General features: G+C 41.6%; 1 protein-coding gene across 1 annotated transcript; it reads right to left on the reverse strand.

The window, feature by feature from the left end:
• Positions 1-4,903: 4,903 nt before the first annotated feature.
• mpdz (multiple PDZ domain crumbs cell polarity complex component) lies at positions 4,904-55,367 on the reverse strand. The gene is made up of 52 exons (XM_030722507.1): positions 55,196-55,367; positions 52,152-52,211; positions 49,047-49,213; positions 45,625-45,774; positions 44,875-45,014; positions 44,221-44,434; positions 43,858-43,980; positions 43,425-43,622; positions 42,714-42,816; positions 40,995-41,083; positions 40,401-40,635; positions 38,708-38,785; positions 38,324-38,403; positions 38,016-38,162; positions 36,550-36,720; positions 34,733-34,918; positions 34,284-34,493; positions 33,076-33,234; positions 32,636-32,788; positions 30,672-30,998; positions 30,238-30,349; positions 28,793-28,991; positions 28,227-28,268; positions 26,949-27,056; positions 26,722-26,802; positions 26,336-26,513; positions 26,114-26,224; positions 22,133-22,225; positions 21,715-21,747; positions 20,996-21,058; positions 20,649-20,720; positions 18,675-18,858; positions 17,508-17,704; positions 17,299-17,390; positions 15,974-16,052; positions 15,525-15,593; positions 14,445-14,540; positions 14,288-14,362; positions 14,011-14,194; positions 13,725-13,870; positions 12,926-13,009; positions 11,805-11,998; positions 11,530-11,544; positions 9,927-10,074; positions 9,740-9,826; positions 9,439-9,535; positions 9,169-9,332; positions 8,374-8,478; positions 8,000-8,094; positions 7,751-7,874; positions 7,484-7,657; positions 4,904-5,140 (listed from the first exon to the last, which is right to left on the reverse strand). The coding sequence occupies exons 2-51, from the start codon at positions 52,165-52,167 to the stop codon at positions 7,511-7,513; spliced, it is 6,420 nt and encodes a 2,139-aa protein (XP_030578367.1). The 5' UTR covers positions 52,168-52,211; positions 55,196-55,367; the 3' UTR covers positions 4,904-5,140; positions 7,484-7,510.
• Between the last annotated feature and the right edge of the window lie 16,722 nt (positions 55,368-72,089).

Below are 72,089 nucleotides of genomic sequence, written 5' to 3' on the forward strand. Positions count from 1 at the left end.
CGTGCTTGTGAGAGTGTGTGTGTGTGGACAGCTGGGCCTGGGTTGGTGGCTTGCCAAGCCTTGGCACCGGTGGGACACGGAGGGTGGGAGTTACCCCTCCCTACCGCTCCACGCTGCTCCCCACTGGTCGTCACTGCCGCCCCTGGGGTGTGGGTGCCCGTGGGTCCCGGGATGTGTGGCCGGATGTCTCGGCATGGTTTTTGGCCTGCTCCCTTGGCGGCCGTGACCTGGGGGTGGCTTGGGCCTCTTTGGCGCGCGGGGGGGCTCTGCCGGGTGTCGGGCTGCTCTCGGGTGCTTGGGGCCTCGGGGGCCGCATGCCTGGCTCGTGCTGGGGGTGCCGGCCTGCCGGGGGGGGTGGGCTGCCCGTCGTCTCTGGCTCTCTGGACTCTAGCCCCTGGATTGTGGGGGTTCCGTCTGTAGCCTCCCTCCTTCCTCTTCTGGGGAGTGTACGCGGTTGCCATCGGGATGTGTGGCCCCAAGTCTTCTGAGCTCCTGTGCTGTGGATGGCCTGGGTCCCCTGGGTCCTTCCCTATCTGCCTCTGGATCGCGGGGGGCATGGTTGCAGTTTCTCGCCCTCATTATCGAATACATTGCATGACAAAGGCGCATACACACACATTACTACAAACAATAAACTTGTGTGTGTGTGTTTGTGTGTGTGTGTATATGTAGGTGCATATGGGTGTGTGTATGGATGTGTGTGTGTGTGTGTGTGTGTGTGTGTGAGTATATCAACCCCTTTTATTTTTTTTTATTTTTTTTTTTATTTTTTTATTTTTTCCTATCTCCTTTCTTCCTTTTCTCCCCCCCCCCCCCCCCCCCCCTTTTCTCCCCCCCACCTCTTGTTCTTGCCCCTTCCTTGTTGCCTGTCAGACTTGGCATGAATAACTAAATAAAAAGATAAATAAATAAAAATAAAATTGCAAACATTAACAAGAAGAGCCTATAGGAAACATATAGAGCTGTTCTTGTCAAAGCAAATATGTTTGGTACATCAGTGCATTCGGATCATCATTCCGATTGTGAAAGATGCCAGACATGACAGGCTAAAAAAAAAAAAAAAAAAAAAAAAAAAAAAGAAAATGGCAAATCATAGTGTGGGTGTTTATCACACCTCAGTCAGGTGGGCTCTCACTGACAGTTTTACAGTTAAATAATTTATTACACAGCAGGCATCCACAAGCTGAATTCTGAGCCCCAAAAACAGCTGCCATGAAGACTGATTTTGCGGTTAGTAAAAGACTGTTTTGTTTACTGAAGTCAAGAAATTTTTAATTTCTTTTTTTTTTAATAATTTTTCTTTTATTTATTTGGATTATGTGTGCAGAACTATATGTACAATATGGGACCTTTTTTTTTTTTCCACAAAAAAAAAAAAAATCTAATGAAAAGCTATCTATCCTTCCGGCTGCATGGTGGTGGTGAGGTCAGGGGGCCCACAAAATGTAGGAAGTCTCTGGGCCTTCAGTAATGCTGCAGCACCCCTACCCATAAGGAATGCTTGCTGCTGAGGTGTCAATTCAATTCAAAAGAGGTGAATAAAAAGAAACACTCATTGCATCATGGGTACCCCCCAGCAGCCTAGACCTATAGCAGCATAACTAAGGGATGGTTCAGGGTCACCTGATCCAGCGCTAACTATAAGCTTAATCAAAAAAGAAAGTTTCAAGTCTCATCTAAAACATAGAGAGGATGTTCGTTTCATCTGGCTTCATTGATCGGTAAAGCTGAGTATCATCTGCGTTACAATGAAAATGTATGCAACGCTTTCCAATAATACTGCCAAAGGGAAAGCATGTATAATGTAAATAAAATTGGTCCTAGCACAGAACCCTGTGGAACTCCATAATTAACCTTAGTATCTGAAGAAGACTCCCCATTTACACAAATGGGATCCAAAATGGGAGCTGGTTCCACAGAAGAGGGGCCTGAAAGCTGAAGGCTCTGCCTCCCATTCTACTCTTAAGTATCCTAGGAACCACAAGTAAGCCAGCAGTCTGAGAGCAAAAGTGCTCTGTTGCGGTGATATGGGACTGTAAGGTCTTTAAGATAAGATGGGGCCTGATTATTCAAGACCTTGTATGTGAGGAGAAGGATTTTAAATTCTATTCTAGATTTAACAGGGAGCCAATGAAGAGAAGCCAATATGGGAGAAATCTGCTTTCTCGTTCTAGTCCCTGTCAGTACTCTAGCTGCAGCATTTTGGATCAGCTGAAGGCTTTTCAGGGAGCTTTTAGGACAGCCTGATAATAATGAATTACAATAATCCAGCCCAGAAGTAATAAATGCATGAATTAGCTTTTCAGCATCACTCTGAGAAAGGATGTTTCTAATTTTACAAATATTGCGCAAATGCAAAAAAGCAGTTCTACATATTTGTTTAATATGTGCATTGAAGGACATATCCTGGTCAAAAATGACTCCAAGATTTCTCACAGTGTTACTGGAGGCCAAAGTAATGCCATCCAGAGTAAGTATCTGGTTAGACACCATGTTTCTAAGATTTGTGGGGCCGAGAACAAGAATTTCAGTTTTATCTGAATTTAGAAGCAGGAAATTAGAGGTCATCCAGGCCTTTATGTCTTTAAGTCATAAATTCCTGGATTTCATTTCATCTGGCTTATTACAATGAAAATGTATGCAATGCTTTCTAATAACACTGCCTAAGCATGTATAATGTAAATAAAAATTGGTCCTAGCACAGAACCCTGTGGAACTCCATAATTAACCTTAGTGTGTGAAGAAGACTCCCCATTTACACAAACAAATTGGAGTCTATTAGATAAATATGATTCAAACCACTGCAGTGCAGTACCTTTAATACCTACAGTATACTCTAATCTCTGTAATAAAATGTTATGGTCAGTAGTATCAAAAGCTGCACTGAGGTCCAACAGGACAAGAACGGAGATGAGTCCACTGTCAGAGGCTGTAAGAGGATCATTTGTAACCTTCACTAATGCTGTTTCTGTACTGTGATGAATTCTGAAACCTGACTGAAACTCTTCAAATAAACCGTTCCTCTGCAGATGATCAGTTAGCTGTTTTACAACTACTCTTTCAAGAATCTTTGAGAGAAAAGGAAGGTTGGAGATTGGCCTATAATTAAGACAGCTGGGCCAAGTGATGGCTTTTTAAGTAATGGTGTAATTACTGCCACCTTGAAGGTCTGTGGTACATAGCCAACTGAAGCATCAATAATTGGAAAGACTTCTTTGAACAGTCAAGCATGAATGGGACCTAATGAACACTTTATGGGTTTGGAGGAAGTAACTATTTAAGTTAACTCCGGAAGATCACTGGGAGCAGAGCTTAGGTTGCTGCTCTACACTGTGTTGGCACTGAAGAGCATAATAATGAAGGAATTACTTCCTTAAACTTAGTTACAGCACTTTCAGAAAGACTTCTACTGTAATAAAACTTATTCCCTACTGCTGTGTAATCAGAGTAAATGTAAATATTATTAAGAAATGATCAGACAGGAGGGGGCTTTCAGGGAATACTGTTAAGTCTTCAGTTTCAATGCCATATGTCAGGACAAGATCCAGAGTATGATTAAAGTGGTGGGTGGGCTCCTTTACATTTAACGGTGGCTACGCTACCCTGGTCCGCACTGACTATAGGGGCCGGGCTAGCTATAGGATTTTCCAGGGTGCGGAGCCCAGTCTCCACAGCCCACTCATAAACTGCATAACATCTCAGCAGTCACTGGAGCTGGCAGTGACACTGAGCTCAGCATTGTTCTATTTCACACTCAACAACCATTGTTAAGCTGCAGGGTCAAACACATTAGTTACAGAGCTGACACACATGCAGCAGTACATCAAATGTGCCCCTGTTATGATTCTTATTTATGAGGGAGAGAGAAGTCTTTTTTTTCATGGGAAAATCTAATAAAAAGAGAGGCTTGACTGACATGTTGATACTTCAGTTTCTCTCTTTTTTTTTTTTTTTAGATTTAACTTTGGCGCCATTGTTGCGGAACGTTACACCATTTGGCCACATATTCATGTCAAGCGTGACGCGGCGGCAACACCTGATCTCACATCTAAAAGACTTGTGCAGACAAGCCTTGTGTAAACCTAGCAGTGTCTCTAGAACCTGGAAGGAGGGGCTGGGGTAACCTTTAAGCCCACTGGGGCAGTTAAAACAACAGGTGCCATCGGGGAGGGAAGCTCAGCTGTCGAGCGCAGGAGGTGACTGGCTTGTGGTTTGCCTTGCAGCAGCTGCAGGTAGAAGGGTCTCGACCTGGGGGTGGTGGATGAAGAGTGACCCGACGGCTGCTCGTGTGTGCACCAGAAAAGTTCTACAATGTTCTTCTCTAACAGTCCGCTGAATCCGAGCACGCCGCAGACCTCATTAGACGGAGGACTTGTGGCTGTGCATGAGCTGTGGAGCAGCTGTGCTTGTCAGAGTACAGACAGATGGGATGCCATATTTTAACGGAGAGCTCCGTCTCTCTCTATCCAGGCTTTATTAGCTCCCCAGTGACAACAGAATCTATTCAAGCAAGACCATACATGCTGTTCCACATAAATCTTTGTTCATGTGTTGGCTACTTTTCATTTAAACTTGCTTTATCCGCTGACTTAGATCTGTTTGCTTTTCATCTAAACATGACCTGCAGCGACAGTAAACTGCTTTTCTCTCCCAGATAGAAAATTGATCTGGGTGATGTAGAGCTGTTGCAATGTATGCGGCACAATAACCCCTTCGGTGACACTTTGAGCAACAGCTGGTGCACTTGGAAAGTTGGTGCATTTCTCAAATAGTATTGCTAATTTAATAACATATGTTTAAGCTTTGATAGACATGTCCTCCTGCTGGATTTAATGATGAAATCTGTTTTAACTCGTATCTTGCTTTCGATAAAGAACAAGAAAAAGCAGAACTGGAACACTGATTGAATCCAAAGGTCACTTTTATTTAATTCAGTGTGAATAAATTCAATACCGTCACTTTGACAGAACCCGAAAACACATTTAGGGGGATATGACAGAGAGCAGATTTTTTTTTTCCCTCTGAAACTAGACCACACAACACCTGTTCAATGACTTCATAAATGGATGACTCTGTTTTGGGTAAACAATAAGTTCATAAAGGACTCCAGCCACTCATCCATATAAGCCTAAATAGCAGTCAGTTCACTTTTTTCTGTGCACTTAAGTGAACATTAATACTAAAAAAAATATCCAAATACTGTGACATAATACCTTACATATCAGCTTTAGCAGCACTATACATATATATGAGTGAACAGGTCACACACACACACACACACACACAAACACACTCAAACCACACCTTCACATCTTTCCCTTTAAAGAAGAGTCGACACGCTGCTCATCTCCGACATCAGACTTCTCACCACTTAAAAACTACAACTACAGTGACTTCACGGTAAGTTGGTTAACACCGGTTACAGCAGCGTCAGCGTTTCAGGAATTCAAAACATGAGGAGTTGCCAACAGCAGTGCAATGCAAAAGACAAATAATGCTGTTTTAAGCTAATACAGTCGTTCGCTAAATCCTGCTATAATCTCCTAATGATCTCGAGGGTACTTCTTTAATGTTGTGCTCTGAACTGAGTCTGAGGTCTGAGGATAACTCAGACTGTTCAAAAAAAACAAAAAACAAAAAAAACAAAAAAACAAAATATATATATATTATATATATATATATATATATATATATATATATATACACACACACATAGGAATACAGGAAATCACAAAATACAATCCAAAGTGTCCAGTGAATAATTCAATCCAAAGTCGTGGAATGTTTCTAATACTATTTACAGCTTCTTTGAGATTCACATTACAACTAAGTAAAACCTTTAGCTGTATGGCTATGTATAAGCACCTAACACAACATGTAGGGGAGAGTGGGGTAAGATGAGCCACTTTTTTATTGTTTTGGTTATACAGACAAAATTAATTGACACTATGAGGGTGAGGGTATAAATGAAAACTACTGTGATGATCCAGTCATCATGACCCAAGTGGAAATAAACCAATCTTAACCTTATATTCAACCCTGTGAAGCATGTTCAGTTACAATTTTACATCTTGTCAAACTGTTTCACATTTTTGAACTTGTGAGAACATCAGTTAAATTTGAAGACCGCAGCTCACTGAGGACATCTACTCAACGTTCCACTGATCGCGGCCGCAAGGAAATGTGAGCTGCCGCTCCCTCCTAGCAGTAACCTCTAACCTTCTGAGGTTTAGGAGGCCTTCTCAACACATCATTCAGTGGAACGGATCCAACGTGATCCTTCTTGAATGTGAACGCGGGCTTCATCTGCAAATTCTTCAGAGAAATCTTGCACTCACATCGTTGCTCTCAAAGTTCTCAATCAAGTCAATGTAATGGCATATCTTGCATTTGGTTGCAAACTTTACAATGACATAATCACCAAATGAGAGACCAGAGTTGCCTTGTTTACTCTCATCAGCTCTCATAGTCTGAGGTGTCAACAAGTGGGATGGGGACGTCACTTTCCTCAGAACTGCTGAACTCTGGGATTTTCTTTTTTGTTTGTGCCTTATTTCACTTTGCAGGTTCTCTGGTATTTGGCACTTCTTTTCCCTTGTATTTTCTTTCTTGTTTGGAGGAAGGCCATAGAATTGGTCTTCCAACATCACGATGTGGTCAGCCAGCTTGTTCTCCATCTCCTCTGTAAAAACCCTCTTTGCTTCTGCTGTTCTACTGCTGCCTACTTTTTTTTTTAACCTCACTCTTCTTTATGAACCTTGGCAATGTTGATCTGTCAGTGTTTCTGTCCTTTGCCAACAGTTCTGATGGATTTTCCATCCTTAACATCAGTGAGTGCTCTCTCCATCTCTTCCAGGGGTGTTGAGCCCCAGTTGGTCCTTCTCTTAAACATTCTTGGCATAATGGCTCTTCTGCAATGTGAAAAAATATGGCTGACAGTTATTGGCTTTTGGCAGGGGTGAGCTGAACCAGTGGATCAATTTAACACATGGTCTCTGGCTCACTTTGCCCCATAGCAGCCATTTTGGACAAAATGGTCCAGTTTAGCTAACAAGGCTAATCTTTAGCAAAATAATTGACATGGTTTTATAGTTTGGGAATCCACCAACATATGCCATGGACAACAATACCTTTAAAATGAATTCACCTTGATATTATTTTCATTAAACACGAGTTTCAGTATGACTGAAATGATGGCTGCCGCCTAAAAGCAAGGTCACATGACCCTAGACAAGCATAGTTGCTAATATACAGGGGGTGGGTCGTCTTACCCCACTGGCTCATCTTACCCCACTCTCCCCTACTTGTAACAGGCTTTCACATATCACAGTGTTCAGAGCTACACTGAGCGATAAGCTGTCTGTGTTTCAGTGTGGGTATTTTTCACAGGTGAGCAGGTCGTCGTGGCGTACTGCTAATCAGAGTTTTCATAAAAAGTGTGTAGAGGTGAACTGACTGTTGGTCTAAGTGTAGAATAAGCAGTGAACATAGTGTGGGTGTCTGTGTTTGTCTATGACAGCACAGTGAGCGTGACCATTCCTTTGGTCCTTTTCAAGATGCTGACAGCTTCTTCGTGAGAAACGCCCTCCAGAGTCTGCCCGTTGACGGCCATGATCTGGTCTCCCCGCTTCAGACGCCCGTCCTCTGCTGCCGCCCCCTAAACCCACACACAAACACGCATCATTTTGACTGATAACGCCGAGGCTGTCAGGCTGTGCAAAGATAAACGGTGGCAGTTTAGGCCTCTTACCTTCCCAAAAACAGTTTTCACATAAATCGGCAGGTCTCCGTGGGGGCTGCCGTACCCTCCGACTATACTGAAACCCAATCCGTCTGGTCCTCTTTCAAGAGTGATGGCCTTATACTGAGGTGGGCTGAGGGAAAAGAAGGATGCATTCAGCAAACTGGCAAAACAAGAACATGTAATTCTCCCCTCTTCTGGCCGCCACTCCCCCTGCTTTAATCTTCTTACAGTCCCAGACTAATAAGAACTTCATACCCAAGGTCATCCTGGAAGATGCAGCTGGGTGCAAGACCCCCACCGGCCTGCTCCTGAGAGGGACCCGTCACGGTGGTGTCGCCACCTGCAACCACCTGCAGGTGCATTAACACACAGACACAGAAATCCACTCTGTTATAGTAATACTGGACTTGATTTACTGACACGATAAAGACAGATAGCATGACGGTAGTGCTTGATGAGGGAGTTTTATGGTACGTCAAAGCCTGCGACCGCCACCCTTTGTCTCGCCTGCTCAGGTGAACACTTTGAACAGCAATAAAGGGAAGAATACAGTACAAGCTGAGCTGCAGGTTATCTGCAGGTTTATCTGGCAGGAACACAGAAGGTGAGAGAATAAGTGTATGGGAGACCTGCAGCTGTATTGTTCCCGTAGCATTCTTGAGCAGAGTGACAGCCTGTGAGTGGCTCATGCCGTCAGCAGAGGTTCCACATATACTGACGATCCGGTCCCCAATCTGTAGATGGGAGAGTTTAGCACAAATTTACAGATGAGGAAGAAGAGCTCCACACAATGCGCAGTGAAGCTGAGGCTATTTGCACTTTCCAAGAAAAGTTTGGATATTTTAGATGCAGCCTGCTGCTCCCATTCCATCTCTCAGTTACAGTTCTGCATTTTTCCAACATGTCACTGTCATAAAAGTGTGTCTACTGTCTGAAACTTGTATCTGTGCTGTCATTGTGACTTCTGTGCTTTCATTATTATGCCACACAAAAGTAAATGTATGCTTCAGTTGAGTAATTTCATTATGCCGTGCTCTCTTTTCTCTTTCTGGCTGAAATTGTAAAACAGCATGAAGATTCACCCTGTTCATGTCAATGAGTCCTTCTGTGGGCTTAATGGTCTCGATACAGGAGTGGGTGATTTATTATCCATGTGAGCAATGGCTATTGTCCTCCTCCAGTCTCAGTCTAACAGAGTTTCAATTGTCAGTTTCTCTGTGAAGGTCACTGCTAAAGGCTGCAGGCTCTTGGCCTCTGGGAGCCGCTGACTCTGGTACACTGAGTGAGTAGGAGTAAATAAATGAGATTCGCATTAAATCCCACACAAGAATTGGAGGTATGCAAATTTTTTTGGGTTTTGTATTCTGATGAGAGCCAAATATTGAGAGGGAGGGTGACCGGTAAAAAGGATGTCAATCTTGTACCTTTAGCTTCTGGGTCTGAGCAGCTAGTCCGACGGGATTCATCATGGCGATGAAGATGGGTATGTCGCCCAGGGGGCTGCCTACTCCGCCCGCTATGCTGATACCCAGAGAATCACTGGGACCTTTAGTGAACTCCACCGTTCTGATGTCTTGTTGCTCTGGGTCTGAAACAAATGCACTGCTCTGATGGCTCGTCCCACATTTTTACTGATATTCTCTTTAGATTTTGTTCTGCTTGTTATTTCACGGTTGCAGGCTTGCAGTACTCACATTCTTCACTTGCGCTAAGTTTGTCAGGGTCACCAGGAAGGGTGCCAGGGTCTGAACATGGCTGAGAGACCACCTTGGAGCTTCCTGTTTCACTCATCTGAAACAAAAGCATTTCAAGGACTAGATAAGAGGAATTTCTATTCCACTTTAAATTCCTCATTTCCTGCCCCCCCCCAAAATGGACAATACTAGGGTAGTTTTGCATGACTGACAGTTAAAAATAACCTGCCATGCATATGCTTACACCACAGCTAGGTCTACTTTTAACATTATCTTGTTCCGTAAATGAGCAGTGCATTACCTGGCTGCTCTGAGACAGCCTTCTTTCCGAGTGGAAGGGGCCTGCCTTAAACCTCCCCACTTCCATTTTTATAGGTCCAACGCAGCACTGCAACACAAGACACAGCATTAGTTTATTTTCATTTAATCGGCCTGCACACTTTAAACCAAATGTGGCGCTCGGTGACGACAGGCTGTGGTGGGAGTACCTTCAGTAGCGCAGCCACGGCCTCCTGAGTGGCTGACCTGACATCCTCACTGTTGACTGACAGTATCTGGTCGCCCTGCATCAGTCGACCGTCGGCGTCCACCAAACCTCCTTTCACAATGTCAGACACAAACACTCCGGTGTCATTCCTGCTCAGAAAGATAGGAAGACAGAGACATGACAGTAGGCATGATCCGTCTGTGACTACAAGCAGCACTCTGCTGAGGATCATCAAGTTTTTTCTCAAATTGCTGACCTTAATCCTACAATTTTCCAGAGTTCAGTTTTTTCAGTTGTTATTGTTGGTACAATATTGATCTGGCAGTTTCGGGCTTTTCCAATATAACTGTGCAAGTAGGGCTCATATAATGGAATATTAAATAGCGACCAATTTTGACCAGCTTGTGGTTTTTTTTTTTTTTAGGCTTCGGTTCACGGTCAGCGGAGTTGCCTTCTACGCTTGCTGTGAGCAAAGACCTGTAAAACAGCAAGAGGAGAAGACGACTTATCTAAGCCTATCCCTTTTCTTTTTTTTTAAACCCTCATCTCAGTTGTGGACTTTGCATATCTGAGGTGCCAATCTCCACGTGGATAAGAACTAGCACAAGCAGAAGCAGTGAAGCAAGGCAACTTGATCCCACTCAGTCTCCAGTGCCAGAGATACTTGGCTGTCACAAGTGCTCACCACTAACTGCTAGCTTGCACATTTTTCCTTTTTTCAGCTGAGGCTTTTAGGTCGTCTGGGCTACTGTCTTTTCCATCCTTTTGAGCATTTTAGTTTTTTTCCACGTGTGAAGCAAAACCACTATGACGGAGGCAGAAACTTTTACAACTGTGTTGGCCCGACTACTGCTGTCCAAACTGTTCAACCTTTGACACCAGCTTGGGATATTTAACCCTGATCCTGTCTCAGATGTTGGATTTTTAAAAATTTTTTCTGTCAAACTTCAAACATGTAGACATAAAACAATTAGAGGCATACATAAATCCAGATATAGAGAAACAGAATCAGTCTCATGTATTTGAATGAATACATTATCCACAAGGACAGAAGCCTGACGGGTAAGATGGTCCACAATCTGTCTGCTTACATCCTAGTAGTAATTTTGCAAATCTTCCCTTTCATCCTCCTTTACTATTACAAGCAACAATAGCAGGATTGTCACATTGACAAAACAAGTGTTACAGCTCTGTCGCTGGTACTACAGCGAGGCAAGAAACTGAAACACAAACCTGTCCTGCTGACGTGTGTGAAAATTGAAATGCAGAAAAACCCTCGAGTTAGCCATGATCTGTTCCAGTTAGATATAAAAAAAAAAACATGTATCTGTGTTCTTTTGATTTTCCAGCTCGGGGCTATTTTACAGTTAAAACACCACTTGTTGCACTTACTGAAAAAACAGCAGAAATGTCATGTAGAGGAAAGTGGGAATTTTTACTCATTTTTACTGAATCTGCATAAAAATCCCAACACAGTGACTTTCTTTGGTAAGTTAAACTGGTCATACTGAGGATTTCATGGGCAGAAACATAATAAAAGTGCAAGCTATGACCTCATCCTCACAACTATGGACACAACTATGGAAAAAAAAAAAAAAAGTTACCTCTGGTCCCGTGATCTGCATTAAAGAAATAAAAACAATACATTTATTAACTAGGTCATTAATTCAAATAAAATATATGTTTTAACGCCTTGTCTGCATGCCTGTATTTTAAAGGGTTGCCACAAAAACAAGTTAATACACTACCACCTACTGTGACCCCCCAAAAAAAGCAACTTTCTGGGCTGCCGCTCAGCTATTTTCACATGCAAAGGCTCATTCAGCACTGCAGCGTCTAATGCGTTAAGCAGCAGACCTAACGGCGATCTCATTCCCACCTCCTGCCGACGATGCTCAATCCCAGGCCGTGGCCGGGATTCTTGTGCAGCTCCACGGTGAAAGAGTCCCACAGGTCTTCCTCCTTGTACTGGGCCTCGTCCCTGTAGACCATCAGCCGAACCCTCTGCGGTGTCTGCCGCAGCACGTTGATGGCTTCGTCGTGACTGGCTGCTCGCAGGTCGATGCCATTCACCTGTATAGGAGAGAAAAGCAGGTATGTACGAATGTAATCCAGCTACTCACTGAAGTCATGCAGCCAACCGTGTGGCCTCATTTGGTTAAGGTATCAGAGCCCCGATCTTCTATTCCAGGATATAAAGTAATTGCAACAGAGGACTATATATAAAAAGATCTAACAGCCCAATTTAATGCTAAAGTTTCCTTTAAACTGTTTCTTCTTTAGATATGAGGAAACTAGGTCATCCTTTAGAAATCACAGGGTGATGCTAGAATGCTTGAATTAAAGTACAGAAGGGAAACCTTCCCACAAACCCCTGCAAGATGCTCCAGCGGTCAGTTTATGAACTGCTGTCCAGCTTTTTTTCTTTTTTTTTTTTTTTAAACCACATTTAAAGAGGGGGAAATACCGCATTATCTTTCACCGTGATCCGTGCAGCAGATTTTTTTTTTTCTCGCAGTAGCTAAAATGGCATGACTGCAAAGTGGGAAAACTCTTTCCACTTTCCCTCTCTGACCTTTCTAAACACAACAGCCTGGCTCAGGGAGAGACGTGAATAGTGGAGGGCTATTAAGTCATAAGGGAGTGTGCATATGGGCGTGTGTTTCTATTCAGATCTAGTGACTGAGCTACAATATCTCAACTCCCGGGCTCCACCCCTGCCCTCCCTCGGTGACAAAGCATGAGGTCAAATGGAGGGCAAATCCAAGCAGAGCTCAGGTACTTAACTTGTCGAGGCACATAATGCACCCGGGATTTGTATAGCCTTCTTGATGCTTTTATTTATTTATAAAATATACACTGCTGCTCAACATATATTATACTCAAACTTTAAAAATCCAAGCGTTCATGTTGAAACTCCTCGGGCATGTCTCATCAAAATATGGTCTTCTGCCTCTTTTTATCTGCCTCGTACGTTACGCTCATTATGCTGCAGCTCACCTCTAGGATTTGGTCTCCTGCCCATAACCTCCCATCTTTCGAGGCTGCGCCCTGTTCATAAACTTCATGGATAATGATGGCCCCCTGGAAACAGAGAGAGGGTGAAAAGAGAGAGCTAATCAGGGCAACAACAACAACAAAAGGTGGAAGGGAAGCATTTAGCGTTTATTTGGAGGATATTAAACAGCTACAAGACAGATGGGGTGGAAAAGTGTATTTGTTTTGGGTTTTTTTTGAAAGTATGTGTACACACACATTCTTTCGTGCGTGTGTTTGTTGGCAAATAGACATAAATTTAGATTCCTATTTTTGTAAATGTGTGTGTTCCTGTGCTCCAGAGCAAGTGTCGTTCGGGGTCCTGAGGTTGCATTCCAGGGCTGGATATTGTCCGCTGCGGCCGAGGCCAGACAAAGAGCTGCTCCCCCAAGCCTGACTGAGCAGGCAGAATAGATGGGCTGAGAGGAGGATGGCAGGGGCAACAAGAAGAGGAGGAGGAGGTGGAGGAGAAAGCCTGTGACAACATCATTTCCTACATTCCTGAGCCGCCATGGCTATTTAGAACCTGAGTTATACTACCACCAAAGAATCCAAGTGGGTGGCACTGTGGCTGGGAACGCACGGTTCAGGTACGCAACTTCAAAATAATTGCAAATTTGCTGTTTGTTATTATTATTTTTTCCATATATTAAACCTAAGGCCATTGAGGAGACTAGCTCTTAATAACTGAGGGGTTTTGCCTCATTAGCTGACCGCTATTCCTATTTTTTTTTTTTTTTTTTTTTTTGTGTGTGTGTCCTACCAGCAGGGTGTCGCAGCCTCCCACGATGCTGAGGCCCAGGCCTGTGCGGCCCTTGGAGATGTCGATGGTGGTTTCACAGCCGGGGATGATGGGACAGGTCGCCGGGTCGGAGGCCAGAGCGGAAGGGGTGGATGAGCGACTGAGATCTAAGACAGAGGAAGCAAAGCGAGCGAGATGAAATATTCTTTTCACCTGACATGGCAGACCTGCTAATCCATTAGTGGTGCTTCCAGTTTTGGTGAATTAAAAGCAAGTGAAGCAAATCTTGTAATGTAAGTGAACTTACTAGGGGCCACTTCTGCCTCTGGCTGACTCTGGGTAGTCGGGGAGATGCTAGGCATGCTGGGTACGCTATCAAGGACTCCATCTGAGCAGCTCGTGTCCTGGGCAGAGCAGAAGGAGGAAGGGGTCTCCTTTGTAGTGAAGGTTAGCTTCACTGGACCTTTAGCTTTTCTCAGGAGTGAAGTGACCTAAAAGAAAGGAACACCAGTCAGACCTTTCACCTTGTGGCTTCAATAAAACTGCCCAGAAATGAAAGTTTATTTCCAGTGTAACAGCATTACCTTTTCAACAGTGTATCCTAGCACGGATTCGCCGTTCACAGCTAAGAGCTTGTCCCCTGATTTCATGCAGCCCTCCTGCTCACAGCACATAATAGCTTTGATTAGCAAAGGCAGCTAAATGTCCACAGCACAGAAGCCTTCATTATGCATGACATACTTTGCCAGTGTGTCCTTGCACTTCAGAAATACTCTCAATCTCGACTCCAGTCTCCGTGTCGCCCTCAACAAAAGTGATGCCGAGTCCTCCATCCTCCTATTGAAAGAAAAAAAACAAAAAAAAACAAAAACGTTATTGATTCAAAATATCTAAAATTATACCTCCATACACACAATGCATCTGCTACCACAGCCTTTCCAATAGCATGTGCTGAGTAACGTAGCTGTACTGTACCAGTTAAAGAAATCAAGTATTGCTGACAACAACCACCTCCAGAGAGACGAATCAGCCCCGACTTCACCTCACATCCTTCACACTTCTGATCTTTTTGCTCCCAGAGAGATCAGGGCATGTGTCTTCATATTAATGAGCTGCCTATGTGCTACACCGTTTGCCTCCTGTACCATATGAATGATTCAGCAATGGGGGGGGTTGTATAGTTTTTCATGCAGTGCTGTGTTCCCCTATCCTCCTTCCTTTTTTTCCACTTTGTTTCAACACTTTATAAAGGCCAACTTCACCTAAATCCTCAAAACATGTTCCTGAAAAACACGTTCCCACTTGACCCTTGTGGTAACTGTTCTTGTAGAAGCTTTCTTCTATTTGTTTGTGTTTGTGAGATACCTAATGGTAAGATTTCTGCTTCCACGCCAGTATTGTGCAACTGGATGCAACTTCGCTGCTGGTGCTCAAAGGATCAGACAATGACCTTAGAAAAACTTTGTCTGCTTTCTGCAAGCTAGAACACAGACCCCACAAGGAGTAAAAATCCATTCCTTTTTTTTTATTATTTCAGTAAACTGAGCCTTAAACTCCCACTGGAACTTTTGTTTTGTTTACTTCACCTTCTTTTTTTCAAAATTTTCTGTCTCTTCTCTCTGTCTTAGCTTCCTGTCAAACTTGAGCGCTCCTGTGTGCTCCCGATCTGTCTTTCTTTGACGTACCCCATTGGCTTTTTTCATTTTCTTTTTTTTTTTTAGTGCGTATACACCTCCCTCATTACTGCACTGTTTCCGAGACTTTCTTCCTGTTACTGACTGCAACTCTGTGTGTTTTGCGATGTCATCCAGTGCCTCTCACCTTCAGCTTTATGATGTGGTGAACATACGTTGAAGTATCAGCGTCACCATTAGCAGCAGCTTCTTCTGGCTGTGAGGAAACAGGAGCAGTAAGTGCACTGTGACGTAAATCAATCAAATTTGAGTGTGTCTCTTTGTCTCTTGGTGGGAGTACAGTACAGGGCGCATCTACACTACTTTTTTGTGGTTTTGTGGTGTCTTTTGGGAGTCACACACAACCACGGGACCACACAAAGAGATGCACATACATGAAAATAATTCAGAAACACGAGACAGTGTAAAAGCTAAATTACACGCCCAAATGTAAAAGTTAATGGCTCTGTTTATATGTTTAAAAGCTCATTATGCAGCCTCAACTGCATCATATAGCTCTGTAATAGCTATATGATGCGTGTCTGTTTAAGTGCTTCTGCATGTGTTTTCTAGGTGTGGCCCTAAGCAGGGTCGTACCTCAGCGTGGGGCTCCACTGTGTCTCCCTCGTGCTCCCTCACTGGTCCCACAGCCATCTGCTCGAGCGCTTCTGTGTTCCTGTTTCACAGAGTCATAACTCACGTAAATCGTTGCTTCTCTGCTTTGTGACAGCAGAGCTGTGATTTACATCAGCTGATCACAGTGTAGCTTTCAGGGAGTCGGGAAAAGGATGTGAGTTAAGCGGGAGGCTAAGTGATGTGATCCGGAACCGGGCCAAAGGCGGGTCAAAGGTCAAATAGATCAAAATCTGTGGTGACATATCAGCTAATGTGTCCGTACTACATACTAAGTAGCAGCCTGTAAAGGAATGAGCATCAAAAACAGCGGTAACATTTAAATGCTGCATGTCATCGTGTGGATGTCACGTTTTGCCTGTCCTAGATGATGAAGTTGCGGTAACTCACACGACCACCAGGGTGTGATATTTTATTTAAAGCCAACAAGCTAGATGGCTGATATGTTTGTAAAAATGGCCTCCATACACCTGTCGTGTCATCTTTTGTTGCTGCTAAACAATATTCATAATGTAGTATTGTTTAAATGGCTGAAAATCAACAGAGAGGTGGTGGAAAGTTCTTCACTGGACATTAAATATCGCACCCTGCTGGTACTGCAAGTTACAGCAACTTCCTGCAATTTCAGCATGCGCACATTTCACGCCTACGAGAGGCAAAGTGTTTAAAAGGATTTATCGCTCCTCACAGGATTGAACCGGGTGGCTTTTTGCTTGTTAGGCAAATGTAAAATAATTTATAAATTTACTTCGGATCTCGATTACTTTTATTTGTCAACTGCTAACTTTAGCCAAACCCAACTGTTAAATTAAATTGCAATTTATGCTTTTCAGTCAGATTAGTTGAGCTAATCTGTACACATGCCACATATCAAGTAGAAGCGTTGCATCTTTCAGTGAGCATGCCACTAAAACTTTTAAAAATCACTGTTCATAGCCAAATGCCACCTTGTGTGATGGTTTTAAAACAGGTGTAATATAAATGTTGTTAATGTTTACTGAATAAAAAAATGTAACAATACTTGAAAACTGCGGTGTGTTAATTATTTTAATATAAAATATAGTGTATTAAAGCATATAACCTTCTGGTGTGTGCCTGTGAAAGAATCTGTTACTAAACATTACAGGATATGGGCTATTATAGCCAAACACGTGGTGCAGCCTTCTGTTGAATAACAATAGCTCCATCTATTGGATCTTAACTAACATTACAATATTCTTTCTAAGGCATGATGACTAACATGCATATTTTGACAGAAGCTTTAATAGTAATGAAAAAAGCCTGCCAACCTGACAAAGATGATTTTGACTCTGGATGGAGCGCTCTTGATTATGGAAGAGGCGTTCTGATGGCTGTGGCCGTAAAGGACTTGTCCGTTGATCTATAACAGAATATAAACATTATTGCTCAGAAACGCAGATCCAGAATCTTAAAATTAGAGATGAGACACATGTTAAACAGCAAGTGAACTGTGAAACTAATTCAAGACACATCTCACCTCCAGCAGTTCATCCCCAACTACCATACGTCCATCCCTGCCGGCCGCCCCGTTGGGGTCTATTCCCACCACGAACACACTCATGCGTGAGCGGTCCCTGTTCCCTGCCAGGCTGAGGCCCAGGCCTGTTTTGCCTTTCTCCAGCTCAATCATGTGGAGGACACCTGGGAGGCTGCCATAACGTTGGATTATGTTCTCTGAAAGAGGCAGGTGAAGTCGTGACAGATGTAAGCTGACAATACAACTGAAATAGCGCCAGATTTGTCTTGAGCCTTATGACTCCACCTAAGGTTTCCCAAAAGAGGAGCAGGTACTTGAAATCTGTGGCATGCAGAGACACCAAAAGTAAAAGGCAGAAGTTTGCCAGCAGAATTTTCTATTTCAGCTTCACCTTCTCTCATTTTGTCTCAATCTTGGCTCTTTTGTTCCCTCTCCAGTCTTTTTCTCTTTGTCTCTCCACCTCTCCTGTCTCTGGTGTGTTAGATAGCTGCTGTTCAGACCAATGGGCTCTTGTTGTTCTGGGCTCCCTGCCACTGTTGAACCATCAGTCCTGTACTAATCTCCACAACTCACCTCCCCGGGCTCAACCTCATCAATCTTATTCCCGCAGGACGGGCTCTGTCTATCTGGCTCACACACATACGCACACAAGGACGCACATACACACATTCGCCACAGTCCCAGGTGTTTGGAGGCTGTTCTTTATGCTGATTGCCTGCTATCTCTCTCTTCAGAGCAGAGACTTCATCCTACAGTTGACATGAGAGTGTCTGCAGGATGATAATAGCCTAATTGGGACACTGAGTCCTTCAGGTTTTACTGAGGTACAACCACCTCAGGCATGTGAATCTGTGCACTTTTATGGCAGACTCTTTGTTGTATCATTGATTTATGGGCAGACAAGACAAACATGTAACTTGGAGGACCTCTTGTGGTCATTTGGTGTTACTGCACATAGTATGTAAACATAGGCTCTCAGTTCCTCCAATACCAATTAGGTTAAAATACTCCTGTTGTATGCAATGCAGGAATACAGCAATCACAGACCAAATTTACATCAACATTCACATAGTTTATGACTACCTTATGATATTTCAGCAAGAAAGCAAACACCCAATTCCAAAAACATAACAAAAGGCCCATATTTTTAAGACAAACTAAACTCACTCCAATTATATCCGTACTCATCCTCTGGCTCCTCATCCTCCTCCTTTTTCTCCTCAGCAGTCTCAGCGGGTCTGCCAGGAATCTCTGTCAGCGTGTCTGTATCAGTCTCTCCCACATGGGGCACCACTGGCAGGGGGAGGACAGCGCTGGTGGGAGATGCCTTTGCCGCTTCACGCTTCACCAGCTGTCGCGCCACAGATGGAGGCAGAAAATAGTTGATGAGTGAAAGGTAAAGAAGATAAAGAAGGTTTCATCTCTCCATTAATGTTTAAATCAATTTGTCGTCAGGTTCACAGCGACAGGAAGGCTGATGCAATCAACAAAAGCCATATGCTTGGTTTACATTTACATATTTGTTAGATGGAAGTTTATTGATGCTACAAGCTCTGATTACAATTGGGAAAATAACACTACTCCATCAAAAAAGGATATTTTGTTACTTTTTTATAATTAATGAACAGCGGAGATCAAAATTAGAGAACATCTTACATTAAGTGTAGTAATTTGTGAGTCCTTGCTATGAGATTATGACAATGCAGTTTAAAAATGTTATTAGTTTGATTGTTAGAACAGTTTGTTAATTATTTGTTTACGCTCTGGCCAACTTTGCTCAGCTCTTCTTTACTTTTTAGATTCTCATTTATCGGCTGTTATAAATGCTGATATCGATATATCGGCGAGTAGCTAATATCAGCCGATATACTGGCACCATCAATATATCAGTCAGGCTCTAGTAGAGAGCGTAGAGGCCCTTTTCTCTAAATGACTATAACAGAACTGCGCCTGCAGACTGTTACCGGTTTGTCACATTGCTCTGGTTTGATGTTGGTCCACTCTTCCCCATCTCTTCTAGTTAGTTGCTGTAGTGGCTTTCATCGCCATAATTTTGCACACAATGAGCTTCCAGAGACTTTCAACTGGACTCAGTATCTGGTTGATTATTTTAATGCTCTCGATGCTCCCAAGTTTTTTTTTTTTATCTATTTTACAGTGTGACATGGGGCACTGTCCTCCACAGGGACTTCTGGCTGACTGTGTTGTGAAGAAGCTTTAGATTTTGCTATTTAGGTGTAAGACACACCCAACTTGTGCTGCAGACATCATCCCCCAAACTATGATGTCCCCTCCTCCAAAGTGACTGACTTCTTCACACTCTTGAGAATTCCCTTTTTCCCCATTTGACACAGATCATAAAAATTCCCCTCTAAACAAACTAAGTGTAACATGCTCTCATCACTAGAGAGATATTTGGACCGGTTCTCCTCTGTACGGGTGAGCAGCCTCATCATTCTTTCTGTTCTGGGCTTGGTTGCTGCAGGGTGGGCTTTCAGTCCATTTCACTCAGACACTGAGACACTGTGTGTGCCTCGTTCAGCAGGGAAATGAGTTGCCTGTAGCGTTCATCAAGATTTTCCATCCTGCTGTCTTCTGCATTTATTTTGCATGGCTGACTAGTGTTATTGTAAAGCCTGAATAGTGAAAGAATTAGGCTCAGATTAGCACCAACAACTGTGAAGCATCCCAAATTAATCTCTAATTTTGATCTCCAACATATGCTTTTATCATTAAATTATTAGCACTTCTGATCGAATATTCACCCATCAGAAATTCATAAGCACACTTACCTGAAACAACTCACTTCTGATTACTTTAATTGTTGCTGTTCCTAAACTGAAAACTCAATATCTTAAATTTATTTAGTCATCCATTAAAAACAGAGATTTGATTATGCTTTCAAAAACCGACTAAAAAGCAAAACACAAAAACTAAAGTAAAGGTAGAAGGATGTCCCGATTGTACAAAAAACACACACACACAGGAAGTCAGACAGAGGAGGTGTTAGGTCATGTATATGCATGTACAGCATGTCAAAACATATCCAATTCTCATGAGCTGCTGTGCGGTACGCTGACATATTCGTACAAGCATACAAGGAAAGGAAAGGTGGAAAACGCAACACAGAGACCCACAAACCTTAAACGGGGTAGGAGTGAAAGGGTTAGTTGGGGAGAGGCGGAGGAAAAGTCTACTGTGACTGTCACCCTCCTACGGAGAAGACAAAAAAAAGGGCAACAGCTTTAGCAGACAGCACTGTTCTGACACATACCGACATCTAGTCAAAGACATGTGCCAGTGTTGCGGTTGACAATGTATCTTGAGTTTATTGTGTAAAGGATCTACTCCCAAAAAAAAAAATGCACTGCAGTTTTTACTGAAGCTGTTCTGAACTCTGAGTTTTAACAACACCTACTGAAATCTGACAACAAACACAAAAAAAGGCCGACAGGTGATCTCAGTGCACGGCGATCGGAGGCACCAACCTTGTCCTTGTTGTCCCTCGCTGTGGCCGCAGCTCTCTCCTCACCGGAGTCTGTTATCGATGACTGTTGCATTTAAGACAGACATGAAGGTAAATCACTCTACTCCGCACTAGACGGCAACAATAATGAAATGAATTTATGTCACGTATGGAGAGCAAATTCATAACATCCACTTCAATGTCACCAGATAGTGAAAGATACTGTATCACGCTGCGGTGCAATGCAGAGGCAGTAATCCCATGAATATTAATAGGTTCATACTAGGTCTTAAGTGTTCGGAATGACTAAAGCCATGCTCAGTATGCTGCGTTATGATAAACCATCTGCTCTGAAATCCACATTTCTCAAATAAAGGAAAACTTTCACTGCTTCGGCTAACTTGAAGCTTGGCAAAGCCACACTAAAGAACTAAAAGCATGCAAACACTCCACAACATGCCAAAACACTGATGTGCTGAGTGGAGAAAGCGTGCCCAGTACCACATGCCCGTCCAAGCTCGACTGTTTCTTGAAATGATCAAGCCTGAAATGTTTTGCCAGAAACTCCGGCATCTTGCAGTTTATAATTCTTCACACGACAGTATTTGTGTTGACTGCCGACCGTCTAATCAAGTTGTCTTTCTTACACTGGCAATGAGGCACTCGGGACGATGTTGCAGGGATAATTGGAAGAAATTGCCTTTCAAAGCTGGGGACAGGAGGAAAATAAAAAGCACTTACAGTAAAAGCCTCAACTATCGTTTTCACTTTTTGCTGGGTGCAACAGATGGGGAAAGAAAGCAGAGTACAGAAAGAGAAATAAGTATAAACATGCATTATCAGAGGATGGAGAGACAGATTTAAAACAGGCATCCAAACGTGTACAGATGGGTAAAAAGAATCAGGGTAAAAGGTTGGAATAATAGTCTTCATGTCTAACAGGAAAAAACTTCAAGAAATGTATATGTCAAAATCTACTGACTGACTGAAATGCCCTGATAGAACCAGATTAATTTGCACACACACACACTTGCAAACTATCTTGCAACTTCTTCATTCACACCATGTTGCTTGTTAACTCAATGTTCACAAGTCAAAGCTGTACAGGTCAAATGAAAGACACGCCCACACAGACGCAGACGCGGGGTAGGTTTCTAACCTGAGGCGGGGCAGGTGCTAAGGAGGTTTGATTAGTACAGCGAAGGCTTGACCCGCGGTGGCTATTTAGCTGGAGAAAGGGCAGGGGCGGCTTCTAAAAGCAACACAAGACCAACAAGCTGACAACATGACAAACGTTAAAGATGATGGCTGAGCCTTTCTGACAAAGCTTGAATCAAAGGATGTCCAGGAGACGGGGGGGGAAAAAAAAAAGGAAGGAGGGCACGGGGTGTGCAGGATAAAAAAAAAAAAAGCACCTGAGGTTTTATTTAAATAATTATCGTTTAAGCCAGGGGAGTCCAAACTTGCGGCCCGTGGGCCGCTTCTGGCCACACCCCCTTCTGGTCTGCAAATTGATGTCAAAAAATAACATTAAATATGGCCCTTTAAGATACTTTTTTGACATTTCACTTAACCCTCTTAATTGGAGGGGAAGGCGAAATGTCAAAAAAGTAACTTAAAGGGCCAAATTGTATGTTGTTTTTGACATCAATCAAAGTAGGGGGCGGGGCCTGAGCGGCCCGCAGGCCGAGTTTGGGCACCCCTGGTTTAAGCTAACAGCTTCCTTGAAGACAGACACTTCCTTAACATAGAAGAACCGAAGAAAGCCGCTCTCTCTGAGACCGTTAATGTTTCAAAGATTCCTCCAGGCTACCTTGAGATTATTCATTGCTTACAAGAGAATGATTTGAAAATTAAAGGGAAACAGCATGGACGTGGTGCTGTGCTCTCTAGGTGGCCTCCAGTGGCTGCATTTTAAAACAACACGACTGCTCTGACTCCATTGCTTAGATATATCATCCATTAAAAATGATATTTATCTAATGATTTAGCCTATTGTCATGGATTTCAGTTTAGGTGCGCTGAACGGTGACCCAGAGACTTTGGAGTAAATCAGAAGCACGTCTTCCTTCAGCCATAGAGGGACAATTAATGTCCTTATTATTTTCTCTTATATTTTCAGGGTTGCCAACTTAAGACCTCTTTAAAAAAAAAAAAAAAAAAAAAATCACAGTTTTTATATATACTGAGATTTAGGCTGTAACTCAAATCCACATGTATTACAAACTGAAATGATTCTGTAACAGGTTTGACTAATGAGGCTCACTAATAATGTCTCCTCGTATCACTGGATGTATTGCTGAACGCGTTAACGGCAACAGCGACAAATTAATTATTCATCGTCTAGTTTATACTTAAGGACATTTTTGAGCAAAAAAAAATAGAGAGTATAACCAGCTGTGACATTTCTGTGCACATTGATTTGTTCCAATATGTGGGATGCGACCTTTCTAATGATTAAACTTTTTTTATTTTTGCTCTGTTTTGTAGGTTTTTGGCATAGACTGAATATAAAAAAAGGATGCAGCCCAATGCCACAAGATGGCAAGGACCAAAATGCTTAACTCGAGGCCTCAAAACAAGACAAAAAGAAAAAAGCAGTGGGTGATATTATGGTGACTTTGTCCATCTTTTACATACAGTCTACACAGTGTGCACTACAATAGAGCAGAAATGATTTTTCTGCTAATAAAAAAAATCTGTGCTACTCTCACAAAAAGCAGGCAACCCTGATATTGTATAGTTGGTGATGAGTATCTTTATATGAGTATCAAATAAATTTTAATAACCCCCCATGGTTAGAATCGAGTCTGGATGTGCAATAAATGTCAGCGCTGCACACCTTCAGCACAGATGTGTCTAAAATAGTGGCTGTTCAGAGAGAACAAATTGACTTTTACCACTTAATGACCATTTGATTAAAAGCTGCATTTTGGGGGTCACTTTTAGCTCTGGGATAGCACACTGAATTGGGTGTCTAGATACTGAAACAAAGATTCGGCTCTTTTTTTTTCTCCCAGAAGGAAATTCTAATTCTATTTTGACTTTATTTCCATAAATGCACACATCATGTTTATTTCAAAGTCAAAGACAGACATAAAAAAGAAAGACTCAGCCAACAGTCTGGGAGACAAAGGGAAAAAGTCGGGAGTACAGATAATGCAACCAAGATTAAATGTGATGGATAGCTGAAAGAATAAAAACGAGAGCGACTAAAAGGGAAAGACAGATTACCTGACACGAGCGAGGTGACGTGTGTGTGAAAGTGGAGGTGTGTTTCTTTACTGCAGGCGATGAAGCTGGGCTATATACTGACTGAGGCTGAGAAAGCCATGCAGAGGAACAGAGATTGCAGGTTGAGGCAACTCATAATGTAGTAACAAGTTAAGGTATTGACCTCTTTAAAGGACTAGTATGACATACTATACCGTGCAAATGTTTTGAGCTATCCCTCATTTCTTTATATTTTGTTTGGAAAATGGCAAAAAAAAAAAAAGTGCATAATTTATTGAAATGTGCAAGTACAGTTCCCCAACACCACTGGCTGAAATGCAGCCCCAAACCATGAAAGAGCCTCCACTGTGTTTTACAGAAGATGGGTGGATGGATTTTCAGTCCAGTTCTTGTGTAGTTTGGCATACCTCAGTCTTTTCTCCCTGTTTCCCCTCCTTTAAGAATGGCTTCTTGACAGCCACCGTTCTACTGAAACCATTTCTGATGAGGTTTACAGTGAACAGTAGATGGATCAGCTGAAGGGCCAAATTCATCTCTCAGGTCCTGTGTCAGGCCTTTGCTGGATCTTTTCCTATTTCTTAAGGACATAACTTCCAGGCCTGCCACTTTTCTTTTTTCTCAGTTTTTCAGGGACACACTGCACACCATGCTGAGATATACCAAATTTTGGACTAATAGCTATTTGGGAATCACCTTCTTGATGCAAAAATACAATGTTATGCCTGTTAAAACTGTATTTGGCATTTTTTTTTTTTTTTTAGACTTTAGAGCAAATTGTGTTTTTTTGTAACAAAGTGCCTAAAGACACAAGTTAATCTGCTTCTTTGTTAAGTCATCTGTTATGTGTAGACACATCCCCTGAGTTAGGTGCCTTTTTTATGTTTAAGAAGCTTAAAAAGACAAACAAAACTTTAAGAAGTCTGGCTCCTTTGAAGCAAAATAGAAAGAAATGAGGGGTGGCTCAAGACTTTTGCACAATACCATAACTTTTATTAAATAAGAAGCATAGTTAAAAGGTAACTAGTTACGTGTCTCTCTTGTATTCAAATTTTTAAGTAGTGTTACACTCAACTAGCCAAATCACAGCTCCATTAATGTTTTTATTTGCCTAGCTCACTGCTAGCTAGCTTTCAGTTAGCTAAAAAAAATAATAACTTTTTAAATAACTGAAAGCTAAAAAGTATGAACTTTTTAGATAACTAACATAATAAGATAACAAGAGCATGAAGCTCTCCAGTTACTGTTTGGAAAACTAAAAGAATAAACCGAATGATGCTACAAATCCCTGCAGCGCTCAGGGGAACTGCAGCCTCAGCTCAAGTGTGAGCGGGCACATCGCTAAAAGCAGCCCCTCTGCTATTATTACAAAAAACACAGATCATAGCAGCTTTAATATAATTCTCGCCCTCCTCGTGTCCTTTACATAACATTATGGTTTGTTATATGCTTAATGAGTAACCAGAACGTTTAGGAAAGCATGAGGGACTATCTCATAATGTGTGAAAAGTGATGAAAGGAGGGAGATCTGACACTGGAGCCAAGCCAGTAGCAGCCTCAGCAGGAAACTATTTAGTCATGCTTCAAAGGCCCGAGGGCACTTTCAAACAACAAACGGTGTTGTTGATATGGTGGTTTTCAGTGTTGCGCTTAAAGGTTAAAATTCGCTAATACATTTAATATGCCAGGGAGGGTTTGGTGTTCAAATTTACTTTCAACGTACAGACAACCCAGACAATAAAGGGGTTGTATACGGTGCATATTAGCTTTTGAAAGTGCCCTAAACGGCCTGTGCAGGAACACAAAAGTTTTACACGTGGGGGTGAAAAAGAAACTACAGAGTGAGGAAATTGTGACCTTTAAATTATGAGGTAGTTACTAGGAGTTAGACGCTAATATTCAGACTCACCCTGGGCCTCTGGATAATACTCTGCACCGAGAAGGAGACCGGGTTCCCTGCCTTCCGTATGGCCTCCACTGCCTCTTCGTGACTAGCATCTCTCAGGTCTACTCCATCCACCTGAAATTTATTTTGAATATGCGGACACTTTCGTTATTCGTCCAAGAGAAAAAAAAAAAAAGAGATTGAAACATAAATTTGGCTGTTCTGTGATATGAGAAGTTCCTTTGCCTCTACAATTCTGTCCCCGGTCTTCAGGGTCCCATTCTGGCCAGCGGGACTGTCCTCCAGGATGTGCTTGATAAAAATGCCCCTCATCACTTCTCCATTGCTCAGCCGGCTGCCCATCCCTCGGCCACCGACGATACTGATCCCCAGGGACTTGCCCGGCTCTCGGAAAAGCTCCACTCTGAGGAAGGTACCAATATCGGCTTGCTGGAGTTTCACGGTTTTCATTTTAAAGCTGTGACATTTGATACGTGTACAAAATTTAATCAAAAGGTTAGGTACACTCTGTGTGTGTGTGTGTGTGTGTGTGTGTGTGTGTGTGTGTGTGTGTGTGTGTGTGTGTGTGTGTGTGTGTGTGTGTGTGTGTGTGTGTGTGTGTCTTCACTCACTTCCTAGGTTGGTTCCAGATGTTATAAGACGCGCTTTCTTCTCCCTCTCCGTCTTCACGCTCGGGGAGGTTAGGAATATCTCTAAAAATGTAATAGAACATGGAAAAAAGACCGACTCACTCCATTGTCGGGGGCTCGTTAAAGCTCCAAATATAAACATTTGTTTGTTCAACTTTAAGTTTGCCTGCAAATTCCATAACAAGTAGCACAGTGGCACGGGGACGTACTTCGGAGCTGGAATCGGGACTGGAGCTGCATCAGAGAAGACATCATCTTTAGCTTGCTCCAGGCTGGCCTTGTACTCCTCCAGATACTCAGCTGGGACATAGGTAATGCTGAACCCACACACACACATAAACATAAGCACACACATGCACATAAATGAAGCCATATTCACAAACTACACAACCTGGCAACCATATTTAGAACCTCTATTACTCACCTTATTGGCAATTATGCCCCCATTCATTGCAAAGGTACCCCCCCCCCATTAAACAAAACAGCTACTTGTATTTAGAAGTTTTTCCCTCCCACTACATCAGATTTAACTTCATGAACAAGACTAAAACTGCACTAAAACTGACCTCAATTTATTTCTCAACAAATGCATTCTCCCTGTAAGGAGGCGAGATGCAGCTGAAATCCATATATGACTGCTTAACTAATCAAGTCCTCCATCACCTACTGCGTGACCAACGCGCAGCAAATTTGACGGCTCTATTATTAACACAAAGAATTCCCTTTAGGAAATGAAACAAAAGGAAAGCTGACAAACTCCGACGTCCACTTCCAGACTCATTTCTAAACAATTCAGAGTTGAAGCTGGGCGCATTAGCACATCTGAGTGAAGCTAACAGATCTTCAGCAGATGGGTTGATTTGTTGTGTGTTTGTGGGGTTTTTTTTTGGTTTTTTTTTTAAATACACGACGGCATGCAGACAAAGAAGGGAAAGTGAATGAAATAATGACATGGATGAGTCAGTTCGTTAAGAACATCAAAACAGGCAGTGAGAGACGTGGCAGAGATTATAATGGAGCGATGAAGAAAAGGAAGAAGAAGAAGACGAGTGAGTTATGGTGGTTTAAAAACATGTTAGTCATGAAGAAAGAAAGAAGACGTACAGCAGGTTAGGTTAAAAAAAAAAAAAAAAAAAGAAGTGACAGTCAATCAAGATTTATCCAGATCTGCTGTCACAAGAAAACAATTAAAATATTTGTTTATGCTGTTGTGCAGCTTCACAGCATTATTTAAACGTTATCCAGTAAGATCTGATTGACATTTAAAACAGCATCTTTAGCAGCTATCGTTATATGTTGCTGTTGCCACTGTTTTGGCACTCTGCTGAAAGTGACTGACCTTTTGTCTGGATAAAACTCTTTAATAGACTGCAATAAAGCCCGGCACCAGATGGAAAGAATAAGAGGAAGGAAACCAAGATAGCAGCTTTTTTTTTTTTTTTGGTTGTTGCAGAAACACCACCAGCGTGGAAGTTAGTCATACTCACACATAAAATGGGCACAGATCGTCCTCAGGTGCACAAGCAGATCTAGAACGTGAAGAGTTGGCTTTTTATGCACCAAAGCTAACAAACTGCCAAGTTTAGTTCAGCAAGCAGACCTTGTCAAATAAAACAGTCGGTTTACCTGTGAGGCAAGTCCTTCAAAGGGCATGAGGTCAATCCAACAGTGTAACTTTTGTAGGGATAAAGTATTTCTTATTTTGCTTAAAAATCTCTCAGTAACTGCTGTGCCTCTCATCCCTGCTGTATTCTGCATTCACAGACTCATTTAAATGGACTCTCTATCACAAGGTTTATAGAGGAACAGTTGCAGGGAGCTAACAATCAGTTCATGCACTCTGTAATGCCAGATAATACTAATTATGTGCATATAGGCTACATGAAAACCACCCACCTAAATTTTGGAGAAGATTTGCTACAGGCATAAGCTACAATCTGTTATTTCTGGCCACAACAACAGTGAAATGATCATGCATACTATTCTTGGGTCTCCATAATGTGGCTAAAGATCCATACAGATCATGCTCTTGGCACCTACTATAGTCTCTTACCCCATATCTGGTGCAATGAGAGAGTGCCTCCTGAGCATGGCGCGGGCCTGGGCGTTGGTCAGGTTGGCAGTGGGCTCTCCGTTGATAGCCAGGATGAGATCACCGACCCCGAGACGTCCATCGCGGCTAATTGATCCTCCGTGGATTATGCTGCGGATCAGCATCCCCAAACCGTCTTTCAAGGCGGTCACTGTCATCCCTTTAAGGAAGATGAGCAATCGTTATGCACTAATCTTGAATTTAGATTAGCCTACTTTTACTTATTGTGCTGGTCTGTTATTTTCTGTAAATTATATGCTGTTACAATGGCGGATCCTCATATTAAAAATGTTTTCAAATAATGAGGTTATCATACACTCACTGGCCAGTTTTTTAGGTATACCTAATCAACTGCTTGTTAATGCAGTTAACTAATCAGCCAATCACATGGCAGCAGCACAATGTGTTTATGTGATTTAAGTGACTTTGAACATGCCAGTTGGTGGTCTGAGTCTTCACTGGGCAGTGGACATTCAGATGGATCCAGCCTGCCTTGTATGAACACATTAGACTGGTGCTGGTGGTGTAAGGGTGTGGGGGATATTTTTTGGGGCCTTTAGTACAAGCTGAGCACAGTTTGTGTTTCTAAACACTTTGTTTCATATTTTATTCTTTACTCTTGGCTCTTTATGACATCAGCAAGAGCAAATATCCCTAATACGGTCAAGTCCGGCACAGAGTTAGGCCCATAAATCTGCTGTTCAAACCTTCTGAGTGTGAGGGAGAGCCAATCAGAGTGTGGTTATAACATCTCTGGAGACTTGTCTTCGTCTGTGCATACTGTACATTCTTATCTTTATCCAAATATGAGACACTGTGGCTAAAGCTTCAGACTCCTTTTAAACTCCCTATTGCAATATCTTGGTGTATGAGAGTTAATTTACAGCAGTACAAAAACAACATTAGTGTTCTCTGTTTAAGGATGCATTTGATCTTAAGTTATATTTGTTAAAAAAAAGTAGGCTGCAAATTGAAAGCCCAATATGCAGAAAATTCCAATTCTCCGCCCAATAAAGACCTTCAGAGAGTACAAAAAAGGCAAAATAAAGAGACGATTTTCATTGAGGAACTGAAGATTTTAAACCTTCATAACACCTATTTGTTTTAGAAGTTCAGACTTAATATTCTGGGAGCCAGTAGCAGCCCCTTGGGCAGGTTTTGAAATGCAAATACGGAGTACAGCGATGGAATTACACTTTCTGAGTGGAAAACAGACAAAAAAAAATTGCTTCCATCATATTTTTTTTTTTTTTCCATAAAACTGGATTTAGAAAACATGAGATAAAAGTAAAAGGCCAAATATAACCTTTCAATCCAGAAACCTCATTAACACTTCTGTGCCAAAAAAATGAGAAGAAAACAAATAAAAAGAACAAATTAAAGAATGTGAAGAAACGAGCACAAACCGAGGCTGGCGTTGCCCTTGACGACTGTGATAGTCCTTTCAAAACTGCTCCCCGAGGTCAGCGTATCTTTGTCGCCGTCGTCTGCTGATTCTTTCGCACCAGCCTCCTCGTCCTTTAAGGTGATAATTCAACACACTTAGTCGTGACAGTAAATAAATATATAAGGCCGGATTCCAAAACAAAGCAGGGTCTCTAGAGAAACGGCAGCAATTTGACTGTGAAAATAATTTGAAACAAATCAGCTTAGAACCTTGTTTATCGAGCATTTGAAGGGAGTCTCTGAGTGGAGAGACTTTAAGAAAAAAAAAAAAATGATCAAGAAGGATTATTTCCCAGCTGTTGCAATGCACCTTGACATATGCGCATGGCACAGAACACTCACTCTAATCTCATTTTCTGATCTAAATCGCTAAAAAATGGTTACATTTCTTTACCTTCATCAAAACTCTTATGTCTCCAAGCTCTCCAAAAGAGATAACAGGCTCCGTCTGATAGTGAAGGGGCTCCGCTGGTTCCTCCTGGACATAAGATCTGCTCCCTATTTCAGCAAATGGGCTGTAGGAATTGGAGCACTCCGCTGGTTCTTCTGTGCTCGGGAGCTGTGCCAGGTACTGGTCGGAGCTGCTCAGAATGGCATTAAAAGCCGGGATGTGGCCTGTCAAACTCGGAGGAGCGTAAGAGGCCGAGTCCTCCGGAGAGAACACTTGAGTGTTGTCTGCAAAGCAGGGATGCTCATCCAGCAAGTTCAGGCGGGCTGTCAGCTGGGGTAGAACAAAGCACAGCAGATGAGAGAACATTCCCACTCTGTTAGTTAGACAACTGCCCAACAGGGAGAATTCATCTTGCTCCGTCGCCATCCTGCCCTCCTCGTAATGAGCCATAGAAAAGCCATCAGAGGCCAATAGAAAATGGCATAAATTACTGAAGATCTTGAGAGCGGAGTGCAATATGCAGTTTTATTATAACAGCATTTAAGACTTTATTAGAACCGGGCTGAATAGTAATGGTTCTGAGCAAAAATTCCTTTTGGGAGTCTGAACAGAAGCAAAAAAAAAAAATGTAAATGTGCAAATATATAATACAAAGGAGACTCGGTATGCTGATGTGCAGTTAAAACAAGAAATATGAAGTTTAATTAAAATAAGGCGGCACTATAAATCCAAGGTGAACCGGGCTTTGACACATAGAGGAAGGTGAGGAGCCGTAACTAAAGGTGCTTCACAAAGTCAGAGATTAAACTGTTGTTATGAGGGTTTATACATCGTAACAGCTGTTTCAAAGCCCCTCACGGATGTACGTAACATGAAATAAACCATTTATTGCATGCAAAGCAGAACTAGAAACTAACAGTCCAGTTATAATCAGTATATAAATACCTCAATCAGAACAAACGGGGCCAGATGGATTCAAATTTATAAATACTTTCAGGCTGCATTCATCCTGTACGCTCTGAATAAACTCTTAAAGAATACCAGATCAACAGATGAGGGCAATCCCTCCATCCTGATCCAACATGTGCTGAAGAGATAAGATACATGCGGAAGAAGATGAATGCAGAATGCCCGGCATGTCACGCTGTTCAATTAAAATGTGCTGTTGCATGAAAAATCACACCCCATGCATACTAGTGAAAACGCTGCCAGGTAAGCGGAGGGCCCAGCGACTTAAAGGCAGAGACGCTCTTGAGGGGAGTTACAATCTGGTGAACTTTACATTGTTGTTCAGGAAACAGGCAGGGACCCAAAGGTTAAAAAAAAAAGAAAAAAGGCTGAAGCGCTGATCCATTTCTTATGGTCACTGATGTAAATATATCAAGAGACTTGTTGCTTCCCTCTGGAGCTCATGATCACACTGAGGCTGAGCTGTCGGGCCTCGCGCAAACAGCTCAAATGTGTTTTGCGAAATCCCCCAGTACTATAAATTGCCACAAGTTGTCCTGGCCCATGCGTGTCCCTCTGGGCTGCCCTATTATACGATAAATTACACAGGGAGACCCTCCAAATAAGGTCGGCTGTGACCTTTGGGAAAACTGGAAGCACACAGATACCCTTAGGAAAACAGTTTGTCTGCCCCTTACTCTTTTTTTTTTTTTTTTGGTGGTTTATTTTCCTTATAATTTAATATCCATTTGGAGAGTTTCAGTTCTTGGGGCTGTGGATACAACCCTCATATAACAACAAGGTCAGTAATGTAGTTGCTGCCCTAACAAAGGACGGAAAACACGTCTCATGACATTTTGGCCCAATATCAGCAAAAAACAAAGAATAATGACTACACGCTGTATAGCTCATTGTGGCAAAGGCCATGGGATGTTGCAGGTAACATTTAATGAAATGAGGAAATCATTCCGAGCTGTGCTTCTCATTTCAGTTATATTTTATGAAATTAAAGTCCTTACCTTCGGTGTGGATGAGTGTAGGTAATCCAGGTCTGTGCTACAGGTGCTGCCGTGAAGAGCGATCATGGATGCTTGGAAGGTGTCGTCCTCTATCCCGGAGTAAGAGTGATCTAACAGCTTTTCATCAGGCAGGTCTGCATCGCTGGCATCGATCTGTCATAACGGATCAAAATATAACCAACTGGGACGCTTTATTAATAAGCACTTATCGTGCTATTCTAGGAATCTAATGCAAGTAAATCAGAACTTATCCAGCTACAAAATATTGCTAATAAAATCTTAATCGGCTGCATGTATTGATTACAAAGCCGTTGATAACAGGGCATGCTTCAAAATTATAAGACAGAAGCAAACATGACATGAAAAGCATAATTTGTGTTTCCCTTTTCATGAGCTTTGATTGTTTTTGTTTTTTTTTGTTTTCCCAGAAGCTAACTAACCAATGCAGGCTCTGCTCGGTAAAGGATGCCCTCAGTCAGTCCTTCTTCCTCTCCTTCTTCAACCAAAATACTGTTGAAGTCAAATGATTGGATGGTGGGTGATGAAGTTATTTCCTGCTCACCATATGGGTGTGGAGAGTGGGAATATCCACATATTCCCTAAGAAAGTGGAGAAATTCTTTCAGTGTCTCCAGCTTTATGGAAGTAGACTGTATTAACCAAACCTAGTACAAATAAATTAGTATGGAATGAAGATGGAAAGAGATGTTAGGAATTTTTGAGGATGCTATTATTTAACTATAGAGTTAAATAATCGTCTGGGATCGTAAAAGACAAACTGCTCAAAAGGACACATTCAGAATTTTGCGTGTTTTCATGCGTATTCTTTGGGGGGAAAAAAAAAACTTTCACTATTGCTTTTTCTGCAGCACGAAGCCTAGAAATATATATGAAAAGCAAGATGGCATATTGCAGGATTACACTAGTAAGACTCAATTTTGAGAGGCAGTACAACAAAATACCCCCCAGAAGTCCATTCCACGTCCTGCAGCAGAGCAGGATAACTCTACAGAGGCTTCCAACAGCTCTGTAATCCAGCTAACCCTGGCAGCCCAGAGGTCTCACTGAGTAATCCGATGGCAGATTCAATACAAGAGAAATGCAGCTCTACAGCTGAAAGAATGCAAGCTGTTTTTGCAGAGAGAAACATCCTGTACAAGGAGCACAGCTGCCTGGAGCAATGAATATGCCGTTGGACAGACCTACTATCTTGACAGGTGCCCTAGTGTGTTTAAATGTACAAGAGGGGGGTGAGCTATTGGAAAATGCAATAACATCATAATATAAAACAAAGGGTCCAGGGCATTTTAGGCCGGTCACCTCCCCTGAAAGAACAGTGGGTGGAATGCTAAACCATGCAGCCTACCTCCACACTGTTTCCTGCATGAAAAATTCAAGCCCTTGTAAGCCGAGCCCTCACGACTGGATGCTAAGTTGTGTGATATATAGACTGCTGGATTTAAAATGCCACATACATGCAGGGACAAATCCCTGACAAATATTCACAAAAGCGTCTCAGTGACCCCAGCTGCTACACATACGCTTAATACTAACGACACACAAGCTGCCTTCTAACTTTGATTTTCAGAAAGGTTTAAAGCAGAGGGGGGGAAAAAAAAAAGCAAAGACATTCTAATAATAATTCTTACAGGCAGCGGTTTGGCAACTCCGATGTGGACCTTGCCGAGCTTGGCCCCCTTGAGGGCCTGGACGGCATCCTCGAGGCTGGCGTTCTCCAGGTTGGTGGTGTTAACATACATGAGTCGGTCTCCTGGCAACAGCCTGCCATCCTTCTCCGCGACACCGTTGGGAACCAGAGAGCGAATCACAATCACCGTTTTGGCGGGGTCCAGCGGGTCCTGTGGTGAAGTTAGGCCAGCACAAGTCAACAGGTAAATTATCACAGCTTTATATGGAAATCAAAGCAATAAAATGAGCCTAGATTGTGAATGTGGTCATGTTTAAATATCCTATAAGACAGAAATACAAAAAATATAGACACATCTTAAAAAGCTAAAAAAAAAAAAAAAGGATCTTGTACCAGAATAATCAGATTTGTTACATTTCTCTTCTATTAAGCCCAAGAAAGACATCCCACCTGGTAATCCAAAATGCTGAATCCCAATCCCCCTTCTCCTTTTTCGAGCTCGATATTCTGGATCTCCGACTCCCACATAGCCAAGGGGGATCCTATCGCCTCCTCAGTCACGGTACCCTGCGTCGCTGCCATTGTGTTCACCTCTGAGTCTTCGGCAACCAGCACGCTGCTGAGGTCTATTTGATTCTGCACAGAGAGGAAAAGCCCAAAATCACTATGTAACCCCATGCCTTCATCGCTTTGACTCTCAACCCATAGGCTGCACCCCTCCAGTTCTGTTTCTGGCTCAGGTTTCTGGCAGTAGATGAAAGGGAAATATCTTTGGGATGCTCGGGCCTTAGTACATTATCACAGATAAGGCTAGAGAGATGAAAACCCCTTACCCAAAGGAAAGCTGCTTTTGATGTCTCATATCTCTAGCAAATGTTGCTGGCTACTGCTGAGGTATTGCTAGAATTGGTCTTAATAAACGTTCAGCCTTTCCCTGCTTATCACTAAGTCTTAATCCATCATGGCTGGCGGTGTAGAAACCCAATAGTGCAAACTAATAATGGTTGATGGGGTTACAACAGAGAAGGAAGACTTAAAGAGTATCACTCTTAAATTATATTCCCCTGCTTTATAAGCACAGACAGTGCATTCAAAGAAAAAAAAAAAAGGCAAGGAGTTTCCAACCCTGCATATGCATCATATACATCAGACACTTAATTAGGTACGCCTGTTCAGCTGAGTGTTAATGCAAATATCTAATGGGCCAATCATATGGCAGGGACTCAATGCTTTTAGACATGTAGACGTGGTCAATAAGACCTGCTGAAGTTCAAAGTGAGCATCAGAATGGGGAAGAAAGGTGATTTAAGTTACTCTGAAGGTGGCCTCGTTGAAACAGATCGGAAGGTAACACTAAGTCACACAATCACTTACAGCCAACGTATGCAGCAGAGCATTTATGAACACATAACATTTCAGACCTTGAAGCAGATGGGCTACAGCAGCAGAAGACCACACAGGGTGCCGCTCCTGTCAGCTAACGAAAGGAATCTGAGGCTACAGTTCACACAGGCTCAACAAAATTGGACAGCAGAAGACTGGGGCAACATTGCCTGGTCTGATGAGACTTGATTTCTGTGGCAACATTCAGACGGTAGGGTCAGAATCTGGCCTAAGCAACATGAATGGATCCATCCTGACTCGCATCCACGGTTCAGACTGGTGTTGCAGTGGTGGTGGTGGTGCAATGGTGTGGAGGGTTATTTTCTTTGCACGAGCACCGTTTAAACACCTACGTGAGTATTGCTGCTGACCATATCAATCCCTTTATGACCACACTGTCCTGATGGCTGATTTCCTGCTGGATAATGCACCATGTTACAAAGCTCAAATCATCTCAGCCTAGTTTCTTGAACATGACAGTGAGCTCTCTGTACTCAAATGGCCTCCACAGTCACCAGATCTCAATCCAATAGAGCTCCTTTGGGATGTGGTGGAGCAGGAGATTCACGTCATGGATGTGAGGCAACTGTGTGATGCTACCATGTCAATACGGACAAAAATCTCTGAGGAATGTTTCCACCATCTTGTTGAATCTATGCCGTGAAGAATTAAGGCAGGTCTGAAGGCAAAACAAAGTCCGACTAGAAAGATGTACCTAATAAAGTGTCCCGTAAGTGTAGTTTGCATGTTTATAACCTTAAGAAGGCAAAGACTCCATAACTTTTACTTGGATTTTTCTCTTACACAAAACAAGCAAGTACTAATTTATTTTCGATGATAATACATGAAAAATAATTTACTGTAGCAAGATGAGGTGCAGGTACCTTTAATTTAGACGTTGTGGACAAAGCCTCTGATTCTCTTTGTTCAGCATCGATGTCAGGCTGAAGGTCGGGGGCGGGCCTGCAGCATGTCACGTACACACGGAGCGGAAGCTCCTTCAAGATTCTCACTACTTCTTTGTGGGTCTCACCAATCAAGGAAATCCCATTAACCTAAGAAAGGAAAGGTTAGTCTCAGCTTAACTTGAAACGAAGCATGATATGGGTTTAAACCCAGGACCAAGTGATTAGACTGCATTTCACATGGGACGAAATGCCCCTCAGCACCTGAGCCTCAGCAAAGTGGAGCTCTGCTGCACATCTTTGCAGACATTTTCTTACTCCTTAAAAAAAAAAAGAGGCAAAATGCCAAGAATAATTTTAATCCCAATAAACACTTGTTCTTATTTATTTATTTACTCATTTTATTTATGCATGGGAAGTGGAAAAGGTTGTATACTTTGTGCTAACACACTTTCAGCTAAAGTTAGCAGTTCCTAAACTTGTTCTGGCACACAAACACACACACACACACACACACACACATACACCCTTTCGAAAGGAGAGAGAAGGTTAAACCCATTGTCATATTTTTGTTTTATAAATCATTGACAATACACAAGGATACAAGTTAATTTTTTAAAAAGGTCAACACGGCAGTGGTAGCAAATCCCTGTTTATTGTCCCCAGACAAATTATATTCATTTAACTTTGATTCACTCCATATTTTCCCAGCAGTCTTCCATGCCCCATAGTTTGTGAAACCACTGACTTAAGCTGTTGTGGCAACAGTTGCACAGCAGAAAGGGAGCAACATTAGCATTAATTTGCAGGTTGGTGCCGCTCTTGCAGGAAACAGTAGGGTTTGTTTTTTTTTTGAAGACCTTTGTACTGTTCAGCCTCCTGCCAAAGATGGAAATGAGAGTGGTGCGAATGAACCAGAGCAGCTAAAATGCAAGTCATGAAGACAAAACAAAACAGCAGCCCTAAAAACAGCAAAAAATAAATGTAAAACTAGGCATTAATTTACCATAACTACATCCAACTCATTTTCAAACATACTTAAACCGCTGATACATGACTGATTAATCCAGCTTCAGGTTACATGTGAAATGACTTTATTACTTTATTTGGGGAACTTTGCATTTAACTCATCCTTGAGCCTGATGAAAATGAATGGAGCTTTAACCCCTTCAGACTTCATCCCCATCTTCTCTGTGCACCTTTGAAGTGGTGTCAGAAACCTATACTCTGTTGATGAATTTTTAGGAATGAATTATTCCTGGTAAGTGAAGCTCATAGAAGGTATCAGGTACTGTGTTATGATACAAAGGCAAACCACAAAGACCGCTGTGGTCAATGTAAGTACATGTAACAAATAGAAGATTATGTTGCACTAAAGCTGAGCTCCATAAACAAATATGTACATAATACAAACCTCTGGAAATAACATGTGACTAAGGACGTACCTCAAGCAGCTCATCTCCACTGAACAGCTTGCCACAGCGACCGACTGGTCCCTCAGGAAGGACAGATCGGATGTAATGATGCCCGCTGTTGGCTTCCAGACTGATGCCCAGACCACTGTTCTCGGTAAACTTCTCCACCTGAGCCACCTGTCACAACAAAGCACGTCTCCATTAGCATTCCTTTGTATGAGGGGCTATTTATTTATGTTGTAAGTCAAAGAATTTTAATTATTTAAACCCTTTTGTTTGAGGAGTCGGGTCACAGTTCTTTTTACAAAGTCTGCTTCGAATCTGAAAAACAAACTTACCACAACTTCATTACTTGGGCCCAAAATTTCCTGCCACTTCTTCATGAGCTCTTCCTCTTCGAAAGGTGTTAAGATTGGTCCTTCAAAAACACAATATGTTTATAGTAATACACAAAAATGAGGACAATCTTGTCAAAAGCCAATCAGATCTGGCACTGCACCGTAAATTTCTAAGTGTAAGCAAAGTAGTTAAAATTGTGCCGATCAAATAAACCCGTATCTGCACCTATTTAAGTGTCTGAAACTAGCAACAGCAGCCATCTTAGTGCGTCCTCACATTGTCTGCTGCTAGTCGGTGCGGTCCTGTCAACAACAGCCCTTATCTGTCAGATTTGCACCCAGTATCTTTGCTAAAGAACATGGAAAAGCATCTCAGCCTCCTACCATGTTTGTCTTCTGTTAGCTGATCCGTGGCTGGGTTGACATCAGATCCTTCACTCTTTGTGTGGAGCTGCTTTTCATCTGTGGAGACAGTAAACACACAATGAACAGGGAACAGGGAGACACACAGAAGCAGGCAGCAGTGCAGACAGTGTAGGCACAAAGCCACTGAAAAGAGCCATCAACCTTCAACCAGCAGCCCCCATACAGTAAAAAAACAAAACAAAACAGTGATGCAGAATCTGTTAGTGCTTAATCCCTCGCCTCAAAAGAGGAGCCTCTCTCATTTCCCCTTGTTATCCAATATACATAGTAATGCATTGGCTAATGTTACCCATAAACATACCAGGACTATTAATATACGTTTAATGAGCCCGATACGCTTTTTTTTTTTTTTTTATTCGGGGTTCCACAAGGCACAGAACTGGTCACCCATGAAATTAATGCTTGCCATGATGTGCTCTTTACATTAACATCTTTTAAGTACCAGCATAAAAATACTACTCAGCAGTTTGGTACAGAAGGAGGCCGACAAACCTGTAAATGATGTGATAACAATTTAAGTTAACGGTTCGATTTATTTCTGTTGTCTCATTCATTTAATGACCATTTGCAACTTTGTACAACAAACATGTTATATACGCAAATACACACTCCTATTACTCTTATATTCAGAGTTTTCACAGCAGCCAAAATAAAAAAAAAACTACTCTCCCCTCCTTCCCCAATCTCTCTCTATCAGTTGATGGCTGATTTTTCTTCATGTTTTAACTTCCTGATGCCAAACAGAATCGCTTTCGGTCTCCGTTTCCACTGAACGGCTCGGAGGTCCTGTGAGTAGAACTGGAGACAAAAATCTCTTTACTTTGTTTTTTTTTTCCCTCTCATTTCATACCAATATTACAAAAGTTATTAGAAAAAGACTCAAGAATGTATATAAATGCAGGCCTGTCCTCGGTTGCAATCATGTACATTGTGCATTTTATTCCTAAATTTAAAAAAAATAAATAAAATAAAAGTTTATTTACTTCAAGTTCTAACCAACATGATGATAAGTTTTGGATTCCTTACAAAGATGGTTGTTAAATCTCCATCTAGCCAGCCTGACTGGTACAAAGGGTAGTGCTTAAAATGTGCTTAACTATATTGCCATGTCTGAGAAAACAGTTTTGTCCTCTTGCCATTTGTCAGTGGGGTAATTAGTGCATTTCAACCTCTAATTAGGAGAGACGGGGCTGTAACGTGGGAGTATTCGGTTGCTATTATGAGGAGGAACCTTTTAACTGGCAATAAGCAATTACTTTTCAATATTAAATCAGTGTAAAGTGGTTACTCACAATATGAACAAACACATTTTTCTGCAACAGAATGGCCCTGTTCAGGGCCAGCGCGCTCACTGTTTGCATTTAATTTTGACAGCTGTTTTTTAGGTCATAACTCAAGCCAGCATTATTCATATGTGGTTGGAGCTGAAGTTCTGTTTTTCTGTTTTAAACATGATAAAAGTGCCTGAAATTTCAATTTGGAGTCACATGGAAATGACTCCTCACTGCATCAAGAAACTCCTGTCTGAGTAGAAATTTACACATCAAATGACACCTTTTTTTGACAGGATGATGAGAAGCAAGGGATTTATTTATTTATTTATGTTTTTAAATCTATCCTCATTAAATTTCTCCCAATTTATCCTTCCTACCTTGGGTGGCCTCCTCAGCTTTCTTTCTCTCCAGCTCCAGCTCCTTCATGACGGTGGTGGTTGTGGGGATGGTGGTGGAAGGGGGAAGGACGGTGACAACGGGGGCCGCGACAGGGGGGATCTCGTCGGGCCTGAAGCCCCGCCGGATCAGCTTAAGGTGGACTGTCTGGCCCGTGTGTCTGAGCACTTCAACTGCCTGCTGATTGGTGTATCCCTGGATGTTCACGCCATCGACCTGCAGAGGGCGATCGTTTGTGAGGCCATGGATTAAAGGAGGGGCTGAACAGCTTGCTCGGGCATTATGAATGTGCTGAAGTGCCATCTAGACTTTATATCTATAGTCAATAAAGAGTGTTATTAAGTTCTGAATCCCCATGCACACCAGAACACTACAAACAACATGCACGTATTCTACAAATGATGCAAGAAATTACAGTTTGGCTTCACTGTTAATGACCTCCACGGATGAGATGCCTCTCACAATTTCCCTCCACTGACTCAACGTGTAAATTTGATCACTATCGTAAAGAATATGAAACATTAACTGCATATTCTACCAGAAGACAGAAAACAGTCATAGCTACAAGTACTTACAGCTATAATCTGGTCTCCAACGTGAATACGGCCATCTTGGTCTACAGTGCTGTCTTTTGTTATGCTCTTAACAAAAATACCAGAGGGCTCTGAGGAATCAGAACAGTTTAAAGAAATTAGTGGGTGAGGAACATAACCGCGAATCAAGGCATTAAATGTGACCCCGGGAGTAAAGCAAACATATGTTCCAGCTTGATGTTTAAAATTAATGCAAGAAGGCATCTACACAAGTTGTAAAAAAAATAAATCAATAATGCGATAAACCCAGGGCACTTTTCCTAACCTTGCAAATCACAGATGGAATGTTTTGCGAGAGGGAAATTTAATCAAATTCCCTGAAAATAATCAGGAATGCAAAAGAAAAAAAAAATCCCTTTGGCTCTAGTGAAAGCATGTTTGAACATTAATTTAAATCTTGATTATTTGATTTAACTAGCTGCTCAGGGGGCAAAGGAAAAAGGGTGAAACAAAACAGGTCCCAGCAGACTACAAGCACATGGGTTCATTCACAGGGTTCTCTGTATGGCAAAATATTCTCCTGATTTTAGCTCTGCTTGAGACTGCACATGCTTATTTTTATTACAAAGGAAAATATTGCATTCCAGCATGAGAACCTTTTCCCATCTGTAGCTGTGATGGCAGCATCACAGATTTGGACTGTTTTTCGCTGTGTCTGGGACAGGCTGGCCTGCTGTCATTGATAATGCGTTTAGAATTATAGCAGCACCTCTACCTGTGAATAGGATCTCAGGAGAAAGTGGGAGATGCAGCGCTAAAGCTGCTCTACTGAAAAATGGCTCAAGAGGTTTTGATCTTAATCCATCAGAACTATAAAAGGGATCTGATGTGAGCAAGCCCACCGACACGAGCTGCAATTCCTCCAAACCGGTGTGGCGGTACTGATCAACAACATGTTAATTTGCATATGGAAACTTTAAGTTGGTGTTATTGCTGAATAAGAGGGTTAAACCAGATGCTGGAAGTAAAGGTTTATATCTGTGCCCCTCACAGATGTGAAATGTTGTGAATTTCCTCAATAAATAGATGACTTTTATGTTTTCTCATCAGCACAGGTGCCTTCATGGACTTTTATAACTATGTCTAGTTTATATTTTTGCTCACTGGCCACATCAATTAGTTCCACCCCTTCAACTGCTACTTAATGCAAATATCCAATCAACCAATCGGCAGCAACACCATGCATTTAGGCGTGCAGACACGGTCGAGATGACTTCCTGAAATTCAAACCGAGCATCAGAATGGGAAAGAAAGGTGATTTAAGCGAATTTGAATGTGGCACGGTTGCTGGTGCCAGACGGGCTGGTCTGAGTGTTTCAGAAACTGCTGATCTACTGGGAGCTTCTACACAGCCATCCCTAGGGTTTACAGAGAATGGACTGAAGAAGAGAAAATATCCAGGGAGTGACAGTTCACTGGGTGAAAATGCCTTGTTGATGCCAGAGGTGAAAGGTGTTTCCAGCACCTTGTTGAATCTGTGCCATAAAGAATTAAGGCAGCTCTGAAGTCAGAAGGGGTCCAACCCAGGTTTACTAATGTGTATCTAATAAAGTGACCCTTAAGTGTATATAGAAATATAGAAGAATTTGCAATGGTAATGCAAAATGCACATAAATACTAGTAAAGGACATAAATAATAATGAAACATGAATGACACTCTTTTAAATGACCATCCTCTGTAAAAAATAATCAGTTTCTCACCTGAATTTTTGTCTCCAACATAGCCAGCAATAGTGATCCCAAGTCCCTGGGTGTTCTTGGTAAGGCTCACGTCAAATGCTTCAGCATCCTCTTCCTCATAGCCCTGTGTGTAGACGTGTGGAAATGAGTCAGCATCTCAGCAGAAACCAAATGAAAGAGATGTTTTACTTTAGAACAGAAGAAAGGGAAATTGCGGCACATCAAAACACATTGTTTAACTTTGATTAATGAGCGCTCAGTACCTGTCAGCCAGAAATAAAACTCGCAGTTACTGTATGCGATCACAGGGATATGATGTTTGTCATTCACATTGTGAGTCACTAATAATTCATTCATGTCTAAATAGAAGCGAGTGCTGAAAATGGCCGTGAAATTGCTGTTTGTAGGCGGCTCAAAGCTTTTTCTGGGAAACGTAAAGCAACGCCTGCTCTCCAAAGTGTGAGTCACAGGTGATGTAACCTGCAATTTTCTTTAATTGCATTTGCACTGGCTTATCAAGCAGCAAGAACATTTAAAACTGGATATGAACGGCCTAAACTTTCTGTGTGAAGTTTTTGATATTATGAGGATGACATAATAAAGCGTAAATGCTTTATTACAAGGATAGTGCGAGTCATAAAGTCAACCTGAATGTGACACATTGTCTCCATGGTTAAAAAAAAAAAAAAATCCAGCTATATTCTGGGTTTACAGAGAAACAGATGCCCTTACCTGCTGTTCATTGACAGTGGGGAGCACCACAGGCATGACAGAGGCAGAGGGAGCCTCTTCCACAGGACCTCTAGTAACAACCAGCTTCACCCTGTTGCCGCACTGCCTGAGGACCTGGGCCACCTGTTCGCTGCCCATCCCGTGCAGGTCGGTATCGCCAATTCTCAGGATGTGGTCCCCACTACGCAGGCGGCCATCCTGTGGTAGGAGATGATTTCTATATTAACTTTGCACAGCTTCAATAAAAATTTGACTTGTAACGGCACTGTCAGTCCTAAGTGACAGGTAATTCTGTGCTTGCCTAAAATTAACACACTCTCATTATACATAACTGACAGCAGTCATCTGTCTAGAACACTGACAGTGTGATTCACTGCGAGCAACAAAAAAAACCCAATTCCTAAAGAAATTACAGACACAGTAAAAGAGTCACCTGATCAGCGATGCCTCCAGGAAGTATCGTTTTGACTATAACTCCGGTGGTTTTTCCCCCAACAATACCAAAGCCGAGACCAGTGCCGTCATTGACCAGTTCAACTGTCTCCACGTGCTGCCACTGAGAGTACCAAAAGGGGAATAAAACATTGTTATCCAGTCTATTATAAGGAAAACTGTGTGTTTGTAAGGTGTATGTGTGTATTTAAAAGATGGGTGTTTTCTGTCTGTAATTGTACTTGCAAAGCAAAGCAAAGCATGTGCATGTAGTTTATTAAGTCACCACAAGGAAACCATGTCAGATCATAAAATGCTCCTTGCAGAGGCCTGTTTGCACATTGCAGTGTTAATGTTTTCATACCGCGCTGGAGTTGGCTGATAGTGTACTGGCAGCAGAGGGCGTGCGGGACACTGCAGGACTGGCCAGCTGAGGTATTGGCCCTCTGGCCACTGTCAGCTGCACCCTATCTGAAGCACTCTGCAGCATGCCTATAGCCTGCTGGTGGGTCACTGTCTTGTCCAGGGGCTTGCCATTAATGGCCAATATCTGGTCTGCTTCTTTGAGCTTCCCATCACTGTGAGGGGAAAAAGCAGGCAGAGGAGACAAGGACACAGAATCAGAACCTCTGAGAGTTACTAGATACCATATTTTTTATATATTTTTATATTTTTACCACTGAGAAACTGCAAACAATATTCATCTATATTTGAATGCATTTAAGGAAAAACTTTAGATTTGAAACATGAAAACTACAGCTTCCACTACTTTAGATTAGTGTGACACAACAAATATTGGAACAGCTCACAACAGCTTTACTCTGGTATTTCCTGTCCAGTATTAAAGTGCCTCTAATTTCCCCACAAATGTGCCCACCTGACTGTCTGTTTGTAATTTAGAGGAGTCTGTTTCAATCACCCAGAGGTTGAAAGAATTTCTAGAAGACTGCCAAAGTTTTGATGAATCTCTCAGCTGCGTCCTGGCTTCTTGAATAAGAAGCATGTGTTTCCTACATACCAGTGAGCGACACTTCCTGGTTGAATTTCCTGGATGAAGATGCCGAGCTCCCCGCGGTTCTCGCTTTTTAGGCCCACCACGCTGAAGCCAAGACCTCCTGATACTGGTTTCTGCAAATCCACCTGTGTCACGTAACGCCCCTACATAATACACACACACAGACATACTATATTTACACTTTGGCCTTGTGCTGATTCACTAAAGCATCAAAGCTACAGGCAGCCTTTAGAAGTCTATTTGAAGTCCCTCAAGAGAGAAGAGCACTATGTGGAGTTTTCTCTCTTTTTTGACTCTCTTTGGATGTTTGGTTTGAGTTGTAAGACTTATTAAAAAGTAATCTTCCTTTTTTTAGTGTAAAAATCAGTCAAATATTAAAAGACTGAGTAAAATAAATCTACTGGGACCTTCAAAAAGATGACACAATAGCATTATTTGAGCTTGTGATAATCGGAAAGAAATGGTTGGATTTTCTTCCGCTTATCCAATTCGATTCTGTTAACAAGCCGATCCCAGCTGTCACATGTGAAGATGTAGGGTGCACCTATAGAACTTCAGCCAATTTAGAATCACCAATTAACCTATCCCCACTAACCGCATGCCTTTGGACTGTGGGAGGAAGCCGTAGTACCCACACAGACACGGCGAGAACATGCAAACTTCACACAGAAAGCCATCTAGATTCTATTGACAATAAATGAACAAATTGTAAGCAAGCGTTACAATAACTGCCTCCCTTTTCTTTGCTTATACCTGCGCCATGGAGTGGATAATATGTTCAAATTCTTCAGACGATATCTTGCCATTGGCATGTGCAGGAGCCGGGGTCTCTGAGTAGGAGACATGACTGCCATTGGGCTTGACTGCAGTGAGATCACTTCCTCTTGATAAAGGGACACTCCCCTGCAATGATAAAACAAACAATGTGTTATGTTGAAAAAACAGCAGATACTTCACTAACAGATTAATTTTTATGTGTATTTCCAGCTCCATATTTTTACTTTTGGACTTCTTCCTTTTACATTCATTTACGACATCTTTCTTCTGATTGGCTGTCGCTAGAAAACCTGGTTTGTACAGGATGTGGGTTTAGAGCAGTCTGAAGTATGACTTTTTGTACGTCCATTATCCTCATTACTTGAGACTTTAACCATGTTTAATAGAAGCATCTACTGCTGTAATATATGACAGAAGATAAGGAAAAGCGTAATAGGTCCACATTCAAATACATGAATACCACTGGATCAAATCTGAAAAGACAACTGCTCTCCATCTGAAAAGTTGTGATGTTGTCTGCTGGGCTTTCTGTCTGAATGAAGCATAACAGCTTTGAACATCTCCAAAGGGATCCTGTGCAGAGCAGCAGTCGCTGGCTTTAATTCAACCAAAGACAATAAAAGTTTTAAAGTAAAAAAAAAAACAAACTATTATGCCTCATTCGTACTGTGAACGTAAACATTTAGCAAATTTAATTTGAGACACCAAAACCCTGAATCGGAGTGTCTAAAAACCTCTGGGAAGGCAGACAGTTTGTTATCCCACCATGATTAGCTGGATCTATGGCATTCTAATCCTTCAGGAGATAATAGCTCTTAGCTGATGTTCCAACAATGATGAGGCTCCAAATACAATATTTTAATCGAGGCCAGGGAGAAGCATCGCTGGCCATCTGGATGCTTTAATGTGCTCGGCTTTTAATTACTGCAATGACTTTACTTGCGTGACAGATGAATTGCATGAAGGCGACAACTACATAAAACAGTGTTTTCCCGATTTCATTAGCCAAAGGGTGTAATGTTTATGACTTTCTGAATTGGATTCAAAAGGACGGACATAATGCACGGCAATAATTTTATAAACACTCCATTTGGCATATGGCACTGCCAGGCTAAAGCTGTCCTTGTGAACTTGTGAATTCGCATTAGGAAGGTTGGACTGTTCAACTTTCAGAGCTTAGAGAACATGTACTGTACATTATGCCTCCTTTAAATACAGTCCCAGATTAGTCCTCAGAAACAAACCTCCACTGGACGGGACACATTAGTGCTGCACACAGCAAACAAAACCCTGCGGGCCCGGCTAAGTTAGCGTAGCATGCCGCTAAGTTGCCGTGCTCATGCATGAGCTTTGTTAGCTGGGGCCCAGCTAAGAGGATTAAAGTTCCAGTTTGGTTCTTGCACATTTAAGAAATTGTTTCTGCCCCACTTCACACAGCGGCAGCGGCCTCTTTCTCATTGGAGAGTAGGGCCTTGTCGCCATAGCGACGTGGGTTGAGTAAGGCCTAACTAGTAGAGCCAGAAGACCGGCGAGAGTTTACGTGTCAGGCTCCTGTGTCAGAGCAAGACACAAAAAAAGAACCGTCTTCCCAAATTGGTTCTGCTTAACAGGGCCAAACAAGCACAGTTTGGGTCAGAAAGCTCTAAAGAACTATAACAGAGACTCATATTGGTTGCTGTTGCTATTGTTAAGACACAGAACAGATCCAAACACACACACACACACACACACACACACACAAAAAGAATGTACCTTTTTCTGAAAAGAGTCAAATCACCAGCACAGAAAAATGCCACAGGGCTTTTATAATCTAAATTCCACAAGGGGTAAAAAGCGAACATCCCTGCCTCCCTGTGCATAGCTCGCATACTTCCCTCTCTTTCTCTGAAACGCTTAGCCTGGCCCCTTTCCTCTGCGACTTAAGAGCTCTTTCCTTCCACTCAGATGTTTAATTCTCAATGGGGAGAATCAGCCTGAAAAAAGTGTCCCAGACTTAGACCAACTATCTCTGCTCATGTACCCATATTATATCTGGCTTGTGTGAACCCTGACAGCAATTTGGCCATAGCAGCAAGAACACTACTGGGGATGGGGATTGAAAGGGTATGGGGAGGACGTCTTGACATGAGCCAGAAGTGGAATCAATGAGGTCACCCAGGAAGCAGAGGAGATAAAAACCTGAAGCCAGGCTCCAGAGTAAGGATATCAGAAACATTCCTACCTGACTAAAGTATAGCTAACACAGAAGTTGCAGTTTTATCTTAGAAATTCCAGTTTGTTTGTTGTTTTGCTATGACAGTCATATAATCCCCACTGCAGGATCACTGAATTCTGCTGCAGTCAGAGTTAAAGGAAGCTGAGTAATACAGATTGTGCCACAGCCACATAAAAATAGAGTCAGTCTTGTTAGGCGAACAAAGCTGACCTGTAAGAACACAGCGCTTTAGCCACAACAGTAGGGTAGTCAGTAAGAGGTGAACTCAATCAAACGCTAATGAGATTGGGGAAAAAAGAACAAAGGAGGGAAGTAAAAACACAGGAAGCCACACGAGGAACTAACCTTCAAAATAAAACAGGAAGCAAACTAAAAGAGGGAGCAGAACTTTAATTTGCAGTCTGTGCATAAGCCTATTCACACAGCTGCTCTATGAGTATCCAGATGTTTTATACATAACTGCTGACAAAGCTAGGTAAACTGCAGACCAATTTTCAGCAGGTAGCGGACGACCAATGACCAGCCCATACTGGCAGATAAGATACTGGCGTAACATGGTTGTGGATGGCTGTTGTCTGGTGTTTTTGTGTGTTGAACAGAAGAATTTAGTACGATTTCAGTGGTCACAAGTCAAATATTCTCAAAATGCAGCAGCCAGCACAACAACAGTCAGATGTTGCGAGTGTCATTTCCAGCACGTGTGCTACTTCGATCTGAAGTCGTACAGCAGTCACGCAAATCCCCGCACCGCTAATGAAGGTATCTGGTGTACAGAGTGCGCTACATGTAACTATCAGGAGTATCCAAAATAAGTCCTGCCACAGCTGTCGCCAGTGTGAAGGTGCGAAGCCATAAAAATGGGAATTTACGGGAGCCTGTGGCTGGAATAACGCCTTCAGTTTTACCTTAAATCCGGGCAGAGTCACATTAAAGGCCAGCTTATGTCTCAACATCAAATGCCACCATAAACAAGAACTGTGACCTGCTTCTTCTCCTGCCTCAAACCCGTCCTCAACCACAGTGGTACTATGAAAAATGAACAGCAGGTCCTACTTCATATCAAATGACACAACCTCTATTTAAATCACTTCTCTCATAACAATAAGTAAACAAAACTTGGCATGAGAAATGAGGACCGAATCTGAGAAAATGTAAGAATTTTAAGGAATGGCTTTGAGTTTACCTGGTCTCTGAGATGCTGGACAGACTTCTGCAGGGCCAGGATCTGGTGGAAGAGGGGGCTCTGGAGTACTGACTTGAGTAGGCTGAGCTTCTCCTCAGTGGGCACTTCTCCCCGCTCCTTCAGTTTGGCCTGGAGTCGCTCCACCGCCTGCAAGGCACGCTGTGTGTCTGCAAACCGTCGCATGTTTCAGTGACAGCGCCAGCACCAGAGTGAAGGCGAGGATGCAGGGAGAAGGAGGCGTGGGAGGGGACAGAGGTGGAGAGAGGTGGTGAGGACGTAAGCTTTATCAGTACATGGGCAAAGATAGCGACGGTGGGAAGAGTGTTTGGATTTTACCTTATTTATTCATTTAGGCACCCTCATTTAATTATCCTGTAAGAGTATGCTTAAAAAATACACAACCATTCAGGATATGCCTTTGATTTATTTATGTTTAACATTGACTTGTAAATGCAAAGAGGGGAATAATGGAGAGGCACATATCACAAACTAGGCTTAGCTTAGGGTGGCTGGCGCTCAACAGACCTTACTATATCAAAATCATGTAGACACAGGTTTTTGCACAAAAAAAAAAACAACTAAATTTTCAACGCACTGCTTATTTTCAGAATAGCAACGTTTCCTTTTTTGCCTTCAGGGTCAAATGGTGGGTTACACAGGAGTGAAGAATGAATGGTTATCAGGAGGAAAAGATAAAAGGACTAGGACCTCCACGGTTTGCTTGCTGGACCCTGCATAAGCCCTACAATCGAGTAACTCCAGAGCGGCTTGTTAGTAAAGATGGGCCAGCCAGATGTCATCTGGGCAAAAATGAAGCAATTTCAGAAGCTCACCAACTGTGACTAACGCCTAATAGGCCGTGCACAAGGTCCAAAGCACTTTTTTTGGACTGAAATGCTTTGTTGTTTGAACAAAAGTTGTAAACAGGCCAGTAACACTTGAGCCCCATAAGATTCTTTTCCGCTCACCACTGGTTCAGTCCAGATAAACGTCTCATTTCCATTGCCCTTGCCTCGTGTGTATAATTAGGAGTAAACAGGACAGAGGCATGGACACTTAGGTCCATCAAAGTCATTCACTTTTGTCTTTAGTTACTGCAAAGCATGTTCTGTTGGGTTGAGATCAGGCGACAGACTTGTTCATTGAAGGATATCCAGCGTCTTCGCTTTGAGAAACTCGGGTTGCTTTTGCAGTATGCTTCCTTCATTAGCCATTTGCACTTTGAAGCACCACCCAACTAGTTTGGCAGTATTTGGCTGAATGTGAGCAGAGAATGCAGCTCTGTCCACGCTCTATCAGCAGTCGCGTCATCACGGGCAGTCATTAGTGTCCATACCGTAACACTGCCTCCACCACATTTGACAGATGATGTGGTTTGCTTTGGATCGTGAGCTGCTTCTCTCCTTCTCGACACTTTTCCCTTCCAGTCATTCTGGTATGAGTTAATCTTGGTTTCATCTGTCAAAAGAGTCTTTCAGACCTGTGCAGGCTCTTTTCTGGCAAACTCTAATCTGACCTTTCTATTCTCGGGTGTAACCAGTGGTTTGCACCTTGCTGTAAACCCTCTGTATGTCAATTCATGAAGGCATCTCTTGATTGTAGACTTTGACAATGACACACCTCCCTCCTTGAGAGTGGTCTTGACTTGGCTAGATGTTGTGAAGTATTGTCATCATCCACTTTAGCTGTCTTCTGTGGTCTCTCAGGCCTTTTGGTGCTGCTGAGCTGGCCAGTGTGTTCATTCTTTTTAAGAGTGTACCAGATTGTTGATTTGGCCACTCCTAGAGTTTTTGCTGTCTCTCTGATAAATTTAAGTGGGTTTTTCAGCCTAATGACGGCCTCCCTCACTTGCATCGATGTCTCTTTGGACCTCGTATTGAGAGTTCCAGTTGAACTACCGCCAAACACTTGGACTCAACTCCAGATGTATTTCTTCTGCTTTATTTGTCACAAAGTAAAGAGGGAACAGGCCTCACCTGGCCATGAAACTGCTTGTCATTTAACTGTCCCATTACCTTTGAGCATCTGAAAATGTATAAAAACCACTAAATAAAAGGAATTAAAGTTGAAAGTGTGCACTTAAAATCCACTGCGGTGGTGTACAGAGGCAAAATCACAGAAACCAAAAGTGTCACTGTCCAAAAACTGATGGTCCTAACTATGTGTGCATGTTTGTACTGAGTGAGTTCACAGAAGAAAAGGTGGTTCTTGAACAGAGCATAAGGAGTCATAGATATATCAGCCAAACGTGCTAATTGCCATTGGCTTACTGGGAGAGACGATGACATTTAGCAGTGGCAGCAGGCACAGTGAGCTGACTAAATGTTTAAATGTAGAATGATAAAAAGCTGAAAAGCTTTAAAACATTTTTTTTCTCAGTAGATCCAAACCAATAAATCAGTATTATCAGCCAAAATTGGCTTATTAAGAATTTGGAGCTTTATGAAAAGTGATTTTTTTTTTTTTAATTTGTTTATAATAATGCAGAAAAAGAAGCTTAGGGTAATTTAGAGCAGTATCTGCAGCACAGGTACACGTCACAGTTCATCATTTTTAATCAATCGAGGAAAAAAAAAAACATGATTCCAGCCCGCGCGCTGCAGCTGACGAGCACACGGTATACATGCCAGTCTTGAGAGTGACCACAGATTGCTGTTTTAAAGAAAGAAGCTGGCAGCACCAATTTGGCTTCGCGCTTGACAGTTGGGCAAATAAATCTCTACGGGCACAAACAAACAATCAAATTTATGGCAACATTATCAGATATGGCAACATTGGCAGTCCACAGGCCTTGAACTGAATCCAGGGCCTCTTAGGCTGGTTGGGAAAACTCTCAGCAGAAGCCAAATGTGTAAAGCACAGCCAGCAAAGACGGACACCCAAACCCCTATGCAAAAACTGCTCATTTCAGAAAGATTTTTTTGTTGTTGTTGTTGTTGATTATGGCAGTATTGAGTCTTAATTAAGCTGAGTATTGATGCTGGATTCAGCATTCTGCTATCATGACAACACACAACCCTAAAGCTGGTTCAATCAGGGATAAAAGCATGAATATTTTATAGATGGCTGACAATTAAAAACAATTTTTAAAAAACAAACACTTACCCATTGTTTCTATCATTTTTAGAACTCCAGATGAATGTCTATTCTTCCCTTTATCAAGGCCTGAAAAAATGACAAATTCAGTGTTTAATGTCTTTTTGTGAGCAATCAGAGAAGTAAATATGAGGGCACTAATTCGCACTTTTTTTTTTTTTTTTTTGGGCTTCCACAAAGCACTCAGAGAAGGAAGAATGGCTCATACTCCTCCTGGGTTCTCCTCCCAACTCGCGCATCCTCAATTCAAAAGATTAACATTCAAAAGAAACTAGATTTATTTCATTTCTGTTAGGTCCACGTTTATCTCTGAAGAATGTTTCACTGTATGCATCAGAGTGCCACTGTACTGAAGAATTGTCCCAGTTCAAGGAGTCTCTCGGCAAGCAGGCTGCTGGAAACACTGCAGCTTCTTAGCTCCCTCATATTCCACTAATGCTCTTATTGATGTATTAATACCGCATAATTTAAATTCCTGTACTTCATGCAGCAACTTTGGCAGCCATATTGAAATATGCGTAACACTTCCACAGCTGGTATTACATACAGCTGGAGCATCCATCTTGCTCTGATCAGATACATATCATCATATTTCTTACACTGACACAACCCTGATAATTATTCATGCAGGCAAACAATCTTATAAGGTGTTTTAAAACTAGCACAACACCCTGCTAGCATGTGAATATCACCATCCATTTGTTGCAACTGTAAATGAAAGGTTTACATGGCTCAGTGTTTAGACTGCTGGTCAATGTGGTTACACCAGTATAAATTTTATGCAATTATATTCACTAATGTAAAGACTGAATAATTTTAAGCCATAAAATACACAACCTACACGCAGGCTGATGCTCGGTGTTGCAGTTCTTACAATTAATGCCCCACCCCCAATCACTAGAAACCATATACAGTATAAAAGATGGATGCACCCCCCCCCCCCCCCACCCCCCCACCCCCCCCCAAAAAAAGCGATGCCAACGTGAAAGTGCCTTTCCACCTGCACCCTTTCCACTGACCAGCAGGGGGCGATACCTCTGTTTGCAAAAATGACTTCCGGTTGTGTAGAAGTTTATGGAAAACCAGCCCTCAGCTCCTTTGCTCTGTGAACACTTTCCTGATGACCTTATGAGCCAAATAGCTAGTTTGAGGTCACACTGAATATCACATGAAGTTCATTTTTTAAAGCACGGTCATTATTAGAGTCAATAAGGAGAATTATCCAGGGTATGCTCATTGGATAACAACATCATGGTGGCTACCACAACAAAGAAGAGGGGGGGGGCTCATATTGTGTTAAGAAAAATAAATACCAAACTTGATACCTGATTATGAAGCTCGAGTTGTTATAGTTCTGATGAAACCTAAGAAGCTGCACTGGTAAATTACGCTTTGTATTGACTGGTGTCGACCTGCCCACGTTTGTTGTTTTTAGATGAAGATTTTCTTTTGAGGGAAACACAACTGAGTGTTTGACTTGGAAAAAAGAATTAATTTACCAATATTTCATTGTATCATTGTGCTTAAGACATCTATCTGAAGTCTGGCTATTTGTTCTATCTACAGCACTGTCAAAATATATCTTTGTGAAACTGACCCCAGATGTTGCCCTGAAAAAAAAAAAAGAAAGAAACAAAAACCTGTTGCCTTCAAAGTGCATGTGATTAAATCAGAAAGGCGAGAGAAGGAAGGAGCAGTGACTCCTCTACTGTGTAAACAAAGCCAGTGCCAATAAGCTCATAAAGATCCCCACTGCCTTGATACTTTAAAGCTTTAAAACCTCATAACAATGCACAGCGAAGATGATTACGTCTTTTATATTTGGCTAATTCTTTTGAGCGTCCGTGCAGAGAACAAACATCACACTCGGCTGCAGAAGCGGGTTGTGTTGCAAGCATGATATGACTCAGGGAGACCTTACACGATTAAAGGAGATTGCTCAGATAATTAAAAGCCCTGTATAGACTCTCAGAATAGCTGCAGTATATGTGGCAAAAGGATCAGCTCTGGTTTGTTGATGTCCAGCAGGCCTGTCACTGTATAAACAGTATGTGCTACCCTTTATAAAGACTGATGAGCATTTCATTCATGCAGTGGTGTAAAACTATGCAAACGTGCATTTTTATGTAATAAACCTGCCTTCAGCAGGCATCTCACAGTCACAGGAATATACTACAGGTGTTGCTTTCAGTGACATTTGGTTCGGTTTTGACTCTAATGTACTGAAAGCAGCCCTATCGTGTTTAAGTAATACCAGAGGTGACTCAGTCTTGAGGATGCACATACTACAGCGGCATGTAATGAATCACAGCAGGCCGGAGGAGCTCATTAGCTGCTACTACACACATGATGTCAGCCTGCAAAAAAAAAAAAATCCTGTCGCTCTAAGGTAGCATTTCCCTGCCAAAATAATTGTTCCAATCATTTGTGAGGTTTGTTTTGTTTTGTTTTGTTTCACCGCGGAGGTCTCGCTCTCCCCCTTCCCTCCGCACTCAAAAATCAGAGGAATTAGCGCTATCGGTCGAGTTCGTCCCCGTCTTATTTTTGTTAATAAAGCGTTTACTACAGCGTGTGGTTTGTTTAATGCTGCTATATCCTGCCCCAGCTTCGGCGGTGTTTTAAATACAGTCGACAAGGCGCTCGGGACAATCCGATTTTCTCAACTCCTCCTCCTCCTCCTCCTTCCCCATCTCATCTAGCAAGAAAGCAACAGGCTTCCGACACGGAGACGGTGGGGAAGTTACACAGTAATCACGGCTTTACGGACAAAAAAAAAAAAAGAAAATCGCCCACGCTGCCTTCTTGCAGTATATACAAAACACTATTTAACTCAAAAGAGACTCTTAAATCGACTTAAATGCAGTCTGGTTTGATTAGGGGACCCCACCGCTACAGAAGCCGTCTCACCACTGTTTTCCTCTAATTAGCCACATTTAAGCGAACAAAGGGGGACTCCAGTAAAAAAAATAAAAACAAACAAGCTGAAGTTGCTACACACCAGAGTCTTCAGTAACGTTTCCTCAAGCAAAACCAGTGTGAAGAGAGTCACTTACATGAGTGTGGAAGCGGCCAGTATCCTATGCTATCCTGTGTTGTCCTGCGGCTAACGGCGCACTGACTGGGGCTTAAAGATGGGGCGTTGAGTAACTCGATCCTCTCTGGACATTTTCAGCGGCGGCTGCACCGAGAGCCGAGCTGGGGCTGAAGCGCCGCTTGCTGGCTGCCCTGAACACTGGACCCCTACACGGTATGGGCCTGTCTGCTCCGCACAGAGCTAAAGTCAGCATGAACTCAACGCACTCACTTACGCTTAAATGAGTGTCCTGTCGGGTACATTGCACACAGCAGCTCCATTATATAACCAGAGGTGCGAAGTAACGAAGTACAAATACTTCGTCATTGTACTTAAGTTGAATTTTCAGGTATCTGTACTTTACTTGAGCATTCATTTTTCTGGCAACGTTTTACTTTTACTCCCTACATTTTTACACAAATATCTTTACTTTCTACTAAAAACAGCCTCGTTACTTTAAAATGAAATGCATCATTTATAGCGCTGTACCCGGAAGTTAAAGTGGGCCTATTTTTTTTTTACTTTCTTACTTTGAGTACATTTCAGAGCCTGTACTTTTTCACTTTTACTTGAATAAAGAAGCTGATTCAGTACTTCAACTTTTACTGAAGTACTTTTTTAACACAAGTACCTATATTACTTAAGTAAGAATGTCTGTACTTTTGCCGCCTCCGTATATAATCGATGCATAGCTCACAGACACTGAGTTAACACCAAGCAATAGACTGCAAGTAAAATACTGCAACCTGCTGAATCTGTGTACTAGATGCCCGCAGGCTGCCTCTGACTTCTGGATTAACAAACAACACATGCATGTAGTGTATGTGTAGTGGTGTCTCTGCATTTAACCTATCACACAGGCAGCACACACACAGCACAACATGCGGAGCAGGGGGGCACCCAGAAAGCACCCGGGGAGCAACTGTGGGTTAAGGGCCTTGCTCAAGGGCCCGCAGTAGTGTTCTGGGGCTCCTCCTCCCTCCTTCTCAATCCATTTCATGTACTGGAAAAATCCAGATCCAGTACATGCCAATCCGGGGATTCAAACCAGCATCCTCACACACACAGTATCCTCTCAGTCACAAACCCTCCTCTAGGCTACCACTCCCCATTAGTGGGCCAGTGTGTGTCAGCTGGTTTATACTGATTAACTGAACACTACATTTTAAAGAGTAGACGATGCACGACAAATCGGTGCCAAAGAGTAGCACACATGCAGTAATAAACACGCATGTTTGACTTGCATACTGTATTTTGAGGGGCAGCCCTTTGGCTAGAGGATGTGTAGATAGTGTAGCAAGAGAGATGGAGGGGTCTGCCTGTAACCTGACATTTTTTTGTGTGCAGCAAACAGGAAATTACAGATGAATCACAGCAAAACTTTCTCAGAAGATTATTACTCTCAAAAAGTTGGCCTGGGAGACAAACATATACAGTCCCGCTATTTTGTCTGAGGCACTTAAACTTGGCCCATAAAATTATTACTTTTGAGGATCACCCGACCTCTGTGACCCGAATGGAAATCACAGGTGCAGAACTGTATTTGTTTAAGTACCCTTGAGCAAATGGCAAGTCTCTAAGAAATATATAAAATACACTATAAAGGAAGAGTAATATTGCTCTCATTCATATTAGAAATATTACAGTTACCATGAGGCCCATCAAAGCTGCAGGCCAGGGATCTATCTGTTTTAATAATTCAGATTTTCTCTGCATTTTATTTATTTATTTATTGATGCCGCATTAATTATAAACAATTCACCGAACTGTTGGAATTGTTTCCGGTCAATCCAGCACATTTGTGTAAGCGTCCAACCAACAGGGCAGTTCGTACTTCTAATTAAATATGACTCCAATACACTGTTATCTTGTTAGCCACATGCATGCATTACAGCTCACCCTCGCACTTATACATGAATACTTCATGTACCTCACCCACACAAGTTCATAAGTTCATTCAAGCGTAATGAACGGTATATCGTGTGATTTTTAGTACTTCAGAAAAATGATATGACTTGAACTTAAAATGTAAAGCTAAATCTAGTAGACACGTGGACAGAATTTGTCATCTATTAACTATGTAACTAGTAATGCTCTAATTTGCCTGGATTTTTTTTTCCTCATTGTTGCAAAGGAAAAGCAACCATTAGGCAGTGGCTTGGTCAGCTCCCCTCCACAATTGCTTTCATTTTCATGGATCAAAACCTCAGAGGCGAGCAGGAAGGAACGGGGTCACTCTGTAAGAAGTCATTTCAACAACGGGGAGAGGGATGCAAGCTGCTTTCAGGGAGCTGATACTGACTAAATCCCTTCACCATTTATATCTTTACTTCCACCTCTCTGCTTATCCACCCTGTAACTCCCCTCTTACTCTGACAATAAGCCACTTTTATGTGGGAGGTCTGACTCAGCCAAATGCCGAAAAAGACAAGAGATTGAAACAAGATAGAAGGGAAGAGAGGAGAGGAAAAAAAAAAACATCTGAGCTCAGTGCTGAGCAGCTTCAGCATTTTTTATTTTTATACCTGCCTGTCACAGGCCTTCAGCATTAGTCATTGTTTGAGACAGCCTAGTTAAATCTATTATAACTGGATTCAGATCTCTTTTTTCTCGTTACTCAGAGAAAGGGGTAATTTTAGCTGCATTTAATTGTTTATTTGGATGAATTCAGCAGATGCACAAGCTGAAAAAGTTATTTGATGCAGAGTGCTGTGTAAAAGTCTTGAACCACCACTAATTTCCTTATATTTTGCTTCCAAGGAGCCAGGATTTCTTGATTTTTTTTTTTTTAAAGTAGTCTTGAACAATGATTCCCCAGACTTTCTGAAGGCCTGTCAAAGGTTTTCTTTGGTCAGTGGCTGCTTTTTTCATTCATTTTCAGTTAAGCGAGGTCAGTGTTCAGTCACTTGACACTGACATATGAATCAGTCAAGCATAAAAAAAATGCAACTAACTCAAGGGTTGAACTAGTGTCATGTCTACATGTAAAGGACAACTTTGCAAAGAACCCATTTTAAACTGTATCTTTAGGCACTTTGATAACAGCAACCTGTCTCAAAAAGACACAATTTTTCCAATTTCTTCAGTGGAGTCTACAAAAAAAAACCAAAAATAAACAAAGATAACACAGTTTGACAGGCACAAAATAGTATTTTTGCACCAACAAGGTGATTCCCAAACAGCCATTAGCCAGAAACTTGGCATCTCTCAGCATTGTGTGCGATGTGTCCTTAAAAGTTTTCAGGAAAGTGGAGCACAAAAGACGATGTGAGAGGCCTAAAAACTATCTACAGCAGATGAACAGTATCTGAAAGCCACTTCCTTAAGAAATGGCAAAAAAAAACCCATCAAAGACCTGACACAAGACCCGAGAGATGCATCTGGCCCTTCAGTTGATTCAGTTCACTGAAGCTTCATCAGAAATAGCCTCAGTGGAAGGGTGGCTGTCAGGCAGCCATTCTTAAAGGAGGGAAAGAAGAAGAAAAGGCTGAGGTATTCCAAACTACACAAGAACTGAACGGAAAATCAGTGGCAACAGGTCTGATGGAGTGATGAATCCAAATTAGAAACTTTGGTTCAAATTGTTGGGATAGGCTCCAGCCCGCCCCGGAACCCTGAAAAGGATAAGCAGAAGAAAATGGATGGATGTATGGATGGATGGATGGATGGATGGATGGATGGATGGATGGATGCGTTTCATCCAGTAGTGTTCAAGAATTTTTTTATTGTCATTCCAACACATGCATTCACATGACGTGAAACAAAATTTTGTACTCAGATTCCAGTTAAAAGCCAACAGGAATGACAACACATAAGAGCAATATATACAGAAACAAGAAACAGAAAACATATTTACAGTGTCATTTATTATTTATAAGAAAATATTAAGTATAAATAACAATTTAAAAAAAAAACGGTGCAGTGGAAAGTGTAAAGATGTGAGGACATGATTTCCCATGTCTGATGCTTTGGGCTGGGAGCAGCAGAGACTACAGAGCTACAGTGTTGGTGATCTTGTCAAAACTGATGGAATTACAAACAAGTACAAGAAGAAGTACAGTCAGATCCTGATCCACCATGCAAAACCAGTTGGAAAGTGTCTAACTGGCTTCATTTTTCAGCATGACAACGATCCCAAACACACTACTAGTGCATTAAAAGGTTTCCTGGATAGAAAAACACACAGTGTGGGATCATCTTGACAGAGGGTGGGACAAAAGGCAGCCAACATCCAAAGAAGAGCTTTGAATGTCTTTCAAGAAGCCTGGAGAACTATTCCTGAAGACTGCTTAAAGAAATTAGAAGAAAGCTGCCTCAGAGAGTTCAGGCCATGTTGAAGAATGAAGGTGGTCATATCAGTTGCTGCATCTATTTCATATTTTCCAAGCAAAAGAAAATAAATGAGTGATTCAAGGCACAGTTCTGCATTTTCAACACTATATTATTATTTAAATTCTAAAGGGTTCGAGAACAAGCAAATAAGAAAGTAAAATGTGTCGGTATCTCAAATTTGATCGTCATCTGAGGTTGAGTCCAGTGTTGGTTGGTGCAATTTCTGGTACAATAAAGTAGATGTGCTCCTTACATATATAATAATAAGCTACTGGTTATGTTAGGACCCCTGTCTTTCTATGTCACTACAGGTGTAACTAATCATGGACCCACTGGCACACTTAAATACAGTGTTACCAACACTTGTGTTCGACAGGTCAACCTGTATGTTGTGTGAACAGTGTGTAAATTGCTAATACACAGTACTATACTCCAGTCATGTTCACACCAGCCTGATTGCACTTCATTGTGGAGATTAATCCGAGGATTGATTATTCAAGGGTACTGTGATTATGCAATAAAAAAAAATACAGTTTCCTCTACACTGCACTCAAACTACACATTTTCTTTAAAATTACTGCCTTTTAAATATCATCCTTTATTGGAAACAAACTGGCTATGTGAAGTCATATGGTGTAATAAAAAAAATGCCCTGAAGAAATCACAAATTCAGTGACTAAATCATATTGGCAGAGTGAATGCTGGCATTGTCTGACTGGCTTGATTTATTGCCAATAAATCCATCAACATTCAAATAGCCTTTGGAACTAAAATCCCCAAATGGTATAAAAAAAAAAAAGCTCACAGAACGATCTGAACGTCATACTTTTATTTTTCATACTAAAGGTCTAGCCTGAATAATTCACTAAGTACTTTCCTGCTGCAAAAAAAAAATCTTCTGCAGGGCTCTATAACACAGCTTCTTGACTCAAGCTGTGGGAGTGCACGTTGGGTCAGTGGTAGTAAATGGCAAAAAAAGAAAGTAAAGGCTAGAAGATTTAAGAGTTTTAAAGCTAGAAGGTTGTCCTGATGGTGGTCTTAGATATTTCTAGTCTTGTATCAGTAGTTCTTTGGGGTCAGAAAACTGAAAATTGAAAGTTTGGCCTGATATTGTTGTCGAGCAAAGGTCACGTGGGTCATGGCTAATCAATAAGCCTGGTCCTGTTGGGAATGTGAATGTGCAGATGGAATTTAATGCCAATCCCGAGGCTACTTTTGAAGATTTTGGACACTTTGAGAGGTCACGTTGTGTCTTCGAGGGTTTACTCAGAAGGGAAGTCATAGGGTCACCCAAAAAAAAAAAAAAATCAATCGATCTCTGCCGCTCGAGAGCATGAATGTGCACAGCAAATGTCAAGCCAATCAAGACATATAAATAAAATCAATTGAACAGGACTTTTTTTTTTTTTTAATGACTGCTGAACTGCAACGCTCACTTTTCTCTGGTATTCAGCACTGATGCAGGGCAGACATGTAATACTGAAGTAAGAAAAAGGCATTTACAAGACAATGGTGCTATATTGCAAGTACAATATAATCAATAAAGAGCCTTGTGTGCTATGAAAGGTTAGAGCACATTATTTCAAAATTTCACTGTGCAATAACCAAGGGTTGTGTTGTGAGTGAATGTGATTAGTCATCAACTGCCTTCAATGTGTGAGAGTTGGCAGCTGTGCCATTACTTGCTATAAGTCGTTGATTACTAATCCGGGCCTGCCGGCTTGTTACTGACAATTTATTGCCTCCATCTCCTTTTCAAGTTTCTGTAACACTACACCAAAAGGAAATTACAACCTGCATCACTTGAAAGAGCTCAGAGAGAAGGTAACTGACAGATGACTCCTCAATATCTGACCTCAGGGAATCTGACAGCTGAAATTAGGGCCTTAAAGCTAATATTTCACAGTGTCTACGGCTCTCGGTTTCATTATGTAGCATTCAAGGGGTTCTGAATGCGCTGTGGGTCACAGCAGGTGAGGTGAGCAGCTATAACATTGAATGAATGATGTATTAAAAGTCCAGTCATTCTTTCAAAGTGAGCATTGGTCTGTTTAAAAAAAAAAAAAAAAACTTTGATAATTCACTGTGCCTTTCACCAAATGTCTTTACATTTGCCTCTGCACCTATTATTTCACTTGAGTGACACAGTCACAGCGTGCTTTTCACCGAGTTAAATTGCTGTCTTCTTTGAACAACTCTACAGGTGGTTTGACTACATTCACTGCTGTTATGAAGGCATGTCACAAAGACTATCCAGCTGTGACACATTATATAAGGTTGCCTTTAAAACTGGATTTAAGTTTTCAACTTTTAAGTTGATACCTCTTAGGTAATAGTTTTCTCCTTTGTCTATTTTGTATATTGCTTCCATTATAACCAAGATGATCAGAATTTGAACTTGAACTTTTACTTGACAAAACTTAAAATAGCTAGTAGCCATGCTAACAGCAGGATGAGGAGGCTCTTAGCATGCTAACTTGTCAATAGTGATGGTGTTAAATGGTTTAGCATGTTTAGCTTTCCTTGGGTGAGCGGGCTTATTTACAAATTAGCACTAAACAAAGAAAGTACAGCAGATTATTTTTAAAAAAAACCCAATATCGTAGAAGTTTATTCAGTATTCATGGTTCTAACGTAGCTTTGCGGTAGCTGACGCATGACTAATAGATGTGTTGTCACATAAAGTATCTCTCTGGAGAGAGGATGAGAGAGCTAAGTTAATAATGCTGCCTTTTAAGGCAATATATTTTCTGGCAGATACTGAGAAAATATTGTGGCAAAAGGCATTTGAATATTTTTCATACTTTTTAAGCACAAGTTACACTGATGTGGCTTGTGTTTGGGTCTCCATCAGGTTGTCAACAACTTCTTTTATCAGCATTTTCACACCGCACTTTTAAGGGGAGAAGATCTCAAGTGGATGGCTGTCATGATGATGATGAATAATGTAGTGTTGTTTGTTAAAAAGCTGAAGAAGTAGCTGCCATGTTGTATGTGTGACAGGGTGAAAAAAAAAAGTGGATCTTGTCAAGAATCTCTAAGAAAATTGCTTTTTTACCATCTTCCATGTGGCGATACACATGACCACCTGCTTACAGTTAGGCAGCATTTCCAGAAAACCACTTAATTTTGACTATTTTCAATACAGAAACACAATAAACACAATTTCATCAGCTTTTAAATTTAAGCCAGACGTGCTAGCAAACAGCTCCCTAGCTATAACCGTCACCCAAAATGTGAGCAACATTAGCATTTAATTGTGTTTCTGGTCATATAAATATGTCCAAAATTTCCCTTTCTTTTAGCTCAGTTTTGGTGGTAAGTGCACCAGTTGACCAACTACAGTCGTTAAAAAAAAAAAAAGGTTTTACAGGACTCTTATGCAGGCCTGTGAAAAACTCAGTACGCCACATGTTTCAACAGCTTTACAGAAGCACCTTTACCAGCAATAACTTGAAATAATGTTTTTCTGTGTAAGTTTATCAGTCTCATTGTTGTGGAGGAATTTTGGCGCACCCTTCTTCACAGCAATGCTTCAGTTCATTTTGTTTATGCGCAGCATTTCAGTCAGACTGAGGTCTGGACATTGACTGGGCCATTGCAGCACCTTCATTCTTTTTTCAGCCATTCTGTCGGTGATTTGCTGTGACTGTCCTGTTGGCCTAATTTCAGCCACAATTTAGCTGTTGAGTTGAGTAGCTGAGTTTGTGGTAGGCTCAAAGAATGCAAGGTGCCCAGGTACTGTGACTGCAAAACAAAGCCCAAATTATCACCCCTTCACCACCGTTCCTGACAGTTGGTACGAGGTGTTTGTGTGATAGATTTGGGTTTCTCCAAAAGTGGCGTTGTCCATTAAGGCCAAATATCTCCATTTTGGTCTTGTCTGTCCAAAGAACATTGTTCCAGAAGTCTTGTTATTTGTTCAAATGCAACTTTGCAAACCTAAGCCGTGCTGCCATGTTCTCTTTAGAGAGAAGAGGCTTTTTCCTGGCAACCCTTCTAAACAAGCCGTACTTGTTCAGTCTTTTTCTAATTGTGCTGTAATGAACTTTAACCTTTAACATGCTAACTGAGGTGTTGGAGCTGTAGCTCCAGTGTCAGAACACTCTGACATTGGAATTAATTTGCTGGGACATCCACTCCTGGGAAGATTGTGTCTCTGTGTTAACACATACCTGAATGCTCCAGATCAGCAAACTGCCAAAACATCTGCTTTTAAGTTTTCTTTTTCACATGACTGTACATGCTAATTGCTTTTGTTGTCTGGTCATGTGCAGGTATTGCGCACTTTCTATTTCTGAAAACACCTATCATGCATGCAGCCATCTACCAGCTATAATATTTGAGCTGCCTGACAAACCAAAAAGAGAAAATCCCAAATGCAGAAAAATAAGTGCCAGTCAAAAATCAGAATAAGTCATGTACTTGGACAGTTTATGTTTTAGCTTTTGTTCAATTTAAATCAATACATGAGAGTAGTCTCTTGGTACTTTTGCATAAGTCCAGCATATACAGACAGTCACTTGATAACTGAGTCAAATTGGCATCTTTTTTCCCCCCTTTATTAAAGCTTTGTGTGTTTAGCATGTCCAATTTTTTTTGATTTATTGGTGAGTTTTCACTGATTACCTGATTACCATAAAACGTAGACAGATTGATGGATCAATCTAAAATTTTTACATTTTGTAATCTGGAAACATATAGTGAAACACAAAGTTGATGTTTTAATTAATTTTCTGAATAAATCTGATTATCTACTTAGTATATCTGTAATGAACCTGCCTAGCTGTCTGGCACCCTTACTGTGACTATATGACTTATGAAAAACACTGTGGTGTTCCCTTTGTACCTTTTTGAGTACAGATGAAACAAATGAGATACAACTTATTACGAAATGCGACTTAAGAGTTGCTGGTAATTGCATTTTTTTTAGCTCTAGAAAGAACCACTGCCTCCAGTCTTCGTGCTAAGCTAATCTAATGGCCTCTTACGATGGCCTTTCACTTTGGTATCATTAAGCATTCCACAGAGAGAGTAGTCCTCCTTTAATTTAACTCTCTTAAAGAAAGCAAATAAGAATATTTCCTAAAATGTTCACTTACCATTCCTTTCATGTTTTCAGTCAAAGCAATTTGCCGAAAGATAAGTTTACTAAATTGGCTCTTTTGAAGCTGTAACTCTTGAAGGGAGAAGTTCTGTTTAGACTGTTTCTAACTGGATGCCCATATTTAAGCTCATTTCTCTGCACCACATTCTCTCTAAAGGTAGTGAATGTGTCTCAACGCTATATAATTTACTAATAATAGAAATATAATGTGCACACGTCATTGCATTGGCAAAAAAAAAAAAAAAGAAAAGAAAAAAGGATGACATAAACAGTAAAAGAGCCTTTCCTTTTACATATTCCACTGATCTCATTTCAAAGTGAAATGTGTGGAAATCCACCCGACCAATGAGAACTCCAGAACAAGAGGAAGCAGAAGTAGGACATGCATCATTCCCTGTGCCTGTTTGAATTTCTGCAGATTTGATCTCTTCTCTCCCAGACTTTACCTACACCTTTAAATAACATGAATCGCATAATGTAAGATAAACTTAACTTTTCAAAATAAACTTTTCAATAAGTGTGCAGATTTTTGCCGGGCCAAAGCCGAGTGCAGATGTTCTGAAATGCTGAGATGTGGGTTGAGGAAGTCTTTTTTTTTTTTTTTTTTTTTTTTTTTTTAGCACAAAGCTTCAGTCTTTCTATTTGTGTTGACTGTGTGAATGTACTGTGTGTAAGTTTAGTGATTTTTTTTTTTTTTTTAGATATGTGGAGGTTTAAACATAGCAAAGGCCAAACTCATATCTCAAGGAACACAGTGCTAAATTCTATCTATATGTGATTACAAATAGAACTCCTACTGTTAAAGCATTTTTGACACACTGTTTGATATTTGCCCACATGCATGCAGGAAACTTTACTTTGGAAAGGTTTGCTCAAACTAATCTGCTGATGTGCAGAGTTTTTTTTTTTTTTTTTTGTGATCTGCTCTTTGTCTTCTTTTTTTCATGCGCACATGCACGAACACAACCTTTGCCTACACAGTAGTAGGTGTGTGTAGGATACATCTATCCTCACCCCCACACCAGCTCATAGCGCGCACACACAGATGTGCTCCCGCTCATCCGACACATGAGCAAATCATCGATCCAGCTTTTAATTTAAGCGCTTTGAATTATGAACTCACTTTTTGAGGTTTTGTCAAAATCATTATTCCTCTATTCATTAGGACGCAAATTAATCTTAAGTGGAACGCGACCAATATTGCGATGGGGGGTGGGGGGTGGGGGGTTGTTGCTGTCAAATTATTCAAATGTTCCTATCAGGGAAGAGTCTGATATGTCTTAGACATCATATGGATGAGATTTTAAGGGGTATATTTATTGTTCTGAAAAATGAAACAAGCCCACACACACAGAAACAAAGTAAGCCACAACCAGTGCGTTGAATTGTACCATATTAAGCAACTCGTGACAGCAATAGCTGCTAGACCAACTTTGACTATTTTAGCAACAACTGGTTCTCTATTCTACATCATTAGTTAGTTTTTGCATTTCTGTTTTGGAGAGTGAGGGTTTGAATTGAATTTGCTGCCTCAGACTTGCCAAAAAAATGAACTTAGCTTGGAAGTGGGTGAAAGAAATGTAGGTGTTGCTTTGTAAAGTTTATTGCAGCTGATGTAATGTTGGACGTAGGCAGGCAGGCAGGCAGGCCGGCCGTGCCCACTGACTGTGGGTAGCTGTGAGTGTACATGCAGTGAAGGTAAATGCAAAGAAATTACTCAGCAAATTAAGCAATGTCTACAAAACGGGGTTTTTTTTAAAAGTGAGACTGAATAAGGAGACGGTGTCAATGTGTCAAACTAGTATACTATTTCTATTGGTGTTTGACTAATTCTCAGAATCTTGATCAGATCTTATCAAATGGAAGCTACAAGAAAAATAAATAAAGTGTGGCTATGAGATGCAGCCGTGTGTCTTTCTCCTCACACAGAACGCTGCCTACCTCATGGCTGAAAAGGGCTTTTGTGTGACCACAAGTGGAAATAAGGCACTTTTAAATGCTAAACTTCATGTAGTGCAGAGTGCTACGAGTAGACAGCAGTTGGCAATATAGTCAGTTGAGCTAAAGTTTACATTTTCCACCATATGCTACGGGTCGTGCCATGTCAATTACAGCAGCTGAAAGTGTGTTCAAAGAGCAAAACAAGAGCAAAAAGAGCTTCTAAGAAGTAGCCTTTTCATTTGCGTCATCGCTTTTTTCAAAACTTACACAGTCTTACTTTAAGTAAGCACTTTATGTGTGTAACCTCAATGAATCCATAGCCACAGTAGTGGCAAATCAGAAAATACTATAAATCATCATTTGTGAATGTGCAGTGGTTTAGTAGGCACTGAAAATCATGTCATATGTGAGCATCAGTTCAAAAGATGCTTATATGTCATTTTGGAAGGCAGTGCAGCCCAATGGAACGTTTAATTTTGCTGTTTTAATTTGGATGACGTGTTTAAACAGGGTGACTTGGTTAGGTAAAGTCCACTATCCTCACGTGGGTCATTTCACCAGTCAAGTGAGTAAGAAAGGTTTCATTGGGCTCTATGCAGTCCTGTGAAAAAACTCAATACAGCCTTACTGATTCCATAGGAATTAAGAGGGTGAGTAGCAGCCAGGTCCTGCTAATTAAATGCACTTGATGAACTGATCATCAGCAAGTGTGACCAGCTCTATAAAAGCAGAGGTTTTGGCAGTTTGCTGGTCTGGAGCATTCAGTGGTGAATTTAAACAGTGCAACAATCTTCCAAGAAGTGGATATCCCAGCAAACTCACACCAAGGTCAGAGAAACTGCAACAACCAGCATGCTCTCCAATCTGAATATCAGCTGTTTGTTCCAAAATTACCTATATGAGCATTTCCAAAATGAGCGCTCCTACATGTGGCTTCACCTGTCATGTTAGTCATGGTTGTGTGCAATGTTGATGAAGGTAGAGCGGGTCACCTATTAATCAGAAAGTTGGTGGTTCATTTCTAGGCTGTTCTAGTCAGCATGCCAAAGAACTGAAGTGCTTGTATGAATGGGTATAAATGAGGAATGTTGTATAAAGTTCTTTTGAGTGCTCACATGCAATAGAAAAGTGCTGGATACGAATTTATTTATTGTTTTAATTTTTCCGGTTGCATCTCATGCAATTTAGTCCTCATAGACTTTTCGGAATTCTGAGAAAATCCATATTTATGTATTTCGTGTACGACTGCTAAAGGTCGCTCAATTTTATTATAAATCGTAGGTATCAGTCATGAAACGTGCCTGCAAAAACGACCTATAAGGGCATTTTTTTAAAGGACAGACTCACAAAAACCCAAGAGCTACATCTCAGATTCTGCAGTCTTCAGTTAGCATGTTAAATGTTAAAGTTCATGACAGCACAATTGGAAATAGACTGAACAAGTACGGCTTGTTTGGCAGGGTTGCCAGGAGAAAGCCTCCTCTCTCTAAAAAGAACAGAAACCAAAGTGGAGATGTTTGGCCATAATGCACAGCGCTGTGTTTGGAGAAAACCAAACACAGCACATCAGCACAAACACCTCATACCAACTGTTAAGCACGGTGGTGGAGGGGTGATGATTTGGGCTTGTTTTGCAGTCACAGGATCTGGGCATCTTGCAGTCACTGAGTCAACCATGAACTCCTCTGAGTACCAAAGTATGGTAGAGTCAAATGTGAGGCCATGTGTCCGACAGCTAATGTGGAGCAGGAGAATGATCCCAAGAACACTAACAAATCACCAACAGAATGGCTGAAAAAGAAGAATCAATGTGTTGCAATGGCCCAGTCAAAGTCTAGACCTCAACCTGATTGAAATGCTGTGGTGGGACCTTAAGAGAGCTGTGCATAAATGAATACCCACAAAACACAATGACCTGAAGCAACGTTGTAAAGGAAGCTTTGACCAGAATTCCTCCACAATGATGTGAGGCTGATAAAGTCGTACTGAAATGAAAATAAAGGTGCTTCTACAAGCATTGGGTGTACTTAGATTTTGCACAGAATCCCGTGAAAACTTCCCTTTTTCACAACTTGTACAATCAGTTTTTTGTAGTTTTACTGACAACAAAACAGATACCGCTTTTTCAACCTCCGTGCACTTTCCCACAAACAGCTGAGGAAGACTGTGTAAGCTGTCTGAGCCCTCCTGCACTGCAGAGTGGAGAAGATAATTCCTAGGCATGGTAGCGTGGTTAAACAGGCAAAATGGCTTCTTCATTACTGGATTCACTTTGTACAACAACTGTCCCCATAAGCCTTAATTTTCCTGAACAGCTTTATATTTGGCAGGAGTTTCTTACAACAGTGTGGTGAGTAGCTGTGCAGAGGTTTTATAGTGCCATGCATCACTTTATGGTGTTCAATTATCATTGTGTCTCAGGTGCTTAACTCTCTGTATTTAGCAAATCTGTTGGCAGATGGATATTTAGCATTAGCATGTTAGACACCCAATTATACAATAGCACACTGTGATAGAACCGAAATGTTGCTGTTTACAAGGAAATAGATATTGAAATGAGCCAGTGGGGGGGGGGGTGTGTTACATACTCCATTTCCTCCTGAATATTTTATCCATTTAAATTTCATAGTCTTTGGTTTGTGCCATACTTAAAAAAAAAAAAAGCACAAAAATGAACAAGGAATGTTTTGAGCCTGTTGAACATTTGTCACAGTATTCTCTATTTCAGTACAGTAGTACAGTATTTGCATTTTTTCTTACTCTTTTTTTAATCTTTAATAGACTTTTAACCAGAAACAGCCATATTTTGAAGAGCAGGTGAAGTGTTACATGCACTAAAGCCAGCTAGATTGGTCAGCAAGGCGCCTACATAGCATAGACAGTATAAAAGATGGATATAGCTATCATGACATCATCCACCAGCTTCTGAGGTCAGGTTTTGAAGCCCACAGGTTAGCGACTTGTCAAACCCAAGTTGTTAGTCATTGAGCAAACCACACATAATCCTCAATTTGGAAACATAGTATGAGATAGATTTACAAAACAGACAGATTTTTTTATTCAGTATGACCCAAAATGAGTGACTGAGCCCACAAACTCGTCAGGGAAGTGTTCACTGAGATCACGGAAGAAGGCCGTTTTCCCACTTCTACAGGATCTGAGGTCTCCTTACAACCACAGATATCCGCCATCTTTTGGCCTCCAGATAGAAGGCACTTCCATGTGGGCTTAATTTTTCCAACCTGGAAGCTACATCCAGTGTTTGGGTTGTAGGCGGGCTCCGGAGGTCCAGGTGCATCCAAAAAGGTCACCGTGCCCCCTCGGCTGAATTCTACACACATACTTTTACAAGTATAAATAATACGAAGTAAGTACAATTTGGTAGTGAAAATGTTAAATACTCACATCTCTGAAAAGTTACTTTAGCAAACAACCAAGTCCATGAGCATCTGCACCAGTTGGAGCAGTGGATTTTGGAGAGAATGGGCCTATGCAAGTCAGATGTTGGGAGTTGACAACCTCTTATATATCTGCCACACCCTAGATCAAACAAAACAGTGAGAGCCGCAAATACTAGCGGAAGCCGCTACCGGCTACCGGCTACCGGCTACCGCTAGTGAAGCATATATTGAGAAACAAAGATAAATAAATAGATAAATAAAATGATTTTATTTTAATATTTCAAGATCACAATAATGTTCCAATTTAAAACTACAACAAAAACCGAACTGACAAAAATAAAATGGACTTCAATTGGATACTCATAATTTACCTCCGCGAGCCGCACAGAGCTGCAGATTAAGCCTGGATTGCCGACCCCTGCCCTAGATTAATACAAACTTTAAACCTTAATACAAGTTAAAAGAGTTAGTTGTAAAAATGTTTACCAGTTACAGATGTCACGAAGCAGGTTATTAGCCCTAGAGACCAAAACACAGGAGTCTATGGTAAGCAACTTCAATTTTTCTCTCCCCTCCATTAACGTTTTCCTTTAGCTCTGGAGGCGCCCTTTTTCTTTTGACCGGCAGTTACTGACTTAGGAGCAGAACGCTGATATAAAGCCTTACTGTGTTGCCATAAAGTAGCACAACGCACCACTACCAGCATGCCCAGTATTCACTCTTTTTCCTTTAGCTGCTAAATGCTCCCTATGTCTGTGTTTTCTTTTGCACTGGGCAGCTGACTTTTTTTTTTTTTTTTTCAGACTTTTATATCGAAATTGCTTTCCGCTGTGTCTGAAAACAAGGCTGATGTGAGCCGTGAGAGTGAACCAAAACAGTAAGGTTACGGGCTGAAACTCTAAGGCTTCGCAGAGCTGCGTGCATCTGATGATCTTAGCGGTACCTCTCCGCGGGTTCACCTCTGCGAGCGACCCCCTCGCATTTGCAAGCAGCTGTGCGATCAGTTCTTAATATAAAAATAATGATCGCAGTCGTGAATCAGCCCAAGGCCCACCTTATGGGAAACGTTTTCTGTTTATGAGATGAATGCGGCTGTTGATATTTGGACCGTGTTTACGCCGCGTTGAATTTGATTTAATAAAAGCACTTCACCTGCAGAATTGAACCCATTCTAATTTAGCATTTTCACAGAGGCATAAGAAAAGTAAAAATCGCTTTAAAAAAAAAAAAAAAAACACCCTTGAAGGATGCTTTGGTTGAAATTAAATGTTTTTATCAGACAGCATAATGTTATCTCTGTCTTGAGGATAATCACATTAGAATTAGCATAAAGAAATCTCTTTCGGGCCAAAGGGGAAGGACTGAGCTGATACACTCGGGGTTAATGAGAGGCTGAATATAAGAGGTATTTGTTTTTTAATTGTGTGGATGAGCACCTGCCATGTTTGTCAGTTAGCCATTCGTTGTCATTAATGTTGTATGATCACAGTTTGTTTCTTTGTTGAACAGCTCTGAATACTGACAGGCATCAAATAGAAATGCCATTAAATCTCAAATACTTAACTAATAGTAGAAATAAATCTAACTTTGCCTTCATTTCCATGTGTTTGAAATGCTTTTCTGTTCCAGTGTGGGGTGGAGCTGTTTATGCTTTACTCATGAAGTGTTACTCAGAAGAAGAAAAAAAAAAAAAAGAGGGGGGGGGGGGATGTCTGATCTGAATCAGACTTCTATTCTTTTAGTCTGCAGGAAACTGGTTCTCCAGTATTGGTGTAGTGTTCACAGCACTGCTAAAGTGCAGGCTCTTAATGTGCATGGGTATTGCATGGCACTTAAGCTGTCACTTTGAAGCTACCTGGGTTTTATACGAGTGTAATGGTGGGGAGCTTTGGTCAGTGCTCTACCTGGAGAAAATTCATTTGCATTGGGAGTGCACAGAAAGCAGTGCCGGGGAGAGATAACGCCAAATCTTTGCAAATGCAGGCATCCGGTTATTTCTCATCTGCACGTTGAGGAATTCAAGGTGTTCTCCAGACAGGAAACAAGTGCAAAAGTGCGCTTTACGAGCTCTGTGTTTGCATGGGCTCATTAGT

Source organism: Archocentrus centrarchus, assembly GCF_007364275.1.
Source record: "Archocentrus centrarchus isolate MPI-CPG fArcCen1 chromosome 18 unlocalized genomic scaffold, fArcCen1 scaffold_23_ctg1, whole genome shotgun sequence".
NCBI lineage: Eukaryota > Metazoa > Chordata > Actinopteri > Cichliformes > Cichlidae > Archocentrus > Archocentrus centrarchus.

Bases quoted from the DNA above. Each gene is read 5' to 3' on its own strand.
- mpdz (XM_030722507.1), bottom strand. The intron at 28,269-28,792 runs GTAAGAGACTAT...TTCACGTTCTAG, and splicing joins CTCATTGCACCAGATATGGG to ATCTGCTTGTGCACCTGAGG. The intron at 17,705-18,674 runs GTGAGTTTAGTT...TGCCTCTTTCAG, and splicing joins TGAGTACGGATATAATTGGA to AGAACATAATCCAACGTTAT.